We start from the raw sequence: 72,089 nt of genomic DNA on the forward strand, positions 1-72,089 counted from the left end.
ATTGATTACCATTCATTAGTATGGGGCTACAAAATTGTCAATTTCTTACCATAGGGCTTGTTGAGGGACCTATGGCAAATGCGCATAGGCGATTGAACATACATGGAAAACACATATCTTAGATGTCTTCAATGAGAAATAAAAACTTAAGTTTTAACAAAAAAATTTGCAATTCCATTTGTGAATCCCGTGTTTATAAATCGGTTTAAATTTTCACAACACACAACACATTGTGCTGAATCACTTTGCACCATGGGCCATCACTATACCAAAAATTTTCATTTGAGATTATGGTGTGTAGAACTCGCTTCAATTTTTTGCAACAAGAGACCACTTACTGCATTGAATCACTTTGCACTGTGGTATTTTGATATAGAATTTGTACATCAAACCACATATTGTATTGCTTGCACTTTGCACCATGGCCTATCACTATACAAAAAATCCATTTGTGAATCCCGTGTCTGTAGATCGATATAAATTTGGTACAATAAACCACATAATGTATTGAAATACTTTGCACCATGGTCCATATTTAATGAGAGAGAGTGTACAAGTGAGAGAGATACAATTTAAATCCATGGATTGTGCTATACAAAAAAATTCATTTAAAAGTCTGACTTTTACAATTCTTGATCGGATAATTGCCATGAGCGAAAAATACAAGACTAAGCAGCCACAAACACATTTCTGAGTTGAGCTCTAACATATCCAGATGCTCACTCATATTTTGCAAAGTCTTTCTTTGTATGGGTGGTTGCTTCAGGTAGTTTTTGTGCATTATATTGGCAGTCATGCCACAATCAGTTTGCTTGCACTTTTGCCAAGGCACGTTGTAATGCTCTAAAAATTCTTTGCACCAATCACATAGTTGCTCGATGAAAAAATAAATTGCATAGGTGTCAATGGATTTAGAGTACAGGCAGTCAGTTTTGGGTTACAAAGCTCGAGGGCCCTCCATGGGTGTAGGGCATGCTCTATTCAATCTATAATGTTGGTTTTTCTCTTCTCAATGCCCACTCACAAAGCTAATCCCCAATCAATGATAGCAAAACGGGGCACACCCTCTTTTGTGAAACATTAGCCTACGGATAGCCTTCGCATTTTAAGCAAAGAAGTGTGTCCGAATTGCTTCAATTATGTTCTCAAAGAACTTCTCTCTACGTGTCTCACTCTCCAATGTAGAGGTGATCTCATATGTGGCCAGGGCACAGATATATGTGACCATGAGAGTTATGTTCTTTGTTTTAAATTCCTTTGTTTCCATAGGTTCCATCTATGCTACAATGATAACATGTTTCGTGATTTTGACAGACAAGATAACTTGAAATTTTATAATAGATAAGAATTTCATTTAATGAAACTAACAACATTTTTTGCAACCATGAACCTAACTTAAAGACTAGGGCATCATTAAGCAAAGGATTATACCATTAATTTTTGGTTGGCTTGGGAAAGCTTGTGTTACCATATACATGTGGTGGTGATGTGTGTGAACACACTAGGACCGCCGGGGCATTTTTTCCCTCTTTAGGAGGTTTTCTCCCCCATGCATTGTATATATGCCCATCACTCTAGGGCTATCTATCTTCCATTGCACACCAAGTAACACACTCTCTATTGTGTGCCTTGAGCTTCCTTCGTCTTCTCCAAGCTGTGTGTGTTTCTCTGCAACCCTAATTCCAATAATTGATATCAGAGCAGGTTACGTCCTTTCGAGGTTATTCGCCAGCTGCTCTAGCACACGCTTGCTCACTTTCTATGATTACAGTGAGATTTTTGATTTGGCATCATTTCAGCCTCCGTTTCCACTACATGCAAGTCTACACAGGTAATTTCGTCATTTTGTGCAGAATTTTTGTCAGTGCCGTTTTTTGCATAACAGGTGCCTTACAGTCTTCTATGGTTTGTGCTATATAGCACGTGTTGTTCCCACTCCGTTTCTCCTATTTTGGGGCAGTTTTCACATCAGGTGTGCAGCATTTACCATGGCTGACAACAACATAGATATCTTCAAGATGTTTGCTGCTGAGGACAGGTTGGATGGGGACAATTACCCTATGTGGGCTTACATGATGCAACACGTTCTTGTGTCAGGACGTCTGGAATATTGTGTAGGGCATTGATGTACGTCCTGGTTCTCAGGATGTTGCAGGTCTTGCTGCAAGGATTGCTGCTATTAGAGTTGTTTTGCCTACGGCAGAACAAGCTCGTTGGGATGTAAAGGATGCACAGGCTCATGCATTGATTGTGTTTTCTGTGAAGTGCACCATTGTTCCTCACATCCATTCAGCAAAATCTGCAAAACAGGCTTGGGATATTTTCGCTGGTCTTTATGCAGTCGCAATGAGGCTAAAATTGCTTGCTGCGTAAAGAGCTAGAGTCAAAGATTATGCATGAGGAAGATGATATGGACACTTTCCTTGCTAGTGTCAAGGATATCTATGAGCAACTTATTTCTGCCAGGTGAAGTCATTTCAGACAGTTCCCTTGTGCAGACTGTTCTTGATGCCTTACCAAATTCTTACCAGACTTTTGCTAGTACTTGGAGACTTATGACCCAAGAAAATCCATAAGTTGTCAAGTTTGATGCATTATGCACATTACTATTGCAAGAGTCACTTTCCAGAAAAAACAGGACTAGACAGCGTGCAGTTGAACAGGCTTTTATTGCTTATCAAAGAAAGGGTGGTAACAGCAATGCATCCACTTCTTGTGGTTCTGCTGCGAGTGGTAAAACTTTTGTTCCCAATGCTGCTGCTGGCAACACATCGTCTGGCAATTCTGGTGATAAGGGCAAAAAGAAGATGCGTTGACATTATTGTAAAGCTAATGATAACTTGATCAAGCAGTGTCCTAAGTTAAAGGCCAAAGAGGCTAAGAAGAAAGAGGGTGGTTCCACTACAAATACCGCCATTGTTGAGTCTTCTGTAAAAGAAGATTGTAATGCTGATGTTGATGTAGAATGGGCTTTTAGTGCAGAGTGCACTTACAATCCTGCGGTCCATGATGCATGCATGTCAGTTGCTGCAGATTCACATGTGTGATATTTCCACAGTGGTGCTACAAACCACATTACCTCACATCGTGAATTGTTCACCTCTCTTGAGTCTTTTCCTCATGGGAATTCAGTCACTTGTGCCAACAATGCCTCTTATCTGGTTCAGGGAGTTGGAAAGATTGTGCTTACTGCTACTAATGGCAGTTCTTTCACACTTGTTGATGCACTTTATGTACCTAGGATCCAGAAGAATCTTTTATCTCTATCTGCACTTGCTAACTTGGACTTGTAGTCAAATTTGTGTATGACATATGTGCAGTCCATGATCTCAATTTTGGTGATGAAATTGTTGCATCTGAGCTTTTGTGTCGTGGACTGTATAAGCTCACTTTGTGTAACAAGTGTGGACTAAATTTTGCAAATGCAATTGCAGATTCAAGGGCTATTTCATATGCAAAACTTTAGCATGCACGGTTTGGTCATCTGAATTTTGCCAGTTTGTTGCGTTTGCAAAATTCTAATATAGTTGCTTTTTTGCCGCCTCTTGAAACACTTGTCAAACATGTTTGTGAAGGTTGTATTTTGGGTAAGATGCAGCATTCTAAGTTTCCAAAGGATGGTTCAGTTCGGGCCACATGCAGGTTGCAGCTTGTGCATAGTGATATTTGAGGCCCATGCAAACTCCGTCCTTGGGCAATTACCTTTACTTCATGACTTTCATTGATGATTACTCCAGGCATGCATCGGTATTTCTGCTTAAAGCGAAGTCCAAAGTTTTTATGTCCTTCAAAAAATTTCTGGCTATGGCTGAAAATGTCGCAAAATGTACTATCGGCACCCTCCGTTCCGATCAAGGGGGGGCAATTCAATGCATTTCTCGCTAGTCGTTGGATAAAACACCAACGTACAGTGCCTTATACACCTCAGCAAAATGGTGTTGCTGAGAGGAAAAATAGGTCACTTACGGAAGTGGCATGATGTTTGGTCAAAAGTCAAGCTTTGCCGCATTCTTTTTGGCTTGAGGCCATCATGTGTGCCACTTATGTACTAAACAGGTCTCCTATGAAATCTTTGCAGTCTATTACTCCATATGAAGCATGGCATGATAGAAAACCTTCTATTGAGCACATGTGTGTTTTTGGATGTTTGGAATATGCTTTGGTGCCACAAACACAACGCAGAAAATTGGATGATAAGGTTGTCAAATGTATTTTTGTTAGTTATAGTGCTGAAAGCAAAGGTTATAGGTTGTATCATCCGCAAACAAAACGTATTATGGTTTCACGAGATGTAGTGTTTTTGGAAGATTCTGTTCAGCCCTTGCTGTCATGTACTAGAGACAGTAATGTACGCTCACAAGACATTTATGACACTTTGTTGCCTCTTTTCAGTGGTGGAAATACTAATGTAAGTTCCAATGAGGCAAATGTACAGTCTATGGGGGTTTCTAAAAATGTTATAGATCAGCCTAATACTGATGCAGATGTACATGATGTACTTGATGAGGAAAGGGCTGAAAATGAGCAGGCTAGAGGTATGCCAAAATGGCTGGTGCACACTTTGCGTGACAGTAAATTGGATGCACCTTTGTCTAGTCGTACTCGTTCAGGCTCTCGCCATGCATCTTATGCATCAGATTGTTATGCTTTGGCTGTGTCTAGCTTACATGATGTTGAGGAGCCTCTGTCTTTTGATGAAGCACAGAATTCAAAAAATTGGATGGCTGCCAGGCAATCAGCATATGATGCACTTATAGAAAATGACACATGGACTTTATGTGATTTGCCTCCTAGCAAAAAGGCCATTGGTACGAAGTGGGTTTACAAGTTGAAACCCAAGCTAGATGGTGAGATCGATTGACATAAGGCTCGACTTGTTGCAAAGGGTTATGCACAGCAAAAAGGCATAGATTATGAAGAGACCTTTTCTCCCACTTGTCGTATAACTATTGTGCGTTTTCTATGTGCATTGGCAGCTCATTTTGGTTGGGATGTACATCAATCAAACATTGTTACTGCTTTCTTGAATGGTGACATATTTGAGGAAGTTTATGTAACGGAGCCTCGCTTTGTCGAGAAAGGACAAGAGGACAAAGTGTGCAAATGTAACAAGGCTTTGTATGGGTTGAAGCACTCTCCTCCATCTTAGTATGAGAAAGCTGACACTCATTTGGTCAAACAAGGCTTTCATAACAGTCCAATAGAAAGCACATTGTATGTAAAGCGTGAGGGTGATGTACTTCTCATTGTGGTTCTTTATGTAGATGATTTGTTGATCACTGGACCAAATGAGAGACATATTGTTGAATTTAAGGCTGATTTGAATGCTACTTTCAAGATGAAAGATTTGGGGTTGTTGCATCATTATTTGGGCATACACTACAAGAGGTTGTGTGCTCTTGTGACGCTTTTAGCGACAGAAATACACTGGGTTTTTATAACCCCCGGCGTCGCTATGAGCGTCGATACGAGGACATCGCTATAAGCGTCGCTATGACAGTCGCTATAAACGTCGCTATATAGCGACGACTATAGCGACGCTCCATAGCCATCAATAGTGACGCTTATAGCGATGCTACAGAGCCATCAATAGCGATGCTTATAGCGACGCTGCAGAGCCTTATATAGCGACGGTCATAGCGACGCTCGAGAGGAAAAAAATTTGGTGGCAGTGCATTGAATGCCCTGCCACCCATCAACCATATTGAATGTTTCATTTGTCTATCTACCTTTGAAAAAAAGTGAAAAGGTAAATATAGACCCAAAATAGTCACCCACAAGACAATATAATCATTAACTCCATCATCCATAATACGTATTGTTTGCAAAATAAAGATACAAAACTGACAAGCGTGAATTGATGAAAGTAAATCAATGACAATTGTACACATAGGCAAAATCACTTGATTGTTAATCTTTGCAAATGTAATAGTTACAAACCATTGTCATTATTTAAAAAATATACATGGTTTTCAAAAAGACGTATAAAAGTCATCTCATGATACATAAGCTATGACAAAAAGAAACTAATGCTATCTAGCTATGGCTAAACTGACGTCGTCTAATCAGACGTCTCATCGCGTCCAAGGGGAGTATCTTTCGGATTCTGCAAAAAAAACAATAAGATAGCTTTTTGTAAGTATAAACATATAGCGACGTTTATAAAACAATACAATAAATAGAAAAGAATAAACCCTAATACTAACCATGTCGCCGTGAGAACTCACGATGTCTATAAGGGCGTTTAAGCCCTTCCTGCCTGCATACTCACGCTCATACGGTGTGGGATCACGTCCTGTAAACGACCACTGTCAAAACATACAAAGAATTCATTATGTTAGAATTTAAAATCCCATAAACCCTAAACTATCAAACATAGATGCGAAAACACTTACAAAATCAGCTTCAAATGATGCCCACCCGCCGCTCCCCAAGTGGTGCGAGCTCCCTGCCTCTACTCGCGCTCTAGCTGCCTCCTTTTGTTGCTTCCACTTGTCGGGATTCTCGCATGCTTGTTTCTTCGCATGCTTCCAACCTTCTTTGGCTAGCCAATCTGGTCTGCTCCACCCATGCTTGATTGCTTTTTGCACTTTGGAACGCTTATGCTTGCAGTATTCGCGCATTCGAACCTTCATCACATCTTCATTGAAGCGGTCATCCCGTGTTGGAACGGAAAACTCGTCATGAAGCATGCTGATGACTCTGTATTTTAATTCATTTTGTACTTCACTCCAGATGTTTAGTATGTAGTTTCTAAACACCTGAGAGCAAAGACCGTGCATGCGCAAAATCACCTTCTTGCCTTCATCATCCAAGATGATGCCGCCGCTAAAGTCGATGGAGTAAGGCAAGCCCTCTCGTCGCTGACGCGTGAACCTAGGTGTCCCGGTAGGGGTCTCTAGCGGCGTGTCAATGGGGGCACGGACGCCAGGTGTCTCCACTGGAGTCTGAGCCCCGAAGCGAGGAGTGTCCACTGGAGTGACTCCTGGTGGAGTAGCTAGTGGTGTGTAGCTCCTAGGAACGGCAGTCAGCCGCGCAAAACCTGGTGTCAATGGCGATGTCGTGGCTGGTGTCGGGACGGGCAAAGAAATGGAGGGTAAAGAGCCTCGTCGAACACGAGGCGTTGTCGAAGCATCGATGGCGGCACCCCCACAACAACCGCCACCGCCACCACTAGAGAGTTCTTCTTCTATTCCACCTGAGTGATGGAAGAGGCAAGTGCATAACTATGAATTTTCAATCGAGAGAGAGAGAGAGAGAGAGAGAGAGAGAGAGAGAGAGAGAGAGAGAGAGAGAGAGAGAGAGAGCGCACACAATCAAATCTCACAGTCGAAAAACCAGGTGGTGGAGCTGCATGTGGCCATGGATTGCCCAAGATGTGAGCGCAAAATCAAAAGAGCGTTATACAACATGGAAGGTACTTAGAGAGCCAGAGTTTTACAAAACGGAGCAAAATTGTTCAAAACGGAGAATCGTACAAGAACTTGAAGGTGCTTGTAGCTTTGGAATGCTCAAAGGCTAGCAGCAACAGAAAGCGTTCTTCTTCTATTCAACGTGAGTGATGGAAGAGGCAAGTGCATAACTCTGAATTTACAAAACGGAGCAAAATTGTTCAAATACAATATTTATGGCTTTAAGAGATCTCTCTTTCATCCTCGCATAGCTCAGCATAACTTCCTATATCTATATAGAGCTCTCCGTTTCAACAGATATCCTGTGTTTCATTTTGTAGATCCTCTGCATGCACCCCATAGAGAGTAGCAGCTTGATGTTCGTCTAGCACCACCTCCACGGCTTCTGACTGAGCATCTTCTCCTATCTCCTCCATTGATGCCGTTGTGATTTTCACATGGTAGCCTTCATACGTCCGTGCACTACGAGGGGCTACCTCTATGACGTACCACCAGTTTGATGCAGACTTTGTAGGATGAAATATCACCTCCCAGAGCCACATAACTTACATAAGAGCTTCCAAGCACATAAATTCTAAAATGGGATGTTAACTATTTACATACTTAGTTGTTCACAATGATCGGGTAGTATGAAAGTGTCTCTTAGGTCAGTCCATTTCTTATTTGAATCCACCTCAAGAAAACCAAACTCTCCTCTACGCACAGTAGCGTTGCGACCCTCCATGATTATCTTGAACCATTGCACGTCGAACAAGTCGACAAAAAATCCTCTATAATCGATCCTCAAAATCTCTTGTAGCGTGCCGAGGTAAGTGAGTTCCGCCACCACAGGATCTGCATCAGAGGACCGTCGTCGACTAGAGTGTTCAAATTTTGCCATGATTCCATAATCTTGAGTAAAACGCTTTTTGTCGATCCGTTCCACCCTAAAATGTCGACCTTTACACCATGCTGTTGTGTATGACTTTTACTACAACCAACAAAGATTATGAGTGGCCGTTCAAACATCTAGAAAGTTACTAGTCGTACATTGCAAACTCCTAGAGTACTCCCACTCTTCCTCAGTCACTTCTTCACCGCACTGTTGTGCGCTTTTTCAATTGGTTGTGCAACCATCTTAAGCTCATGAATGTTGGTAGGCTCTCCAGACCCATCGGATAGTGCATCGGTGGTCGTCTTCCCCGTCTCCACTCGATTTGTGCCCTTTGTTGCTCTTGCTTTGCATCCTCATATTGTGAAATCCACTTCTGCATAACTGGATTGTGAAGCATGCAAAATCGGTTAATTTTAGCCCCTAGATCTTCCGTCATCTTCTTCTCAACACCAAGATTGCACATGACAATCCCAGATATGCGCTCATCATCTATGGTTCGCAATAGCGTGTCCAGGGCTTTATCGAATCCGTCTAGCCACTCTCCAATGTACACTAGGGACTCTGATACCAGCCAACCTTCTGCCATGCTACCTTCCGAACGTGCCTTCTGACGCACATATCCCTTGAGCGTTTTCATGAAATGTTCTAAAAAGAACATCCATCTGGAATGTACTGTGCTAGATATTTCCACCTCATCAACTATGTGAACAAGAAGATGCACCTGAATGGTTAGCATGGTAGTAGGAAAATGTTTCTCAAACATGCACACAACCTTCGCCAGCGTTTAGTTTGGCGAATGGTATGGAGTCTACGTTGATCTCCTTTTGTGAGATCCATTGCACCAACTTCGCAAGTTTGTATATTGTGTTACGGACGTCAAGAGACAAACATCCCTCAATGGCAACCAATAAAATAAACTGCAAAACACGTGCAACAATGATATTAAAGTCCACACATGAATTTGTTACACAATTTCCACTATGATATACTCCACTATGAACATACCTGACACATTTTATGCCAGTTGTTTGACTTTAAACCGGTAAGCTTTCCTTCTTTAGTAAAACACGTTTGGAGCGAGTGCATTACGCCAGTGGGGGTCTGCAAAGATCGAATGGTCTCTTTTACTTTGCGTTCTTGGGCTCCTATGAAAATCCATGGTGCTTTAGGGATTTTTATCGATCCATCGGACGCTGTTTGCGGCCAATATTGCTCCATATGATCCACGTTTATAATGTCAACTCTGGCTCCCAAAGTATCTTTCTTGCTGGTTAGATGGTCCCATAGTAGATTACCCACATTCTTGAATATGTGCATTGGATCGAGCAAGTGATTGATCATGAGTCGGGGCCAGTATGGTAACTCGTACCATAGAGATAGTCTCTTCATCCCTGGAGGTAATCCGTCATCACACATCTCCTTCTGCTCTAACCATGCTTGTGCAGACATCCTCGGTGGCTCTCTTCCCAAAAAGCCGTCGCGTAACACATGATTCTCTGGAAGATACGCTTGATGACCTTCGTAGATTTGCTTCTTCAATGAGGGCACCCTACGTGCATTCAGTCTAGGTCCACATGTGACACATACTTTGTATCCGCTTGTTTGAAGCCCTGCATGTATACACATGATAATAGATCAGCTTGAGAAAAACCAAGATTTACAGTGTCTGAGTGAGGAGTGTAAATAGATCACCTGAGCATTCTGTTAGTCCGGGATAGTCATGCATGGTCCACACTCTGATCAAAGCATTCTGTCGACCTGTGTGTCGGCTCATATCCACCACTTCTATGCCAATCCACAATTGTTGTAGCTCTTCCAATAGTGGACGAAGATACACATCCATATTCTTCACTTTATATCGCCCGGCACAATCAAGCTTAGCCATAGGTCCCCTTCTTCGTAGTCAACCACGGGGGAATGTTGTAGTTGACGATGACAACAGGCCATACATTGTAAGATGTTGATCTTTGACCAAATGGATTTATGCCATCCATAGCCAGGCCTAAGCACAAATTTTGAGCTTCCCTGGCAAAATCTGACCATGTTCCATCTATATGTTTCCAGGTTGCACAATCTGCAGTAATCCGTAGCACACCATCCGAAGATTTATTCTCTTCATGCCATGATGCTAGGGCGGCCATGGACTTACATTCGAAGAAATGCTTGATGCGAGGAAGCAGAGAAAAATGTCGCATAACCTTTTACGGAATTTTTGTTCCGTGGAGATCTACTCAATATCTTTCGGAATCACATTTCGGACACTTCTCCATGTCTATGTATTCCCCTCTGAAAAGAATGCAGTCATTAGGACAAGCGTTGGTCGAATTGTAATCCATCCCCAAGTTTCGCAAAATCTTTCTTGCTTCCTCTCAGGAATCTGGCATCACATTATCAGCTAGTAGTATGTGCTCTTTGAGCAATCTACACAACATAAAAATACGGTACAATTGTGTAAAAATCTATCAGATCATTATACATTTAGAGTTTTATTAAAGTAAACTAATTGTAATAGATCACCTAAAAAGCGTTGTGACGCTAGTGTCACTCCATCCAAACTTTTCTTGCATGTTGAGAAGAACTAGGAGCGCTTTCAATCTAGACACACGTGCTCCATTATACAATGGCGTATCGGCTTCACTTTTCATATCATCGTAGATAAGCCTTTCTGAATCCATGATCGTCTCGATCATTTCATCAATCTCGGGCTCAAACATTGCCTCGTTGGGAATGTGGTCTGTATGATCATCCCCCGAGCTGTCAGAGGCTACATCGTGTGGCCTCACATATGCTGCTTGACCAAAGCACCTGCGAACACGTCTATTGGATTGCAAGATTGCTACATGTTGGCCAGTGTCAGAGTCCGACGAGTCATAATTGGCAACAACTTGATCTATAATAGATGGATCGAACTCGCCAAATTCGCGAGCGTGCTGCAAAGGAACGCGTCTTGTCCGTAGCACAGCATGCTTGCAATGATTACAAGGACATAAGATCCTCGTTGAGAGATAGGTGTTTTGGTTGGACGGCACCACATCCTCGTCACTACTCATAATGAGAGTAAAAATCTTATAACCTGGATAACAAATTTAATCTTCTATTCGCATTCTTCGTCTCTCTCTCTCTCTCTCTCTCTCTCTCTCTCTCTCTCTCTCTCTCTCTCTCTCTCTCTCAACTACCTCACATTCTCTAGGCATGTCCAATCCCCGCACACCTCGGTCTAGAGGTGCACGGAGATCAGAACCACCGGGTTATAATCTCGTCTTTATTGGTCAATGCCTATATTTGTGGGTACAAGAAATCTACACACCCACGTCTACATGATACTGCATGTAGTGGACAAAACCCCTTTGCCTCTTCTCTAGCTGTAGCATTTCACAGCATCTTAACATCTTTTCACAGTAGATCTTTGTTTGTAGCATGCAGGTACGTCATTCTTGCAATGTAGCTGATGTCTGCTCAAGGCACTTAATTCTTACTCTAGATTTGACGCGATGTGGTGTGTGTGTGTGTGTGCGTGTGTGTGACCCTTGGAATCGTCATCTTGCATCACTAATTTCTGTGTAGGCTCAATTTGCTCTTCCATTAGCTGATCATGACGGCTTATTGTATGGTAGCAGTAGTCGAACATGCAGGTGGAATTGCTGGTCCGCATGGACTGTCAAGGCTGTGAGCGCAGAAAATTTTCTCGCCATTTCTAACAAGCGTCGACGGCTTTCTGAGTTGCGCCTACAAGAAAATCTAAATCTAACCTTATCTTAAACGATAAAAAGAAGAAAATGGTATAACCTTTCTGTCACCCAAGTGTGGTAGATTGGTTATGCCAATTCCCTCTTCAATAACAGGTAAATAACGTAAATAAACCTAAATCTAATCTAATATAACGTAAATCTAAATCTAACGTAAATAAACCTAAATCTAATCAAATGTAAATCTAACTAAAAATAAACCTAAATCTAATTTAATTTAACTTAAATAAACCTAAATTTAATTTAACGTAAGTCCTAATCTCTAACGTGTTTTGGGATAGTTTCCTACGACGTTAAAACTCTCTTCTTCTTGTGTGTGTGTGTGTGTGTGTGTGTGTGTGTGTGTGTGTGTGTGTGTGTGTGCCAATAAAAAGAGAAAAATGGTATAACCTTGCTATCACCCAAGTGTAGTAGATTGGTTATGCCATTTTCCTCTTGAATAACAGGTCTTGAGTTCAACTCTCGTCGGCTAGATCTTTAGGTCTCTTTAATTAGTTTCCTACGACGTTAAATTAAACTCTCTTCTTCTCGGGTGTGTGTGTGTGTGGGTGTGTGTGCACGCCAATAAAAAAAGGAGAAAAATGGTATAACTTTTCTATCACCGAAGTGTGATAGATTGGTTATGCCATTTCCCTCATGAATAACAGGTCTTGAGTTCAACTCATGTCGACTAGATCTTTAAGGTCTCTTGGGATAGTTTCCTACGATGTTAATACTCTCTTCTTCTTCTTCTTCTTCTTCTTCTCTCTCTCTCTCTCTCTCTCTCTCTCTCTCTCTCTCTCTCTCTCTCTCTTCCTCTCTCAATGTGTGTGTGCATTCTTTGTTTATGCATGTGTGTGTGCGTTTTTGGTTTATGCATGCTCTCTCTCTCGTTTCCTCTCTCAATGTGTGTGTGCATTCTTTGTTTATGCATATGTGTGTGCGTTTTTTGTTTATGCTCGTGCTCTCTCTCTCTCTCTCTCTCTCTCTCTCTCTCTCTCTCTCTCTCTCTCTCTCTCTCTCTCTCTCTGTGTGAATGTGTGTCTGCATTCTTTGTTTATGCATGTGTGTGTGCGTTTTTGGTTTATGCATGCTCTCTCTCGTTTCCTCTCTCAATGTGTGTGTGCATTCTTTGTTTATACATGTGTGTGTGCATTTTTTGTTTATGCTTGTGCTCTCTCTCTCTCTCTCTCTCTCTCTCTCTCTCTCTCTATCTCTCTCTCTCTCTCAAAAACACAATGTGTGTGTGTGTGTGAGAGAGAGAGAGAGAGGAGGAGAGAGAAAGAGGGGAAGGGAACATGAGAGTGAGGAGAGGGAAGGAGCATACCTGGCTCTCCTTCCTCTCCTCGTGTGTGTGTGTGTGTGTGTGTGTGTGTGTGTGTGTGTGTGTGTGTGTGTGTGTGTGTGTGTGTGTGTGTGTGTGTGTGTGTGTGTGTGTGTGTGTAAGAAAGAGAGAGAGAGAGGGAGAGTGCGCGTTACCTTGTTTGCTTGAGCGCGCGTCGAAAACTTAGATCTGAGTTTTCGAACGCTCTCGGTTATTTTTTTTAGCCCTTGCGACGTCGCTATAGGCGTCGCTATGAGCGTCGCTATGTTACAAGTAACATAGCGACACTCATAGTGACGCCTAGAGCGACGCCGTGGTTTTTCATGTTTGAGCATCGCTACTATTAAGTACCTCTTGTAGTGATATAGTTTCAGCAGTGTGATGGTGGTATTGCCTTGTGTCAGAAAAGTTACATACAGACATTGCTATGTAATTTTGGACTTGAGGCTTGCAAACCTATTGCCACTCCCATGGAAACAGGTTTGAAGTTGAGTCTACATGATTCTGGCGATCCTACTGATGTCACTCTTTACCAAATTGCTATTGGTTGCCTCATTTATGTATGCAACACGAGGCCAAATATTTAGTTTGCAGTCTCACAGGCCAGTAGATTTATGCATAGCCCAGGGTCTAAGCATCGGCAGGCTGTCAAGAGGATTTTTTGCTACCTTAGTGGCACTTTACATCTTGGCTTGTTTAATCCCAAAGGGGATCATTGCCGCCAGATTTACATGCTTTTTCGGACTCAGATTGGACTAGTTGTTTTGACACGCGAGTGTCCACAAGTGGTTTTTGTTTCATGCTTGGCAGTTCATGTATATCATGGTTGAGCAAGAAGCAACCTACTGTGGCTACTTCGAGTTGTGAGGCTGAGTGCAGGGCAGTCTTCACAGCTACGATTGAGTGTGTATTGTTGAGACGCCTTATGGCTGATTTGGGTGTTGGACAGGACACTGCTAACACTATCTACACTGACAGTCAGAGCGCATTGACAGTTGAGAGGAACCCAGTTTTTCAGGCTCGCACAAAGCACATTCAGGTGCATTACCCCTATGTCAGGGAGAGGCTCTCGGCAGGAGAGATCAGCTTGGCTTATGTGCCAACACAGAACAACCTTGTAGATCTTTTCACAAAGGCATTGTCTCGTGAGAAGTGAGAAGCTTTCCGCAAAGCTTTGGGATTACTCCCCTTTGTGGACTGATCATGTTCTCAGGGCATGGCACTTCCCTTTACTCATGTGCCATCTCTCTTTCACCGCATCACTCCAGGGGGGATTTGTTACCATATACATGTGGTAGTGATGCGTGTGAACACACTAGGACCGTCAGGGCATTTTTTCCCTCTTTAGGAGGTTTTTTCCCCCGTGCATTGTATATACGCCCATCACTCTAGGGCTATCTATCTTTCCATTGCACACCAAGTAACACACTCTCTAATGTGTGCCTTGAGCTTCCTTCTTCTTCTCCAAGCTGTGTGTGTTTCTCTACAACCCTAATTCCAACAGCTTGGCAGAGCTCAAGACAGCTTGGAAGTTCTCAAGGCTAGGAAGCTTAGAAATTGTGAAGAGAATAGGAGCCCCTCAGGCCCCCCTTCTATAGTGGCATGAGGGCCCATCGAGTTGCACGTCTTGACAATCTATGCACGTAGTGATCCCGATGGTGCTTGAGGGGCTAGATCGTTGTATCAATGAGCAAATCCAACTAGCCTGCCATGTTCGCTTTAGATCACATTGTCCTTTTTTTTTAATGTGAAGAGTTGTGAAGTGAAAATTTTGGTAATTTATAACACTGTGATTTAAAAAAAAACGTGCGATTACATTAATATAAAATCCATGGGCATCTGGCTAGTTTCACACCAATGAGATGGTAACAAAAGGCCATGAAACTTTGCAACGGTGAATACTGCACCTTGTTACCCTCCTCTGCAAATTTTCATGGCCATTGCTTATAGTCTCCCTTGTCTAGGGATGCGCAAATGCAATTTTTTGCCATAGGGCCCTCAACGAGCCTTATTGTAAGAAATTGACGATTTTGGAGTCCCAGATAGCCAAGACGATAAGCGATGATCATAAAACTTTGGAGAGACATGGAATAGAGTATATTACGTACCTCTACAAAGTTTCATGACCATAGGTTTCCATCTTGTCGGTCCGGAACTACATAAACACCAATTTCTTGCCATATGGTCCTTAGCGAGTTCTATTGCAAAAATTTGGTGTTTGCGTAATCCTAAACCAACGAGGCAATAAGCAATGGCCATGAAACTTTGCAAGGATGAAGATTAAAATACATTATCCACCCTTGTAAAGTTTCATGGCCATCGTTATCATCTCGCGGTCTGCGGCTACACAATCATCAATTTCTTGCCAGAGGATTAACTGAGGACGCTATGGCAAAAATTGAAATTTGTGCGATCCCACATCGGGGCGAAACGATATCAAAAGACCATGAAACTTTGTAGCGATGGATATTGTACCTTGTTACCCACCTCTACAAAGTTTCATGGACATCGCTTACTGTCTCGCCAGTCTGGGGCTGCGTAAACATAATTTTTTTGCCATAGAATCTTCAACAAGCTTTGTGGTAAGAAATTGATGATTGTGCAGCCCCAGATGGGCAAGACGATATTTGATGGTCATGAAACTTTGCATAGGTGGGTGTATAGTGCATTACGCACCCCTACAAAGTTTCATAGCTTTCGATTACTGTTTCGTCCATGTGGGAGTGCACAATCACCAATTTTTTTCCACAAGGCTTTTTGAGGGCTCCATGGTAAAAAAAAAATAGCGTTTGCGCAATCCGAAACCGACGAGCCGATAAGCGATGGCCATGAAACATTGCAAGGGTAGGGAGTAGGATGGATTATTTATCCGTACAAAGTTTGATGGCCATAGGTTACAATTTTATCGGTCTGAGATTGCGCAAACGCTAATCTTTTTCCATAGGGCTCGCTAAAGACCTATGCGACAGAAAATTAGCATTTATGTAGTCCCAAACTGATAAGATACTATTCTATGGCCACAAAATGTTGCTATGGTCCCTGCTCGTCTGCATCACTCTCTCTCTCTATCTCTCTCTCTCTCTCTCTCTCTCTCTCTCATAAGAAGACCTATGCTTTAAAGTATTGCTTGTTTAAAGCAAAATTTAGTCGTTTTAAAGTTTGTCCACACTTTAGGAGTTCATTTTAATTGTTTTCATTGAGTTTCAAATTTTGACTCGGAACACTTTAGGGGCCCTTTTTTTGGGTCTTAAGATCGGATTTTGGAAAAGTTTTGTCCATAAAAATGAGAAAATGTTGTTTTACATCGTTTTTGTAAGAATTGTCAACTTGCAGGTTAATTTCAAGAGAATCCAAGCAAGATGTCGTTATTTGCGTCACACGAATATCAAAGAACGCAACAAGGCGAACAATTTCATGTGAGATGAGCCCAGATAGACTTAGAGCCGATTGGGAGCTTTGAGCCGTTGAAAATGGCCAAAAACTTTAAAATTTGAAAAAAGAAAAAATCAAATTCGCACATATGATCACACGTTACTCTATGAGTTACATGACAGATTGTGAGTTACATGACGAACATCCAATCAACACGCTCAGGTAACTCGCGAGTTATGCGACGATCGCGTCACCATGTAACTCATCGTGTTAAATGAGCATGCTGATTGGATCGCCACGGTGGTCTTGAGTGACATGCCATGCTGTCATACATGTAACTCGTCGAGTTATGTGTGCATCTAACGTGGATAGATGTGTAAGACAACCACGTAACTTGGCGAGTTACGTGGTTGGTCCATCGTGGCCGAGACTCAGAATTCCTTTCTTGCCATCGTGGAGTGGTCACGTAACTTGTGGAGTTACATGATGAGTCGTTTTGGTAACTCGACGAGCTACGTGAAAAAGACACGCATCACATGGCTGCGCTTCGAGAGTGAAGGTATCTGGTTGAGTTATCCGCATGACGGATGTCATGATAGGGAGGGGTACACTTGATCATGCATACACCCAAGAAGATTTTGCGTTACTTTTTGTGTACTTAAAACACATTGATCTCTCCAAGAGTTGCGTGTTATCATGCTTAGATTAATAAACACTCTCAAATTTAAAAGGCCCATCCTCCAAAGTTCAAACCGAGGGACAAAAGATTCTTGCTCGGCCGGCCTTGAAACAAGAACTAGAAAACAGAAACGTCGACACCCTCCATGTTCCACCTTTCTTCGCATTCCTCCACGCCAGTGTAGGCTACAACTACTCTCGACTGCTACTAATTTGCCACTGGCGCAATCCCTTGCCTTGGAGCAGACTAGTGTGCAGAGTGCAGACCTTCGACAGCGTTGGTTTGTACCCCGGCTCCGTCCCTCCCTCCTTAATATAATCTCTCTCTCTCTCTCTCTCTCTCTCTCTCTCTGTTCAGCTAGGTCCAGTAGCTTTAATCACTTTGGCTGCATTGAGAACGTGGGTTTCACCAGCGCCTGCTGTCGCTGGCGTGCATATGCATTAAATATGCAGGATTCTTTTAGTATAGCTTGCGACGGTGTATCTGTTGCATGGACAGGAGGCATCAAAGAGCTTCTGCTACAAAAGAAGCAGAGAGAGCAGCTGATCCATGCAGCCGAATGTGCAAACGATGAGGGTTGCAGCATGAGATCAGGTGACGTTGAAGATGAATATGGGCTGACGGCCGAGCCCACATCTGTGCTGGATGTGAGCGACCGCTTTTCTCCACCCCTTACAGCATCGTCGATGCAGACGTCCTGCATCTCCTACTCAGATCAGTACTCCGATGACGCGCTTACACATCTTCCCGTGGTCATGGATCACATGAATGGCGATGATGATGATGATAATGTCTATTGGTCATCATGCTCGCAATCCCTCCCTGACTCATTTATGAGCTTATATGCACATCATCATCCTCGACATCAGCTCGTCCTCAATACAGCTACCGATCAGCTGCTCGCTGATACGTGGGATATTAATATTGCAGCAGCAGCTGAGGAGGAATTATCACATATTGATGTTGACAATAGCTGCTGCTGCACAGCGCCCACAAGTGCACGTCCTTCCCCGGCTCACATGACGGAAAGCACTAGCATTTGCTGGGCTTACGGGGAGCAGCTGCGTTATGATGATGTTGCAGCAAAACTAGGCACAGTAACGCCTGCAGCTGGTTCAGCTCGTGGCTCCACGCCCTCTTGCTCTAATTCCTGGCGCAATGTCCATGATTTTAACCCACTACTACCGCAATATTCCTCCCCTCAGCTGGCAAGTAGCAATCATTATGATGCATTCCACAGGCCACATGAGGCGGCCCATGCACCTCATCCCAGCTCAATGGACTCCAAAGATGAAGATGAGCTCATAAACAGTTACATTAACCTTACAGAGGACAATATTATGGCTTGTGACAATGCACAAACAGCTACTACCGAGAATTCTAGCTGCTATAAAGTGCTGGTCCAGTTACCTCAACATAGCGCCTTCCATCCCAAAAGGCCTGTGGGTGGGCCGACCGCACGTCCACGCTCTAGGCGCCTACCTGCTGTGGCGCCTTACCAAGACAACCACATAAGTAGGATGTTTAATTATAAGGATGCTTCATGCTCTTTGGATAACCGGCTGGCAAACCATCAGGACTCCCCCCCAGAATACTATAGATGCACCCGCTTTGAAACACAGCTAGACATAAGCTGCGCCTATCCTTCTGAAATGGAGGCATATAATGGTATCATTCAAGACAGAGGCCTCCAATTGGTTCATTTACTGTTGGCATGCGCAGAAGCTGTTGCGTGGAGAGACCTCCCTTTAGCAGCATCACTGCTGGATCAGCTACACATGCTTGCTTCCTACAAAGGTGATGCTATCCAGAGGGTGACATATTGCTTCGCGGAAGGCCTCTCTACGCGCCTCGCCCTCATGTCCAGAGACAATCCTCACGTGCGAGTTCTCACTTCACTTACCATCTCTGAGAAGAGAGAAGGACTGATTCAGCTTTACCACTGCAGTCCATACTTATCTTTTGGCTTTTTTGCGGCCAATCAGGCAATTCTTCAAGCCTTTGAGAAGAAAACGCATGTTCACATAGTGGACTTGGGCATGATTCAAAACCTGCAGTGGCCAGGGCTCGTAAGGGCACTTGCAACAAGGGCGGATGGGCCACCAGAGGTACGGATTACTGCATTTGGAACTGGCATTGAGAGCTTGGCAGAGATGACACATTGGGGCAGAGAGCTAAGGGAGTTTGCAAGCTCGTTGAAGGTGTCATTGGAGTTTAAGGCGATGGGGGAGGTACTTGACACAGCCAAACTGAGCACAGAGGCACTGGGGGTGCGTGAAGGTGAAACACTGGCAATCAACAGTATAGTGCAGCTGCACAAGGTGGTGAACGACAGTAGGGGGTCATTGAAGGGGGTATTGCAGAGGCTCCAGAGGCTGGGTGCGGGAGTGATGACGCTGATTGAGCAGGATGCCAGCCACAATGGGCCCTTTTTCTTGGGTAGGTTTTTGGAGTCGCTCCATTACTATTCAGCAATTTTCGATTCTTTGGAGGCGAGTTTGGGAAGTAGTGAGAGCCAGCTGCAGCAGAGGATGAAGGTGGAGAGGCTGCATTATGCGGAGGAGATACGCAACATCGTGGCATGCGAGGGGCTGGAAAGGACAGAGCGGCACGAGAGGGGAGATCAGTGGAGGAGGCAAATGAGCCGGGCAGGCTTCCAAGTGGTGTCGCTCAAGGACGTCATCGGTCAAGCACGCATGCTTCTTTCCCTCTATTCCTGTGATGGCAGCTACACGCTGTGCGAGGAGAAGGGCTGCTTGGTGCTCGGCTGGAATAGCAGGCCCATCATGCTGGCTTCTGCTTGGAGGTCTACGCCATCTCATTCCGCCCACAGAAGCAAGGCCGGCCCCACACCCAAATTAATTAGCTAATTAACGTCCCGTCTGCAGTGTACTAGACTGCTCATCATGATTCAGCGCTCTCTCTTGAATTATACAATGCAACATACAAACATTCTTTGGCTTTTACAATGTTGGTGTGACGCCACAGAATGTGGGCGCGTCGGGGAGGGACCGTTTTCCTTTGCTCTGATACCAAGTGTGACGCCCCAAAATGTGGGCGCGTCGGGGAGGGACCGTTTTCCTTTGCTCTGATACCAAGTGTGACGTCCCAAAATGTGGGCGCGTCGGGGAGGGACCGTTTTCTTTTGCTCTGATACCAAGTGTGACGCCCCAGAATTTGGGCGCGTCGGGGAGGGGACGTTTTGGGCCCGGCTCGGACGGGACCGGCTCGGGTCGGGGTGTTTCTTCAAGGGGTCCTGGCGCGGACGGCACCGGCTCAGGAGGGCCCGGCTCGGACGGGACCGGCTCGGATCGAGGTGTTGTGTCAAGGGGTCCTGGCGCGGACGGCACCGGCTCAGGAGGGCCCGGCTCGGACAGGACCGGCTCGGGTCAAGTTGCCTTCACGGGGGCCCGGCTCGGACGGGACCGGCTCGGGCGTGGTTGCGTTCCATGGGTCGACGGCCGTTTGCGTTTCGCGGGTCTTCGCGGGTCTTGCGTTCCGGGTCCCTAGCCCCACGTAGCCTCAGGCTCCGCCGCACTGACGGAGGGTCATAGCGTGCCCCGGGGAACCTTGCGTGGAGTCCCCACGGTGCGCGAGTGCGTGGAGTGAGGCTACAGTGTTTAGGTGGGGGGTCCCCTCCCGTGGCCGTTCTCGGGAGGCTCATACCCCTTATATACACCCCCGGTTGAAGAGAGTTCGACGACCTCGTCGAACGAAGGGAAAAGAGTGCTTGGCTATGCATGAGGCCGTGGGGACAAAGGGGTGCATATAAGTGCAAGTGAACAAAACTGTTCCCAAAATGCAAGTAAGGAGGCATGCTTTGTTTTTGTACTTTTGAATAAAGTGAGTGTGTGTATTTTTGGGGTTTTGGCAGAAGGCTGAAAATGTATGCTTTGAACACCCAAGTAGAATTCCCCATACTTGAGCATTCCCCGAATAGGTAACCCAGTGTGCGCGGAGCCACGTGCTGCGTTGGCCCGTGCGGAGGCTTCTTGAAAGCCGAATGTGGAGAGAAGGTGCGTCGCAATGTAGCACTTGCGAAGTGGTCCCTGTTTGGACGCCGTTTGGAGGGCAAGCTCGGGGCCCTGTGGTCTCTTTGTAGACTTGAATGGGTCTTCAGCTCAGCATGGGCCACAAAAGTGGCCGGGGCGCGACAAACACCGTTGGCTTGGTTCCTCGCGTTTTTGGTCTTTCTCTGTTTTTGTTATAAAGAGCCCTGTCTGGCTCGCATCTTTCATGTTGACGGTGTGACGGCCCGCGGGTTGGGCGCGTCCTGAAGAGCCCTGTCTGGCTCGCATCTTTCCTTTTTGTCAATCGGGGAGCCCTGTCTGGCTCGCATCTTTGCTTTTTATCATGGAGGTGCCCGGCTCGGATCAGGGCCGGCGCGGGTCACGGGTGACGGCCCGGTGTTTGGACGCGTCACGGGGACGGAGGGCGTGTGGTTGCTTTCTGGAGCTCTCTTCACCAAGATTTTGACGACCCGGGCCATTGCGGTTGGAGTCGTCGTGAGGATCGTGCGCGTCGGGCACGTCGGTCTTCAGCTCATTTCCAGGAGCTCTTTTCTGGAGCTCTGATACCAAGTGTGACGTCCCAGAATGTGGGCGCGTCGGGGAGGGACCGTTTTCCTTTGCTCTGATACCAAGTGTGACGCCCCAAAATGTGGGCGCGTCGGGGAGGGACCGTTTTCCTTTGCTCTGATACCAAGTGTGACGCCCCAAAATGTGGGCGCGTCGGGGAGGGACCGTTTTCCTTTGCTCTGATACCAAGTGTGACGCCCCAGAATCTGGGCGCGTCGGGGAGGGGACGTTTTGGGCCCGGCTCGGACGGGACCGGCTCGGGTCAAGTTGCCTTCATGGGGGCCCGGCTCGGACGGGACCGGCTCGGGCGTGGTTGCGTTCCATGGGTCGACGGCCGTTTGCGTTTCGCGGGTCTTCGCGGGTCTTGCGTTCCGGGTCCCTAGCCCCACGTAGCCTCAGGCTCCGCCGCATTGACGGAGGGTCATAGCGTGCCCCGGGGAACCTTGCGTGGAGTCCCTACGGTGCGCGAGTGAGTGGAGTGAGGCTACAGTGTCTAGGTGGGGGGTCCCCTCCCGTGGCCGTTCTCGGGAGGCTCATACCCCTTATAGTTGGCCGTCTTACAAAGTACTGGGCTCTCTTCATGCACCCTAATACAAAAGTAATGTTTTTGGCCTACCCAAAATGCACCCTAATACAAAAGTAATGTTTTTGGCCTACCCAAAGTCCAAAGGTTATAGAGATACTCTATAGAGATGCCTTCTTTTTTTCCGACTAAAATAGAAAAAAAGTGGGGTTGTATTTTTTTTAAAAAAATTGATAGATCAAAATGTTGATTGGTTGAAATAAGATAGTGAGCACTCATTTACATGAGTGTGTAAATCTAATGATGGATTTAGTTTATTCACTCTCACTACAAGACGTCGCGAAGAAATCAATGTAGGTACCGACGAAATAAAGTTATTTTTTAAATCAAAAGCCACTGAAATAGGCATCGGAAGAGACGTCGGTATTGTAACGTCGATATGACCATCAGTATAGCTTACGTCGAAATAAACCTTTAAATACGCGTCAGAATAGATAATGTAATGAACACCGATATTTGTATAGTATATTCTGACACTCATACCGTGACTTTTACCGACGTTTATACCGTTGCCTGTACCGAGACCAAACCTGCAAATTTTTTTTGGGCAGAGAGGACTGGGAACTAATGTTGCATGTACTGCAGCAAAAGAAAACAGTCCTCTTTGTCCAAAGGAAGAGTGCACAAGCAACCGCACTCCACCTACAACCTGACGCTAAAGAGCGAGTGTATGGCAATTAGCAATATTGTAAGAATGGCGTAACTTGTTAACATAATTAAAACATGAGTCGAAAACTGTAAAACCATAAACATAACCTGTTTGCCATACCATAACCATTACCATAACTTGCTTGTCACACCATAACCATAACAGCCATACCATCATTGCACAACCATAACCATCACATGATTGCTATATCATCATAGCAAAACCATAACCATCACCTGAATGCCATACCATCATTGCACAACCATAACCATAACCAAAACCATTACCATAAGCATAAGAATAACCATAACCATCACATGATTGCCAAACCATCATAGCAAAATCATAATCTTAAGTTGACTGTCAAACTTTAATCATAATATCTGTGCCATACCATAAACCATAAACATAAGCACTACAAAACTGTACATATGTAAACAATCACTGAGTGAGAAGATCCTCATGGTAATGTCTCCCAATCGACGTTCTTTTCCTCCTGCTGTGCAGTTGGATCAAAAGGGCCACAAGTCCATGCTTGTACCCATACTTCTCCTCTCGGCGTGTCAGAAGGTGTTTCACGGCAACTTCTTGCAAAATTATGGTTTAATCATTAGATAAATCTTCAAATAACATATATATTATCAATAATTTAAAGTTTATGTATAGTACTTACAAACTCATGTCGAAGCGTATCGTAGCCTCCACTCCCAAGATGTGACACTCCAACAGACTCCAAACGTGCTCTGGCTGCATCTCTCTGCTGCTGAAATCTATGAGGATTGTCTTGTGCCTCTCGTGCAATCCCCGTCCACTCCTCTGCGTCCAACCATGCCGGCTTGGGACTGCCATCATTGTATCTATCTCTCGCCTCTGACCGACGGTGTGACATTGTGGAATTCGCCACGCTCAAAATCCAATTGTTCGAGACTTGATCGTACCCCTCTGCCGGCGTGTACTCTCTCTGAATGGCCTCGACGATGTAATTCTTTCTCTCAAGATCGAGGTTATCCCAAATCTCCATCACGGAGTGACCAAACTAAATCGTACAGAGCTATCGAATCCTCTGTCGCATGGCCTTTCCGACCCTATCTGCCACAACAGCCCCATCCCTACTCTTATACACCTTGCTAAGATCATTATTGTGTGATTCCCAAGGTGTACGTGGTGTGCCGATCGGTGAACTATCTACTGAAGAGAGTGGTGAACGCTCTTTCGGTGGTGTGGACGCATCAATAAAACCGCTACCACATCAACCACCGCCTCCAGAACGACACCTACCTCGTCTCGAGGATGAACCACCCGTCGGTGTAGGGGGCACACGAGTCCTAGGCGTAGGGGGCACACTAGACTGAGGTGTGGGGCGGCTCGTTGTAGGGATCACACTAGTCCCGGGCGTAGGGTCGGCCATAGTAGGTCTAGAGGGACTTGCACCCCAAAGGTGTTGTTCCATCACGATCTGGTCTGGTGTGAACTGAGACAAAAACGAGCCCACCTGCTCGGGTGACATGCCGGTCGGAGTGACAGGAAAACTAAAACTAGGAGAGTATGGCTCATCGTCATCGGCCATGCCTAATCATACACAAACAACACCCACAAAATACGTTAGTTTACGTAAGAAACGCTTAATCAATATAAATAACAAATCGACGAAACTGCTACACAATTAACAACATCTAAAGTGTATTGTAGACTAATAAAAAGAGCTTTACAAAAGGTTTCCTAGCAAAAGTCATTAGTTAATCTCTCATCCTCTATGAGATCTGATGCACCAAAGATGTCTATCTCAATCTGTACTTCTGCATCTTCATCGTCAAACTCTACTTCTTCCTCGCTCTCCGCATCAGCTTCACTATTTGACACACCATCTCTAGGTTCAGACAATTGCTCAATGTTGATATCCACCTCAAAATCTAAACTTAAAGTTGGAGTCGGTCCTACGCTTTGTTCATGAATCACCTCTTCGATCTCAACATTCAATCCTTCACACACTTGCTTGCTACATGGAGCAACTTGAACGACATAGAGCCAGCAGGGTTTAGACAGATCATTCTCATCATTTTCTGTCCATAGTGGATCGTGTATGAACACAACTTGTTCACAATGCTACAGAAGTACGAATGTATCGCGCACATCTGTCCACATCCGCCTAGAGTTCACTTGAATCAATCCACTCCTGTCTTTACACACAGTTGCATTAGGGCCGCTGGTAACAACTTTGAACCACTTGACATCAAAGATAAACATATCAAACTTTCTAAAGCTAATCTTCAAGATGTCTTGGATGTAGCCAAAGTATTCAAGCTAGCTAGTCTCTGTATTCTCATCACTAGCACTACTCCTACTTTCTTGGACGAAGCTTGCCCTAACACCACTGTCAAAAGTGACCCTTTGTTCTCGTCGATCCGTTGCACTCTGAAGTGCTTCCCATGCGACCATAAAGTTTCATATTTATGATACTGCAGCCACAAAATTAAAACAGACTAAAAGTTATTAAAGCAAACTAATCTTCATGTGGAGCTCGAAAAGGAAGTTGTGAAATATACATGTCAATCGCAACCCCTTGACATCTCCTCTTCCTCTTCGGTGATCAACACTCCATTCCTCTTTGCCTCTAAGAGTGTCGCATCTAACCACCGCCCAGTTGGAAAGTCAGGCAATTTTTGAAGATGACGGTTTCTAGTTGCACGGTTGCTCTTCGTCGTTTCTATCATGTCATCGATATGAATGGGATGGCTGAGGTTGGTCTACAGTACTTCGTTCAATGTTGTCACCTTCTATGTTGGAATCCATGTCAAAGAACGCCTGCAACATCTGCTCCGTCTCTACTTCTTGAAATGCCGCTTCAGGTATTAGTTGGGAGGACTCAGTCGATGGCTGCTCGTTTGAAAATCGTCTTCTCTGGGATGAAGTTGGAGCAATATCTACTTGCGGACTTTGACCTTCAATCTTTAGATCATGAGATCTATAACGCAGGTCTTGTACTTGCTCTATCGGAAAGAGATCATGATTGCGTATATGTTGGTCGCAGATTTTTTGTTTTCGAAAGATCAGATGCTTGCAATGCGCACAAGGACACGCCATCCTATCGTCCATACTTTATCTACCAATGATGCAACAAATATTTAAAACACTCTAGTTGTTATAACTACACACTACTAAGTACATGAAAAGCTTTGACAACCTCACATTCTCTAGGCAGGCCTGATCCCCGCACACCTCGGTCTAGAGGTGCATGGAGATTAGAACCACAGGGTAATAATCTCGTCTTTATTGGTCAATGACTATATATTATAGTTCTTGAAGTCTGTGTGCACTTTTAAAGTCCGATTGCGTTTTTTCAACTATTTTCTACTAGCTCTAACAACCTCACATTCTCTAGCCAGGCCCGATCCCCGCACACCTCGGTCTAGAGGTGCACGGAGATTAGGACCACAAGGTAATAATCTCGTCTTTATTGGTCAATGACTATATATTAAGGTTCATGGAGTCTGTGTGCACTTTTGAAGTCCGATTGCGTTTTTTCTACTATTAATTTGATGCTAGCTCTAAGCTAACCTATAATCTAACCTAACCTAACTTAATGTAACTTAACTTATAACATAAACCTAACCTATAACCTAACCTAACCGAAGTCCATTTGCGTTTTTAGAAGTACACGAATCATCTTTGAAGTTCGATTGCGTTTTTTCTACTATTAATTTGACGCTAGCTCTAACCTACCTTATAATCGTTATGTGTAACTTATAATCTAACCTAACCTAAAATCTATACCTAACCTAACTTAATGTAACATAATTTATAACTTAAACCTAACATATAACCTAACCTAACCGAAGTCCATTTGCATTTTTAGAAGTACACGAGTCATCTTCGAAGTCCGTTTGTATTTTTTCGACTATTAATTTATCGATAGCTCTAACCTAAACCTAACCTAACATAAAAACAACACAATGGTGAGACGTTTAGCAAAACGACAAGCCATACAGCTTGCCCACAATGCATATGCTCGTGGGCAAGCTCTATGGCTTGCCAATTTGGCAAATGGCTCACCATTGCGTTGTTTTTAGAGTTGCAAAGCAATTTTATGACTTGAAAACCGCTCGTAGACATATAGACAACACAATGGCGAACCGTTGGTAATGTGGCAAGCCATAGAGCTTTCCCACAATGCATATGCCTTGTGGGCAAGCTTTATGGCTTGCCGTATTTTCAAACGGATTGCCATTGTGTTGTTTTTAGGGACATTAGGTAATTTTAACACTTGAAAATCGCTCGCAAACATATAGGCAATCTCTATGGCTTTTCGTTTTGCCAAACAGATCTCCATTGTGTTGTTTTTGGGACTGCTTAGCTATTTTAGGGCTTGAAAACCGCTTGCGGTCCTAAAAACAACACAATGGCAAGCCTTTTGGCAATACAAAAAGCCATAGAGATTTCTCTCAATGCATATGCCTTGTGGGTAAGCTATATGGCTTGCCGTATTGCCAAACTGATCGCCATTGTGTTGTTTTTAGGGACAAGAGGCAATTTTAGCGGTTGAAAATCGCTCACAAACATATAGACAACACCATGGCGGGCCATTTGGCAATACGGCAAGCCATAAAGCTTACCCACAATGCATATGCATTGTAAGCAAGATCTATGGCTTGCCGTATTGCCAAAAGGCTTGCCATTGTGTTGTTTTTAGGACCGCTTAGCTATTTTAGGATTTGAAAACCGCTTGTAGACATATAAAAAACACAATGACGAGTTTTTTGGCAATACGTTAATCCATAGAGCTTGCCCACAACGCATATGCATTGTGGGCAAGATCTATGGCTTGCCGTATTGCCAAAAGGCTCGCCATGGTGTTATTTTCAGGGCCGCTTAGCTATTTTAGAACCTAAAAACCGCTCGCAGATATATAAACAACACAATGGCGAGCCGTTGGCAATACGAAAAGCCATAGAGCTTGCCCACAATGCATATGTGTTGTGGGTAAGCTTTATGGCTTGCCGTATTGATGAACGGATCGCCATTGTGTTGTTTTTATTATGCGCTGTGGGTAAGCTCTATGGTTTGCCATATTGTCGAACGTAGCTTAACCTAACTTAACTTAATGTAGCTTAACCTAACCTAAGCTAACCTAACGTAGCTAAACCTAGCATAGATTAACTTAACCTAACGTAACATATAAGATAACCTTACTTAACTTAACGTAGCTTAGCTTAACCTAACCTAACCTAATACAACTTAACCTAACGTAGCTTAACTTAATCTAACCTAACGTATAAGATAACCTAACTAAACCTAACATAACTTAACGTATAACCTAACCTAACAACGTAGCTTAACTTAACATAACCTAACGTATAAGATAACCTAACCTAACCTAATATAACTTAACTTATAACATAAACTTAACCTAAAACATAAACACCATCAATTGCATAATTTCAAAACGATATAATTCAAAACAAGATTTTTCCATAAACCAAAACAATTTTTTTCATAATTTAAAATGAAATTTCACATCACAAACCACAATTTCTTTTAAAGCATTCAAAGTTTAAAGCATGAACTTTTCTTTTATTAATATACAAAGTGATTTAAATAAATTCAATATGCATTTAAAGGTTCGAGCACTCACATTCGTCTTATTTGAGCAATGAAAGTTGTTGTAAAAGTCATGGAACCTACAAAAACACACACACAAACACAAATTTAAACCCTAAACCCTAAATCTACAAGTAAACATGAAAACAATCTCACCTTAGTGTTATGCGCTAACCCACAGGCAAGATTAGCACTTCCGACGGCTTTTTTCGTACTAGATCTGTGAGAGATGGGAAGAAGAGAGTCTGAGAAAACATGCAAGAACAAGAGAAATGTGCAGACAAAGCCCACGGTTTTGTTTTTTGCAGGTGTCGTCGATACAGATGTCGTCTTAGACGTCGGAATAGCCGTCAAAATGTCAATTCGCGCTATCATTCGGAATAGACGTCGAAATAAACGTTGAAAATTTGAAAATCAAATATTTAAAAAAACCTTAGCTCCCTCCATACATACACATGCATATACCGATGCCCGTCAGTGACGTCGGTAATGTGGCACTGGAATTCAAGTGACCTCTTGTAGTGTCTCTTGGTAGTTTGGTAGTGGAGCACTTTTGAGTCTTATTAGCGTGTGTGTGCTCTAGCCTCTCGAGTCTCTCTCTCTCTCTCTCTCTCTCTCTCTCTCTCTCTCTCTCTCTCTCTCACACACACACACACACACACACACACACACTTTTGCTTGTTCTCTTACTAAGGTCCCTGTCAGATAAGTCCAGATGGACATCTCTCTAGCTGAGCTGGACAAATCAGAGCAGTTGCCTTCGTTTTCTGTTGTCACACACATCTGCCTGCCTATGCACTTCTACCTCTGTGGCATGCTTGTTCATGACCATTTCGAGCTCCAAGATGGGCGGCCTGACTTCCTCGCCCAGATCTCATCCTGCGCTACTGATTGGCCACACAGCCTACGTAGAGGGCTTGGCCGTCCGCGCAATAGCTGGGTAGCACCTTGCGTAGCTCCTGCAACACCAGAATGAAGATCTCGGCGTCCTCCTTCAGGACCGGCAGTCATGTGGGTGACAGGGGCCTAAACAACCAGGAAAAGTGTCCATCTCTTGAGACTTGCACCCGTCATCAGATTCCTCCGTCTCTTGACCCTGTCTTCTGCCTCAACCTCGACACACAGCCCTTCTGCTAGGTACCAAATTGCTCGACCTGCTATTTTTAGAGCTCTACAATCAGTGCGATAGTGATTGTCGAGGCATGCAGGGTTGGGGTCATGAAGGCTCTCTCTCTCTCTCTCTCTCTCTCTCTCTCTCTCTCTCTCTCTCTCTCTCTCTCTCTCTCTCTCTCTCTCATTTTTCTGAGATGTGTTATGCAGTCTGCCTGACACTACAATGGTTCAAGAGATAAAAAGCTCTTCTTGGCACATCTACCTCTCACAGCGACATTGCCCCTACATATACATGCACTACATCTTTTAACCCCGATGCTGCCAGCAACCATGTCGTTCTGTGGCTTCCAATCATCCTTGATAAGGCCATGGATAGGAGGATGGACTTGCATGGAACAATCATTGTTGTGCTGAATAGAGAGGTTTTCCTAACATCTCTATGTTCTATTGCTCTATTTTGTCTTTTACTCATGTCTTCTAGGAATATTTTGGTAGTCAGATACTCTACCAGGTATTCACTCCACTGTGGTGTTACTAAAATGTGGAATAACATGGCATGGGGTATGGTGCCTTTTTCTTTACATTGAGAGCAATCATTCACATAATGATGGGCGTCTCTCTTCATGGCAGGTTAGCAAACACCCAACTAGGTATCTTTGTAAGGTTTGATCTCGTGAAAATATAGACCTATGATTGTGGTATGAGCTTGACTCAAATAGGCTTCTTGTTCCTAAGGATTAATGCACAAGAGCGGATTGCTCAATCAATCATAGTGTAATAGGAGTTGGTATTTGAGAATCCACTTGTGCTATAGTAATTAAGGACATGAGATCTTCTGACCATCTTGGAATCATTTCCATAGGGAACAGATATGCATCAGATAATTCATTGTCTATCCCTTTAGGTGCTTCCCAGTATCTGTCCGATGGTGAGTAGTGCCTTTTTTAACCAACGTTGTAAAGTCAAATTCAAGTAGGATGATAAACCATCTTACTATCCTACCTATATGCAGTTTATTCACCAAATATAGTAAGGCTTGATGGTCTATAAAGAATACGAACTTGTTAGCTAACAAGGAGTGTCAAAATTTATTGACTGAATACACCATACCAAGGATTGTAGTTCATTCAGGTTCGGAGCTCTACGGGCCTACTGATGTTCAGAGGTGAATAGTGGGCTACCTCGAAGTTAAGGAAGTGTCAAAAAAAATTGTTTTTAGAGCTCAACAAGGAAAGGGATCAGAACTCGAGGGTCCATGGATAGGTCACCACTCCCATGGACATGAAAGTTATCGACCTTGAGAGGAAATTGGTGGTGTATGCACATTTTTTAGGCACAAGTTTTTCTGTGTGAGTTTTTGTAGAGTCTCCTTATAATGAACTTTTATGTGCTCTGCTCGGCAAATGAAGAATCTAGTTGCTCTACATGTGGGGGAAATGGAGAAGCTAGTGGAGGAAGGAAAGGTGAAATATATAGGGCTATTCGAGGCTTCAACATCATACCCACGTGCAGGTGGTTTCATCTTCTCTCCACGCCTGTTGCTAATCTTTTTGCAAGATGATGATGTATTTGTCCAACAGGTAAATACACAAGACTAGTCTTCTTGGTGTGGTGATGTAGCATTCCAATGGGTTTTTGTTGTGTCTATGGCACGCTGCGGTGAATATGGTAGGGTTTTGGGCAGATCCAAGCATGAAGGTGGGATGGAAGAGCTGAAACTAGCAAAGAAGGTGATGAGGGGGATGGGAGACAATGTGGAGTCAGGGCAAGTGGGTTGGGCGGCGGTGAACAGCTTCAGCGGCATAGCGAGGAGGGATTCGAGAGTTCTGGCGAAGACAAGGATGAGCAACGGTGTGCCATTTCTAGAAAGGCTAGCTGAGCATGTGGATGAGAAGAGCTCAGGGTCACTGGTGTATGTGAGGATGGTAGTCCTACACTATCAGTATAGTCTGAAGAAAGGAGAGGAAATGCCACTACTGAAGAACGGGGAGGAAGCTGGTGGGAAAGCTGAGGCAGCTGCGGGACGGCGAGAGTGCAGAGGGCGTGCTTGTTTCCATGGTACCTCTTGCATTTGTTGGGTCATTTGGATGAGTCTTCCTATGATGTTGTGGCTTCTATCCGGCCCAGCCTGGATGAATACCGATTTCAAATGGAGTTGGAGCTTTTCCTCTTCATTCGAAGGCAATGCCAATATATTTATGAGCCACCCTCATGGAGCCCACGGTCGCAGTCCTAGGAGATAAGTCTCGTGCTCTTCTGCTCTCTCTCTCTCTCTCTCTCTCTCTCTCTCTCTCTCTCTCTCTCTCTCTCTCTCTCTCTCTCTCTCTCTCTCTCTCTCTCTCTCTCTCTCTCTCTCTCTCTCTCTCTCTCTCTCTCTCTCTCTCTCTCTCTCTCTCTCTCTCTCTCTCTCTCTCTCTCTCTCCCCCTCTCTCTCTCTCTATCTCTCGGGATAGTTTCCTACGACATAAAAATTCTCTTCTTCTTCTTCTTCTTCTTCTCACTCTCTGTCTTTGACTGTATGTAGATGAAGTAGGACTCTCGGGAGGTCTTGGTTTGAGGCCTTTCTACCTCTCTCTCTCTCTCTCTCTCTCTCTCTCTCTCTCTCTCTCTCTCTCTCTCTCTCTCTCTCTCTCTCTCTCTCTCTCTCTCTCTCTCTCTCTCTCTCTTGCGAGGGGCTCCTATTGTGAGGGTGAGAGAGCTGGCTCCTTCGGGGCCTGACAAGAGGTAGCCCTACACCTGCAGTAGGAGGTGGGATTTTGGAAACTTAGTAATTAATAGATTTTCTTTGCGTGCGAGCCAGGAGGGGTATCTTTGAAATTTTGAACGAAGTCTTCCTGCTTGTCTTCAAAGCATCCGACATCAAAGGAGCTTCACAACGCGGTTTGTAAGCTGATTGAGAAACCTTTTTACAATCATGTCACTGGCCTTCTAGACCCCCCTGAGACGATTGTGTCCCACAATGATCTTTGTTAGTGAGGGCCTGCACCCCATGTGAGTACTGATTGCTGAAGCTGTTTCTAAAAGTTTGTACTAGAATAAGATAAATGAGAGGGTTCTGGCCTGCATATCCAACATATGCACAAGGTCTCTTGAGCACCTTACTTCAAAACAGTGTCTGTGTGATTTATGTATGCAATATCAAAATTGAAGAAAATTTAACTCCATGAGGAGACTTGGGTTTTTTTTTTAATCTGCTATTGATGTGTTAGACTTGGTTAATGAAGTCCCACCGCAATGATGGCTAAAGTGTGTGGTTAAGGAAGGCGTAATTGCTAACCGAGGTATGATAAAGGTATTGGATGACAAAGTTTTTGAGGTAGTGCCCATTAGGATTGTGAACTTGTACTGCACCACTTATAATACAAGTTGTGTATTGTATAGCTCCCAAAATGGTAGGGAAGGTTCCAAAGGAGGTGTTTTGTATTGAGGAAATTCAGAGCAGATTGGGAGGCGGTGTCGGACTGGCATTTTTCTAAGGAATTCTTGATTTCTTTCTCTTGGTGAAGATTTTTGTGTAGTAGCTCATCAATTTTTGGGATGGGGTCTTTTGTCTTGATAGTTATCAGATGTAGTCCCCTAATCCAATTTTCTATGGATAATCTACACATTCTTTAGTTGGCATATTTCTCATTATCACTAATGGGCTCGCGGATTTGATGCTCGAGTAAGAAAGCTTCTTGCTTTCAACATTTACCTTGACATCAATGATGAAGTCAAGTTTGCATGGAAGATCTAGGTAGATACCTGAGTGGCTATTGGAAGTACTTGTGAAAACTTTACACGTTCAAGTTTCGGGCCTATCCTCGATCCAACCTGCCTTGCTTTCCTTGCGTAGCGAGACATGGCAAAACACAGACATAGTTTGGAGAGTATCAAGGCAAGTATTGTAGCAAGGGAGCCTGACTTTGATGCCTTCATAGGTATATAGCTGGTGATATATTCTTGTATCATTGTGATCTCCCAAGGCCATGGTAAAATACTAAATTTTTTGATGAATGCAAACACTCAAAAGCAGTATGTAGATGTAGTGATCCTAGTGTTGCCCACACAATCCGTTCCGGATGATGCCGAGGGCAAAGTCCTGTGTGTGCTCATGATAATGAAAAAGGGTGTGCCTCACTTCAAACCAGTGCATTTTTTTTATCAAGGTTCTGCCATTTCTTGGGTGCCTTGTGGAAAAAAACTCACATGCTCCTACCCTTGCATCAAGCTCTTCTATGGTCCTGATACGTACTACGACAATGAGGTATGTTTTGTGCATATCTATATGTTTGTGCATGGCTATATTGCCCATGCATATGCCTATGTAGTGCCTATGCCCAAGCACTACATAGGCATATGCGTATGTCTATGTGGTGCTTAGGAATAGGCAGTGTGTGCCGATATTGAATATACTTATGCATATTGCGACAAATGGGTCCAAGCCTTGGGGTTGTTATGATAGAAAATGCTTGCAGAGCATTTGTATCATTGATCATAATGCTACTTATTGTGTCTACATTAACAGCGTATCCTCAATTTGTTTTGTACTTCAGGTGACTGTCTTGGAGATGGATGGGCAATTTGACAAGCTAGAGGAGCTTATTTATGTTGAGAGCTGTTTGAGCAACATTTCAAGAAAATTCTATGGAGAGATTACACAGGGAATGCTAAAGCATGCCAACTACCCAAAACATAGTCGGATTGAAGATCCGAGAGGTCTATGAGAGCATTATTTCCAAGGAAGGTGCAAACCTAGAAGCTGTGAGGGCCTAAGGCTTCTCCATAACATAAAGAGTGACGCCATCTCTATATAGAATCCTTCCCCTTCTCATCTTAATTTGTCTTCCTCTATTTCCCCAAGCATGTACAAGTACATATACGGTATGCCCGATGGTCTTACAAGATTTCTTGTGCAAAATATTGTACAATACTTGCTCAGGAAAGTAGTTCCTGCTTTGAAAAGGTCCATTGTTTTCTCTTCCTACTATGTCTTAACATGCTTTATTTCAAGGCTTGCTAATGAGAGTGAAACTTGTGGAAAAGTTTGTGCCCTGCAGTGGAACACCGATTTCAGAGTGCTCAAGGGTTGTTGAAGGCCTTGGATTCTATTGCTGTAGAAAAGACATACAAAGATTGTCTTGCCATTCTACTTACACAATTATGGACAAATGGAGAAAGCTGCCCATTATAGCCACATAGCAAGCCCATTATAGCCACATAGCAAGCTATTGATGGAAAAAAAATTCCTTTTTTGAGGACAGGCATTAACTAAGCATTGTCTCATATACATGTAGGCCATGTGAGAGAATTTACATTTGTTTTTCTATTTCTATAAAGAGGGACATGAGTAGTGGATTAGACATATCTTCTTCTTTTTGTACACCATTGTGATTTTCCACCTTGTTACAAAGGTATGTAATTTGCATTGATATAGTCAACGTGTGATTTTTTTGTTTAATTTTGTGGGCCATGATGAGTTAAGCCTTATTAATTTTTGGTAAACTCTATTCTGTATACAAAATTCCTAGCCACAAGCTCTACTTCACATACACTTCATATACTTGCTCATGTTTTACCTTATGCACTTCTCATGTATTTGCTTATTTTTTATCTTGCAGGCAGGCCTTGTGATTTTATCACTTGTTAAAGTATCGTCCTTTGAACCCCAATTCCGATTATGTTTGAACCCCAATTCCAAACAATACTTTGTATATCCATTTCCATGGATAGATGTTCCTCCACCACAACTTTTCAAATGGAGCTCACCCTAAAGTTTGACTAATATCAGTGGCATCTCTCACTACATTCCATAGATGATTAAGGCATTCTTCCAAAACACAAAAAATTTCATCTAAACCATCTTTCATATCTTACACTACAAGAGTTGATTCTCTTGTAAGTTGTATTTCTTTTTGTTTTGCCTGTCAAATTTCTCATTAGTGTTTGATTCCCTTGGTTTTGTTTCCACCACTGATGATGGTTCTATCTTTTGCATATCCAAAAGTTCTTGTGTAATTTGTAACACCTTTTGGTATGCTTTCAAGTTTTGGCTAATGTACATTTTCATTTATTTTAAATTAAATTCTACCCAAATTGTAGCCCCACATGATATGCTTCTAAACCCGTGTTTGTGGTCTCAAACACTTTATCCACTAAGTTTAAACCCCCCACCCCCCTAATACTAATTGACACCCCCTTTGTCAGGTGGAATCTACAGTCCCTATTGATTGGGGGCGACAGGATCGGTTTTGCACCATTCGATGGCGGTTTAATCCCCATGTGATCACATTTAAAGTGAACCCCAAGTAAATTTGATGTGAACATCAAGTGACCGCCAAGTGATCCCCATGTGAATCTCAATCAACATGTGATCACCTTATCACCCCACCCATTACCAAGTGATTATCGTGTGACCCCAACTATCCCAAAGTGATTGCAGTGTGACCCCGTCCATCCCAAAGTGATCTCCAAGTGAACACCATGTGATCCCCACCCCCTCACTTTTGCTATATGATTCTATGTTGACACCTCCATTTCAAGTGGCGCGCGATAGCTTAATGGGAGAGTCATGGCCTCTGGTTATGTAGGTGGTGGGTTCGAGTTGTAGGGGCTCAACCGACTGGAATCTTTTTATTTTTGAGAATAAATGGACGGTCCACATCGTTCGAAGATGGTGGACCGTAAATCCCACTTGATAAGGGGAGTGTCAAATAGTCACGAGCCCCCCCCCCCCCCCGGCCCGATTTTATCAGGTGGGTTTCTCTTTCTTATCTAGAGTAGAATTAGGCCATTTCTCAAGAAATTTCCCCCCTTTCTTTACTATGGCATTATGCTTCCATTTTCTTAAAATGTGTTCAAACTCTGGTGAGAAGGTTAAGCTTACCTTCATCAAAATTCTCAGCATTTTCTTTCATTGGCACTATCCGTTCACTATTTGTGAACTTCATGGAATTATTTCCATCATGTCTAAACCTTGTTGTTAGGGTTTTACTTAGAGCGGCGTTTCCATTATCGCGGCCACAGGCCTATTGCTATTCGTGTAGCTATCGCTTCTCAAAAAATTCAACTTCCCTAGCCGCATAATTAGCCACAATTAGAACCATTTCTCCTTTAGCTTTTTATCAGGGATTCCATTCACGTCTTCACGTGAAGTGTGAAGTGGTAATAACTCATGTTTTTAACACTCCCATGACATCAAATTTACAATGATTGGGTGAAATCGAGAGTTCCTTCAAGCCCGCCAGACATCTCTCCTGGCCCGTCGGGCCTCGTCGGGCTAGATGGGATGCTCAATGGGCTCGACTATTTTCTTAGCATAGCCCCATATTTGGAGGTGGCTATATAAACTATGTCCACTTCTCCAAGCCCTCCATTTTGGCACACTCTCTAAAGAATTCAGTAACAATTTTTTTGAGGTTTATTTATTTGGCTTTGTTTAGGTAGCTTCGATCCCTTTATTTTTTAAAGTCCATGAATAGTTACCTCTCTTGGGTGTCTATCTAGATGCATAGAAACAGGTTTGGGTAGGGAGCATCCTTGTGGAGGGTTTAGGTGGTGCAAGTGCGTAAGGTTCATTTCTATAGCTAGAATGGAGCACTCCTCATGATTGCACCGACGTACTTGTTTGTTACGTTTAGTTACCTCCCTTGGGTGTCTATCCACCTAGAAATAGGTTTATGTAGGGAGCATCCTCGTGGAGCGTTTAGGTGGGACAAGTGTCTGGTGCTCATTTCTATAGCTGGAATGGAGCGCTCCTCATCACTACACCGATCTACTACATTTAGTTACCTCCCCTGGGTGTCTATCGATCTGGAAACAAATTTGGATAGGGAGCATCCTCATGAAGGGTTTAGTTGGTACAAGTGCCTGGGACTCATTTCTATTGTTGGAATGGAGTGCTCCTCATCACTGCAACAAAGTACTTGTCTGCTATATTTAACTACCTCCCCTAGGTGTCTTTGCCTACAAATAGGTTGGATAGGGAGCATTTTCGTGGAGGGTTTAGGTGGTGTAAGTGTTTGGGGCTCATTTCTATTGTTGGAATGGAGCACTTCTCATCACTTCACCGGTGTACTGGTCTGTTACATTTAGTTATCTCCCTTAGGTGTCTATCCGCTAGAAAACAGGTTGGATAGGGATCATTCTCATAAAGAGTTTAGGTGTTGTTGCAAGTATTTGGGCCTCATTTCTATTGTTAAAATAGAGCACTACTCATCACTTCATCGGTGTACTTGTCTGCTACATTTAGTTACCTCCCCTGGGTGTCTATTTGCTTGGAAAAATGTTTGGATAGGGAGCATCCTCGTGGAGGATTTAGGTGGTGCAAGTGCCTGGAGCTCATTTCTATTGTTGGAATGGAATGCTCCTCATCACTACACCGATTTCATGTTGTCTTTTGTTTTATTTTATATGTATATTATTGTACTTATTTATCTAAATATTAAAAAAAACAATTAACCTAAGACTTTTGTGCTCGTATGAATGTGTAGGCGTCTTAATGTGAACTTATCATGGGTGCTAATACTTTCTCCACAACATCAATGCAAGTGCTTCTAGTCGCCATTAACTGGGTGGTGAAGGATCAAACAATGGAGCTTCCAATAAGGAAAAGCGCAAGGCTGGTGGCAAGGTGCTAGGGCCTGAGTGGCAATTTGCAAAAAACATCAGATCATTTATAGATTGGCACTGCAAATTATGTGGCAAAGAAAAATCAAGAGGTGCACCTTCTATTAGGGAGCACGTCCTTGGATCAGGGAATGGAACATCTAATAGGGAAAATGTAGGTAGATGTAATGGGGTAGGTCATGAGAATTCCACGAAACACTTGAGAGATTTATTAGGAGATGTAGCCAATGCGAAGCAACCCAAGATACTGACTCCAACCTAGTTGACCTCAAAGGTTCAATGCATTGTTGCCTCAGTACAATGCAGACAAAATAGTGGTGCACCCTCCATGCCGGCCACTACACACACACACACAGAGGTAGTACTCAAGATGGGTCGATCGAGTACCAATTTGGAATGCATAGAATGATATGAGTCTTGAGCAGAGCTTTTGACCAACAATTTTCCTTGAAGTGGTGCAGCCTCCATGTCTGCCTGCATACACACATAGCGAGAATTCAAGATGGGTTGCCCGAGTACCAGTTTGGATTGCATAGAATGAGACAAGCAAGTCGTGAGAAGATCTTTTGATCAAATGTCCTTAAAGAGGCACGATTTGCTCTTGCAAAAGCTTTCTATTCTATATGTAGTTCTATGTTGATGGTCACGTGAGAGCCATGGAAGAAGATCGATGAGTGATGGATGGTCAAATGTCTAGTGTAGACCGTTAATTAATGTGATGATATTTAGTCCTCAAGGGGAGTGCTTTATTAAAGCAGTGGATAGCTCGAGTGAGATTAAGTCAGGGAGCTATATAGCTGATATCATAATAGAGACAATTTATCATATAAGTGTCCTCAATGTAGAACAGATGATCATGGATAATGAAAAAAATTACAGAGAACCTGATCGTCTCTTGGAGGAGCTCTTTCCAAGTTTGCACACGTTTGGTTGCAATGCACATAGCTTGAATCTTGTGTTGCATGATTGGTATAAGAAAGATGACACTGATTCATTCAAAAGAATTATAGAAAAAGCAAGGAATTTATTTTAAAGAGACAGCGTGTTCTCGACATGTATGGGCAATATATGTCCACAATGTTGAAGATACTATGTGAAACAAGATCTTGCACTAACTTCTACATTGTGGAAAGTCTGTTGCAAAACAGAAGTATTGTTTTATAGGCATTTGTTTGTGCTGGCTTCTATGAGTGGGAAGCTGAGCAACCAAGAAGAGTAAAAACAAAAGTGGGGTCCTTGAAATTGCTTATTGATGATAGACACTATTGGTCTAATGTTGGTGACACATAATTGGTGATGAGGCCTATGATGATATCTTTGCGGCAGTTTGATCTTTAGTTACCCAATATAAGGAAGGTGTAGATGGGCTAGTATAATAATTAGGAGAGTTTGAACCCTCCTTCAAAGTCTGTGAACAGTGTTTGATTAAACCTTGGAAAGCACCCTTTAATAAATCTAAAAGGGATATCTTAAATAACTATGTACAGGCTCGGTGGGCCAGTGCACATAGTCCACTACATAGTGTTGCTTTTTTGCTTGATCTGAAGTATTGGAACATGGACTGTGATGAATTGGATGAAGAGGTGATTGAAGAATTCTACAACGTGGTCAATAATTTCTACAATGATCCAAATGATCAAGCCCAAGCCATCTATGACCTGAAAAAGTATAAGTTAAAGGATGGCCTTTTAGTTCCGAGTTTGTTCAGAACCTTGCATCAAAATAGCCAGCATGGAGATGGTGGCTCATGAACATTGCTTGAATGCCTACATTATGGAGATTGGCTACTAGGGTGCTTGCACAATGTGCTGCCAACTCAAGTTCCAAGAAAAAGTTTAGTGCTTACAACTATGTGCACTCGACCATTTGTAATCGGCTTCTAAGAGATCCAGGCAAAAAAAATGGTATATTTGATTGCAAATATAAGCTCCTAAGCAATATTCAATTAGAAAATCATGAAGAAGAAGGACCAGGATGGACTATGGATAATAATAAAAATGACCAAGAGCAAGGGGAAGAGGTGACCGCCAAAGAACTAGAATTTCATGAGCGTGGTGGATGCACTTTGTGTGAATTGGATGCGAATCTTGAGATAATTTGGTGGGGTGTAGAACAAGTTTAAGTCCTTTTATAAGGACAATTGACAAGATATGTAAAGTCTTTATTTGAAAGTCGTTGGCCATGGAAACTACTTCAACTAGTGCTTTACGCTGGAGTTTAAGTAGAACCATTTATAGATTTAAAAATTTTCCTTCTTGAATCAGTTAATGGCTTTAGTCACTTTTCATTTGAAAGGTTAAGTCACATGTCACTTTTGCCACCATTGTCAATCAACACTCTTAAATACTTCTTTAATGTCTACATCAAGCGGACTTAAGTACATGGCAATCATATGATAGCATACCTCAAGTGAAAATCCCTATATCATGTCACCAAGAACAATCTTACACCCATCAATATGTTTATATTAACATAACCAGTTATCTATGTATTACTTTTAGATGGGATGCCCAATTTGCAATAATAATGGTACAAAATGATCTACCACAAGAGCGAGAGAATTGATTATCCATACCTTACGTACGGCCTATTCTTGCACCCTTGTGGTAGGCTTTAAAAATGAGTATTTCTTGAAATCAAATTGCATTGGGGTGCATCTAAATTAGTTCCTGTGGAGATTCATGGAAAATAAAGGCGGCATTCACTAGTTCTAGTAGAGATTCCCTGCAAACATTGGCACTCAACTTGGCATTCATGGGACTAATTCCATTGCACCCTTGTTGCATGCACCATGAATGTCAAGGTACCATGTTAAATTCACATAAAAATGTACAAGGAACACAAACATATCCTATACTTTGTATACATAGGAAAAAAAACAAAAAAAACTACATGTAAACTTACAACAACCTATAGTGACATGCAAACGGATAAGCAATATCTAACAATAAAGAAGTACCACATGTTAAAAAATAATGCCAAATGAGCATATCTAAAAGTATGTTGCGACTTCTAGTTGTAAAACTCACCCTATATCATGCCACCATGATCTTACTACCCCATGAATATCCCTTGTTTATATCAACATAGCAAGCTATCAATTGTATGCATAAGTTTCAATTAGGGATGGCAAATTTTGAAATTTTATGCTCCCAAAATGGTTTGATACAAGGGTGCAAGATTTTCCCATCTATACTTTATGTCTAGCAAATTTTGTGCCTTGTGGTAGGCTTTGACCTGAGTATTGCTTGAAATGAAATTGCTTTGGGTTGCATCTTCGGAAAATATACATTGGCATGCAATACAAAAAATTTATATACCCTCTTTTCATGTCCATAAATCACATTACACCAGTACATGACAAGTAAATAGAACCCTTTACATGCTACAACTTGGAGATAAAGTTGATCAAGTACCAAGAAAATACAATCATACAATCAATGACACAAAAAATGAAACATTATCCATTATTAAAACCAAGATGATAGATTGCTACACTTGATTTACAAGAGCTACAAATATATCAATTGGTGTTGTACAAAATTGGAAACCTCTAATGTAGACAAAATTAATCTAAATACCTAGTCATGCTCTTGGTGTGATTGACAAGAAAGTTGCATGTCTTTGGCTTGGGTATTCACCCACTTTTCATGGTTGGAATAGAGATTAGTGTCTTCAAAGAGACTAAGATATTCTTTGGAGGCTTCTTGACTAGCTTCCAAGTCCACTAATTTCATGCATGCCCATCTTGTAGCTTTCCATATCTCTCTACATGTCCTGATAAACGAGGCCTTGCAAATAAGTAGTGTAGTTGTCTTTTGATAATTTCATACCTTAGCAAATGTCTTGCATCACCTCCTTACTCTTTGCACCCTCTTCACTAGTGGAACAACCCTTGTGGGTGCTTAGTGTGGTGCTATAGCTTGCTTGCAATGCTTGCAGTAGAGACCACTTTACTTACATCAATGGAAATGCATATGTTCGTCTACATCTTCTGAAGGCTTTCATTATGTTGAGCATCTTTCTCATCACTTGGAAGGGTCCTGAGCTGCTTTGTGTTTCTTTGGAGGTTGGGGTGACATCATGCTCCCAAGGAGCTATCATGCTTGGATAAAAACTTGGCTCTTCATCATCCCACTACTCTACGTCCATGTGATCTTCATTTGTCTCCTCTACAAAATGAATCATCTTCATCATGTGGCCTTCAAAATACCTTTCCTTTGCCATGTGCCACCCTCTATAATTCATTACATGTTCTATAATAAATTATTGGCCTTTTCAATTATGGATTTTCAAATCCACCCATGGTCCCTCCACTCAAAAAGGAACGTGTGTATCATCTGCAATTTAGTTAGCATCAAATCAACAGGAAACCATGTGATAGAATGTGGGCTTAGAGGAATTTCACAAGGAACCAAAAGAGAACCCTTTGGAGCCTACATTAGGAGGTTGACCTCTATCCTTTGGGGAGATGCCTCTTGGCCCTTGAGAGACTCACACCTAGCCATTGTACTACCATCTTGCACTATCCTTGCTAATCTTATTTAAGTAGACACATCTTTTGCACATGTTAGAAGTGTTGCTAGTTCTTTTCACAATCAAGTTATTGTTATTGGTTTTATACTTTGTGCATTGTCCATTTGTTGTCTCTAATCTCTCATTATGAATGCTACTTTAATTATGCCACCCTAACCCTAACCTAACAATGATATCAAAGCTAATAAGTGATTAACACCTTCCTTATCACATTAGGTCCATTAAGTTTCTCTAATCTCTAGTCAATGTATTGATCAAGATAAGTGTGGGCAGGTTCATGTTGCAAGTCCATCAAGACACTACCATCCATAGCTAGGCCAAATTGATTAAGGGCTAAAGGTGCATCACAATTAGATCATACACTACACAGTTTCTCCAAAGCTAGATTGATTGAAAAACTTTCTCTCTACTCCTCAATCAATCTCCATTTAATTTCACCCTCATTTAGGTGTGCATTGCATTGATCCATTTTTGTAAAATAACTCCTCCAAATTAGTTCCACTTTGCCATTTCATTGCTCACATTGTTTATGTGTGGAGAAAGGCTTAACAAAGAAGATTCGAATAGGGCTACTAAGCTCTACATTATGAGGTTGGGAGCATCTCATTCATCCTTGTCCAATTCTCACCTAATTTTGAATGCATGTGTGAGTTTTGGGTGCGAGCCACTACCAAAGCAGAGCCTAAACTCATCTTTTTTTATTGTTGCTCACGTGAATACTCCTTAGGGGCTTGGCTTACCACAACACAATAAAGTTATAGTGTGTGTGCATAGCTACTTTGCAAAAGGAAAGACGCTCTTCATGGCATTCTTCGTCTCCAAAACTTCAATACATTACTCTGTTCCACGGCAATGAGTACGCAAATACAGGTCAAAAGTCAACATGTGCACAATTAATAACATGCATACAAACCAAGATACAAGCCTATCCAAGGCACCAATCAAAGACACAGACGATCATGCCTGACAACTTGTCGAACTATGCAGAGATTGATGTCTCAATCACCATTAAACCTATCCCATCCTCACTAGTTAGCCTCCCCGACATATGGTACAATCAGCTTGGGAAGAACCGCTTTACTCAGTGGAAGCATTACCAATTGCCGACAGGTAAACGATGATACATCTAGAAAATGATCATTATACACCAGAAAGATACTTCACACTTGCACAGTGCATAGGAGTGTATGCACATTAAGGCTAAGTAACATACTCTCTGTTGCATGCCTTGAGCTTCCTTTTTCTTCTCCAAGTTGTGTGTATTTCCCTACAACCCTAATCCTAACAGTTAGTATCAGAGTAGGTTGCATCCTCCCGGGCTGAGTTGTCAACGTTGCCAATACACGACTGCTCACTTTCTCAAATTTTTATGAGCTTTGGTGGCATCTTGCTAACCACAAGGAAAAAAAGATATTCTTTCAACAATTTTTCTTTTTAAATGATTCTTCAAACATGATCAACCAACTCTTAATATCAAATAGTAACAAATTATCAAACAACTCTTAATATCAAATAGTAACAACTTATCAAAAAATAACAATTTATCGAGAAATAACAGTGATAATTTATCAAACAAATCTTTCACTATTCTACAAAATCATATGCTTGTTTCTTGTGATACAATCACGTTTCTTGGAAGATTAAGGAGTTGGAGATGGAGATGGGTTAAGGGTGAGAGATTGAGGGAGAGAGGTTAAGTGAGAGAAGATACCACCGGTGTGAAGGTAACAGAGTCTCCACTTCTGAGAACTTTCGTGTGTCTGTCCTAAAAGTGAGGGGAGAGGGGTCTTTATATAGACTCTCAAAGCCAAAAGCAAGAGCTAAGAATAGAAAAAAGAAGGAAGAGAAGTCCACACACATTCGTGGTATTTTTTATTTTTATTTTTTGAGCACGGATCCTGATGCACGATTTTGAGATTCTAATTTTAGGAGAAGCTTGGCTTCCAAGAAAGGAATCTCTAATCTTGACTTACTTCTCTAAAGACACTCTTTCTTTCCTAGACATACTCCTTTCCAAAAAGCACTCATTCTTTCTTAAGGGTCAACGCTTATCTTCTTTAGATATAGTCTCAAGGCTTAAGTTTCCCATATCAACCTATTACAGCCACATAAGTAAGATCCATAATTAATAGTCCAAGAGTTCAATTTTCAATCCAATCAATTCATGGAAATGCTCCATGACTTGACAAAAATGCAAACCTCAAATACTTTTGCAAAGTAACTGAAATAGTTTTTATTGAAATATGTTGAGTACATTATAATCTCCCCAACTTAGGGATTCAAGATGTCCTCATCTTGAGAAAAAGTGAGGGTAGACCTACTCTCATTACCAACTTGTCTACCATTATGTCCAAAAGAGTAGTTTCCTCAGTCTACTTTAGTTTCTACTATTGCTCTATCAGTTAGACGTTGGTAACTACTTTGATAATGTCCCAACTCTCCACATTCAAATCATCAAACATCCAAACGTGGAGGATTTTGCACATTAGCGGCATAAGATCTTTGTGATAGTCTATCATTGAAGCTCTGATTTTGTTCGACTCTTCTTGCAATACCTTGCTCCTTCATTAAAGGTTTAGCTTGTAGTAAGGCATCTTGTACAGTGTTAGGTTTTAGGGCTTCCAATTGCGAGCTGATTGGCTCTCTTAAACCTTGGTAGAAACGGGCTACCTGCTACTCTATAGTCATTGACGAAGTGTAATTCCTAAGCCCTACGGACTTTGAGTACTACTCTTCTAGGAATAAATTATATTGTTTCAAGCTAAAGTACTCATTCATATTTATTGCTTCATAGGAAGGAGGTTAGTATCTTTCCTTCACTGCTTGTTTGATTTCCCTTCAGCTTTAAGAGTTCTCCAATATTCCCATTTTACAACAATGTTGTTTTCACCATAATCGTGCATCCCCTGAGAGGCAAAACATCCCTAGCATTGGTTGATTTGCAGGCGTGGTCCTTGAAGTAGAAAAGTAATTATCCATAGCTTCAATCCATATTTATGCATCCTTTTCAATATCATCACCTTCTCCTTTAAAAGAAGGTGGTTGCATTTGTTTGAACAACAATTTATTCTCTTAAATTTTTGTATAAATAGCATTGATCTAAGCGTTTTTTGACGTAGGAATGATTTGAGGGTTCCCATGAGTATACACATATATTAACATCTTTATTTATAATAACTCAAAACATTGAGGTATTTTCAAACTTTGACTTATCCAGTCCACTAAAATCTCAATCATATGACTTAACCAATTATTACTTATCCAGTCTATTAAAGCTCAATTACATGACTTAACCAATCATGACTTATCCAATCCATCAAAACTCAATTGCATGACTTAACCAATCATGACTTATCTCAATCACATGACTTAACCAGTCACGACTTATGAAATCACATGACTTAACTAATCATGGCTTATCCAATCCACTTACTTATATGAATTAATGAGTCAAATATTTTTTTCAAAGAAAAACAACTTGATCTCATATTCATAAAGTCATCAAAATATTATAAGGGAGTCTGCAAAAGAACTCTCCATGAGAAAACATAATAGAGGTTTCAATCATAATTGTGGTACACATCAACTAACATGTCGTAATATTTTGGTGGTTTACACCACCATGGGTTTAAAAAACAATACACACAAGGAAGCTTGGGATAACCAATCAAAACTTTTAACCTATAGCTCTGATACCAGTTGTGAGGTCCCCAACCCAAAAGACTAGGGTGACCTAATAGCTAGCCTTCCTTTATTCTCAAGTTCCATTGAGGATACCCTACTCCAATTCCACAAATCAAGGATATGAGCAATGGAAGAGAAGAAGATCTCTATCCATCACGATTGTGGTTGTAAGTGTCATACACCACAAGACAGGTCGATAAATCAAAATATTCTAAGGGAAGCTAATTCCTATATCATAAAGATTAAATCTCATTAACATATATAGGATCTATAAACAATGCATTTTTTCCCACGTTTAAGAGGCACGATTGCCATTCATAAAATCATAAATGTGATATAAGACTTAGGCTTAACTAACTAATATTCTTGTGAAAAGTACCCGTCTAATTGGGTCCACTCGTCTGTAAACATAGATTCATTTGGATACTAGTCTCCCACTTTCCACATCGCACTCACCCAATCCGATCTTATTTTTTAATTATTACCATATTATTTTACATATACAAATAATGTTCCTTTATTAAATCCAAAAATAGGTTCTTTCATACATCCCTTCAAACATCACTAAAACAATTCAGAAAAGGCGTAATGCAGACAATCCTATATTTTAACAAAAAAGAATTTTTCAATTTCTTACGAGTTTGTCGCTATACAGACTTTCTTTGTCTAACCAACAAAGCCTTTGCAAAGGATTTCCTGATTTCCTAACCATGAATTGCACATACCAAAAGAGAGCCAATAACCTCAGCTTAATCTTTGCTAATTGCAAGAACATCTCGTTAACCGCGAGACATCTCGCTAACTGCAAGGAAAAAAAGATATTCTTTCAATAATTTTTCTTTTTAGATGATTCTTCAAACATGATCAACCAACTCTTAATATCAAACAGTAAGGACTTATTAAACAATAACAATTTATTGAGCAATGACATTTTATCAAACAGTGATGATTAGTCAAAAAAAATATTTCACTGTTCTATAAATTTATATGCTTGTTTCTTGTGATACAATCACGTTTCTTGGACGGTTTAAGAAAAATATATAAACTAGATTTACTAGGTCAGCATATATAGCAATGAAGACTTATAATTTTTTCTTACCGGACTAGCGAATTCAAATTTTTCTATAATTGATACCTCTGCTTGAGCTACGATTAGAGTAGTTGATACCTTCCTTTGCACTTCCTTGAATTTGGAACAATAGGAGTGTCCTTGGAGCTTTGTGTCACTCGCTTTGGGACTATCCTATTGAGATAGAGAAATGGAAAAGCTTTGACATGAACAAGGATTTCATTAACATATCATGATCGTGTGATTACGTTAATTGTGAACGTGATCTTGATGATGACCTGCAAAAACCAATAGAGCCAATCAGCCCGTCAGATTTCATTATTTTTCCTCTAAGTCCGTCGATCTTTTTAATTTCCCTACGGGCGTGCCAAAAATTTATAATAACTGGGCGGGCCCTTCGAGAAAATAAACAAGCTCGGCATGCATAATTGTATATAGTAAAAGCTCTTCTAACTTTGGCACTTTGATTAGGCAAATCCCTAGGGAGTGTATCCAAGCGTCGGGTGCAGTCGTCTCCTTGTGAATTGACCTAAGGTTACAGTCACAGGTCCTTTTTTTGGGCCAAGCGTGTCTTAATTTGGTAAACACTTCTAAAAATATTTAAATCCTTCACCAAACATAAAGATTTGAAGCCAAAACAAATGAGAATGGAGAGTCGTGCTCATTGCAACGAAACCATTGGTCCATAAAAGGGTTGACATTGGTTTTAGAAGATGAGCATATGTAAATGACGAGTCGATAGTCAAGGGTCGGATGCCTTGTACTAGTGTATTGGGTATACAAAGATCTTTGAAGTCTTGCATTTTTCACCATCATAGATTTGAGTTGATATACATTGTCATTGCACATAATGAGAGCTATAATCCTTTATTGGGTGTAAATAGCTTTCATATATTGAATTGGATGCATAAGAGGATTGCAATCCTTGATTGGGTACAAGTAGTCCTCAATTGTGTATTTGTATTGAAGATTTCATTGCCTTGAAAAATGCATTGGTTTATATAGGGAGTGCATTATGTATTATGAAAAATTGTTAGTGCATGACATGACCAATCACAGATTTTTTTATTTTTTTTTGTGTTTTGCAAATAATTATCATCGTTTCAATGTAAAAGTTGATTATTCTTTGTAGCATTTGAAAATAGATGTGTCTTATTGTTTTCAAATCGAAGAGGATGTATAACTAATCATTATATTTATAATTTCATTGACAAATTCATAGCATTGTTGTATTCATAATGCCATGTAGAGAGTGCATTGCAATGTGTATGTTTGCTCAAAACATATGTGGTAGATATGTGGATTGACTAGAGTGCATTGCAAATCTCATACTGTGTAGATTTGAGTGCTTTCTTAGTGATTTATTTTAATATATATTAAAAAGAAGAAAAAAAAAATGAACATCTAATTCTTATTCCTTTAGTATTAAATTGAAAGCAATGGAGCAAAATGTCAGCACAAGTGGTACAAAGAAGAAAAATAATAAAAAAGCCCCTAGCAAAGAGTGGGATTATGCTCAAAACATATGCGGTCGATATATGCAGTGGCAATATAAATTTTTCTTCACTACAAAATCAATCGATGCACCACGTATTAGGGACCATTTTTTGGGTAGCATTCAAAAAAATTGTAAGAAATGTGAACATCCTCAGGTGCCTGCAATTGCAAAGCATTTGAGAGAAGACCTTACCAAAAAGGGTGGAAAGAGACAGCGGATACATAGCTCTATTATGGATACATGTCAAGAGCAGACAGAGCCAAATATTAACTCTCTTGATTTTGTGGTGACACCAACTAACCCTATAGAATATCCTACACAAGCAGAGGAAATGCCAAGCAATGTTCCTTTTAAGCATAACAATGAAGGTGGACTTGAGCAAATGCGTCAAAAATCATTGCATCAAAGCTTTCAAATGGAGTCTCTAGAAGAAGCACAAACCGCACTCGCCAAAGTGATTTTTTTCATTGGAAGTGCTCTAGTCATGGTAGACAGTTGTCATTGGAAGGCCACATTGAAGAAAATTTGTGAGTTTGGCCCAGGATTTTCAGTCCCTTCGTATTACACAATTCAAAATGATCTCTTGGATAGATGTTACATCGAAGTCAAAGAGCGTGTTTCCAAAATAGTACTTGGGAATATTTCTATTTCAAGATGCACGATTGTTAGTGATGGTTGGTCTAATGTTCAAAGAAGACCACTGATCAATGTAATGTTGGTTTGTCCAAGGGGATAAATGTTCATAAAGGCGGTTGACAGTTCTATTGCAATTAAAAGTGGCAAATACATTTTTGAGGTCTTGATTAATGTAATTAAATAAATCGGTGTTGAACATGTCGTTCAAATAATTAAATACATTTTTGAGGTCTTGATTAATGTAATTAAATAAATCGGTGTTGAACATGTCGTTCAAGTAGTCATGGACAATGCAAAGAGCTGTAAAAATGGTAGCAGATTTTAAAAAAAGTGCTCTCCATGCATTTTTGCCAATGGTTTTAATATGCACAGTTTAAACTTGGTGTTAAAGGATTGGTATACTAGTGAAGAAACCGCATGGTTTGCCAAAATAATTGACACAGTGTGACAAGTTGTGAAGTTCATCTTGAAACGACAAAAAGTGCTCCATTTGTATAGAATGCGCATGTCAGTGATGTTGAAACTTCTTGCTAAAACTCGGTAAGTTCTGTGATTGACACTTTCAATTGTATGGCCTTTGACGAATGGAACTTTGATTAGAAAGAAAAAGTGGAAGAGAAAATTACATGTCTACGTGGGTCCATAAACAAGCCTGCTTGGTGAAGGAGTGTAATGGATGCATACCACGTAGTAATGCCCATTATGTTCGTGATTATAGGACTTCTTTTGGAAAATAGGCCTTCCTAGCTGCACTCCAAAAGTTTATCAATATATGGAATAGAAAACCTAATGCATACATTTTTCTTGCTTTTGTGTATGCATCTGCACACCGTGGATCATATATTTTTGAAGCAATCCACTTGCTACGAGACTGATTCCTCTTTCCACCTTTGTACTTTTCTTTGGTCCTTCCCCTGACAACTAAGGCAATTCCTTTGCCTTTGTCCATTGTCTTTCTATTGGTTTCTTCAGTAAGCAGACTTCCTTCTACACCTGCTATGTTCAAACCATCTAGAGGTGCAGAATTACTCAAAGCTGTGCGAAAAGTGTCCCAACTTTCCGGCAATGTGATCAACAGGAACATAGCTCTAACAGGTTCATCAAACTTGACACCTTGAGCTGACAACTGACTATAGATTGTGTTGAATTCATTCAGATGATTGGACATAGGTGTCCCTTCTTTCATCTTCAAGTCAACAAGCTTCTTAAGCAAGTATACTTGTGAAGCTGCACTCTGCTTCTCATAAAGATCACTCAGCTTTAACCATGCTTTATAAGCCGACATCTCGTCTGCTACATTGAAGTAAACGCTTTCTGCCAAAGTCAGCATAATGGTAGAAAGTGCCAATTCATCCATTTCGCTCCATTCATCTTCGTCCATATCTTCTGGTTTTATCCCCTTGAGCTTTATAGGTTTTATCTACTTCTTTTGTACCAACACGTGCCAAATCTGCTTCTTCCACAATGGGAAATTGGTTCCATCCAGCTTCTTGATATTGTAAAGAGCAGTGTCCTGTGATCCAGCCATAGCTACGCTTCACAATAGTTTACTTTCCTGGGAAAAATTCGGCAGAGTTTCCCCTGTAAACTGACCTCTGAACCAATATCAACCTATCAAATGAACCAAGAAAGCTTCAGATTCTGCAGAAATTTTGGCAGAGACTCCTTTGTATAATGGCTCTGGTGTACTAAAAAGCAGACCAAAAAACATTGTCTCTCTGACACTGTAAGCTGCGGGTAAACCTGTCCTGCACGTGTACTGTCTCTCACTGTCCTGTCACTGTCCTATAAGCATAGACTGCGACAATGCCTCAACGGCAGTAAAGCAAATATGCAATCCCAACTGTCTAACTCACAGTCAATACATCCTAGCTGCCTATCTAAGGGTGCTCGAGGGATCGCTCCAAGACCTGTATCACCGAAAGGATCTCAACATTCGAGAATCCCCCAGCTCAATAAAACCTCACTCGACCCTCAACAAAGGCTGCAGTAAATCTGACAGTACATAGACTTCCCACAAAGTCATACATCCACAAATTTCCCACTGTATGTTGTAACCGCTGCGGCGGTTGTTTGCTGCGTGACTCACAGCCAGCAAACCCTCAACAGACATACATCATCTCTGACAATACATCCCATGTGGAAGTACCTGCAATGTCAGGATGAAATCTGGAATATCAAGCAGCAAACACAAGCTACCTGATGAACTAGTGGATGTCGCCTACAGTCTGTGTGTAGATGCGTCCATGTCGTATGTGACATGCCTCCAAGAACTGTGAGCCGTCCTTTGATGTGTAGACAGCCACAAATCAACACTCTGGGAGTGTCTCTATCCTCAGCACCTGCAGTCGTAGGCCGAAAACCCAAAATTTGCAGAGTCGGATCTGCACCCGTTGAGACCACGTAGTCAAAAATGGCATGCGCAGGACTTTGTCGAAGTCGAACGGTGACCGAGATGACCTCAGAATGAAATTCTGAGCACACCTAGCCCTACGGGCTTCCCCACAAGATTTGGGGCCGTGAAATTCTGAGCACACCGAGCCCTTCGGGCTTCCCCACAAGATTTGGGGCCGTGTCTTTGCCTGTCGAATGTCACTCCAATCTGAGTTGATGACTCTAGCCTCCTGCAGTGCTACCTCAAGCCTCGATCTGAGCTCTGATACCAGTTGAAGGAGTACGAGCGGAAGTGTGACGCGAGAGAGAGTGCGAGAAGAAGAGCACCACGATACCTGGCGGCCCGCCCACCTACCTTGGCGACCACATTGGGCTTTATATCCCAACACTTACTTCATCTCTTTCGTGAATCAATTAGTAAAATTCTGAATTTCTTAATCATCTAAGCCAAGTAATTAACCTTAGAGCCATTTCCCATAGGGTAAGTAAGGAATTACCCATAAAATTGCTAGGTCTCGAAGGAAAAATCTAATCTCTTGCCTAAGGAGGATTCTTTAATAATTCTAATCTGCCATTTGGTTGTTATGATGCTCTCGGACTTTAGCTCTTTTCTTCAAGTTTATCATTTAAATTAGTGATTAAAATGGCCCCGGTTAAGAGAACTCGCTTCGGTGGTGCCCACGACCACGAGGCGGGAACGAGCAATACAAATGGAAAAGGAAAAGCTCCCATGGTCGAACAAGCACCCGCCATCTCACGAGCCAATGACGAAGAAATGGAAGAGGTAGATCACAGTTTTATTCAAGTTGTTTAATTTAACATTGCATACGTTTAGCTAGGAATGAACATATCCCCAAACATGTTGGAGAAATCCGACGGAAACCTCAGCAATTGAATTCATTTGTATATTAAAGTCTAAGTAGGAAAGAAATGATTGACGGATATACTGTTGCAATAGGAAAGAATGTCTGCTAGGGAAAATTTAGCTCGGCATGTTCATTCTAATTCCAATGTTGAATTAGTCATGAACCCCCTCCTGATCACAGGGGGTAGAGTTCCTGGTTAAGGGCTCTTGAATCCACGACTACTGGTTAAGCGGTGGGAATGTCCATGTCGTGCTTTCTATGCGGTGGACATACCTAGTTGTATGGGCAGCTAGGTGACAACGGGAGGAGTAAACTCTCGCTGGAGGGGGGGTGTTGTACCTCCAGAACATTGGAATTTTAATGAATAAGTTTGAGTAGAATTTTTACTAGAATACTGTCTTGGTGTTGTTTGCAATACTGGTTGAAGGGCTGTCTTAACGAACAATGTGCTTCAGAATTAAAACAAGGAATGTTTATGTTGAACAACCTTTGTGGTAGTAATTAGGTCACACAAGGAAGTGTGAGTGTGGGGGTGGAAAGTGGGGGCTTGGCTCAGGTTGCCAATGCCTACGAGATGGGTAGTCCCGATTGGTCGGGAACTCTCTGTCCCCATAGTGCCTACTTCGATATTAGTAATACTCATTGCCCTTAGAGCGGTGAGATCTCGAGAGTACGTGCCTCTGAAACATGGGGAAAAAGGCACTCGGGGTTTCTCTCCTCTTGGAAGGTCAGTCTTAGGATCGCTAGATAGCTTAAGTACGCTTCCCCTGCGAGGTGGAGCTAGATCTAATTGCTAGTAGGCTCGAACTCGACTCACTTTGTGATGAGCGATCGTCCGCTAGCTGAACCCTGAACCACTTTGTTTGCTTCCGCAATAGATCTAGTGGCCACGAGGTTCACCATCAGATCCGCTGTTTGATATGGCGGGGTGGGGACCTCACATCCCTCCCCTGCTTCCTTTGCCTCCAAAACTGCAAAATCCGATTGAGCGCTCAGATGCAAAAAATTATTATTTGATACGTGCTTGAGTGGCGTTCCAAGCATCATGACCCAATCCATGATGCCAACGTGGGGTTTACTTGCACGAGTGAAATCTAACATTATGTTGAAAGGATGTATGTCATTGTGCACCATACCAACTCAGTGAGCAATTGTAACGCCATAAAATGTGTAAGATTGCTGGCATCTGGTCAATCACTGCTTTGATCCGTATAGTCTCTATCTCTAGTAAGTGTTTATTTGATGGTGGCTGAGTCCTCCAACCATATTGTAGCATGTGTATTTAGCATTTGAACGCTCCGTGGAAGAATGGAAGGTGGCACATCATGTCTCCCAAGGTGTCCCCATTGTTGTATGGGAAGATTGTGATCCAAGGGCCCTCGGTGGTAAAGCCAACGCATCTTACAATGGAGGGATGAAGTTTTTGCATTCCTTGCTCTATCTGAAAGCTATCAAATTTTGCCTCATTCACGCCCTTGTAGCATTTTCCTGCATATGTAATGTGCTCTAGAAAGAAAAAAAAATGCTTTTAATGGTGTATAATGTGCAGACATGAAAAGAGTCTGCTCCAACCCTTGTACCTTCCACCAGGGCTCATGGGGAATGCCGATCAAATGAGTGCACTTGGCATTCAATGTTGTGTGCATGATTGTGCCGATGCCGTTGGCATCTGATCAACCACCTACAGTCGCTTATGCATCTTGGGCCATCTTCAATCTCTTGGGTAAGCAGTCTTGGTCTTGAGCTTTCACCTCCTTCTTCTTGACCTTTTGCTCCTCCCATTGTTTATCCATAGTTCTATTTTTGCCATATCACAAGTGGGAGGGAGATCTTCTTTTAAGTCTCTATAGCACACTTTCATATTGCCCAGCATTGTCTTGACCTTGTGGTGGGGGTCAAATTCTCGGATCCTTATAGGAATCAACAACTCATACTGGCCTTCACCTTGCAGCTTGTTCTCTGTGTTCTCCCAGATAGCGCTAGTGAGATCTTTAATGAAGATGTCACTTTTATTAATCTATTGTATGCGACCATCTACACATGAAGGTATTGCTAAAATACATTCTTTTTTAATGGCATGCATAATAGTTTTCTTTTACTCTGGCATTATTTTTGCACTCGACAATTAAAAAAACATATCAAATACAATTTCATGGGTGCACCGATACTCTCACACTAGTTCGGGCAAACCATAACCGTGACTTGAAGACTTCAAAAAATTATGCACGATTATATTGATACAGATTGAAAACCATTTTCACTTTAATATGCTATGTTTAATCATGTAAAATGCAGAAAAAACAAGTAACTCTTAAGAAAACCATCCTGATCAAATAATACAGGTCAAAAACGCAAAACATTTCAGCATATTTTGATAAACCATAAGACATGAGATCATATTTTCATGTTGCACTCTCACACTAGTTCAGACAAATCATACCCATGACTTAAAGACTTAAAAAATTGTGCAAGGTTATATTCATTCATGTTCATAATCATTTTTAATTTAAAATGCTATGTTTAATCGTGCAAAATGCAATAAAAACAAGTAAGTCCTAAGAAAATCATCTAGATCTAATAGAACACGTTAAAAACCCAAAACATTTCAAAATATTGTGATAGACTATAAGATAAGACTTTATATTTTGTATGTTATCACTTCAAAAAAATTTGATACAATAAAAGACATGTGCATCGTGATGTACATATTGCCAATCCCATTTTAGCTCATGTTAAAACATTGATAGTATACAATTCCGTGAAAAAACATTGAAAATTTGGTGCGATTTTAACAAATCACTCATAGATTGCAAAGAACATCTTGCTCTTTAAAAAGATTAAAATGATTGTCTTACGTGCAAAATGTGTGCATATACTTTTCTAAATTAAAAGTGTATTAGCTATTTGTAGACATAGAAATAGCATAGTGTGAATATTACTTTTATAAATGTAGCATTTAAAATAACAACGATGATTAATGAATAAAAAATTCTTTTGAATATGATTAGTATATATTTTCACAAGAACACTTAAAAACAACAATTTCAGACAATTCAAACATTTGTATATGAAACATTCTTCATGGATGTTTTACTGACGAAGTATTTCATATACTTAATACTTAGAAAAAATGAATTGAACATGAACATACAAATTATATGGCATTCATACGACCGGGTCAATGACCTGAATGTTGGAATTAGGGTTGCAGGAAAACACACACAGCTTGGAAAAGATCAAGGAAGCTCAAGGCACACAATAGACAGTGTATTACTTAGTGTGAAATTGAAAGATCAGTTAGCCCTAGAGTGATGGGTGTGTATACAATGCACATGGAAAAAAACCTCCTGGTGAGGAAAAAAATGGCCCAACAGTCCTAAGTGTGCTCACACACATCACTACCACATGTATCTGGTGACAAATCCCCCCTGGGAGTGAGGCGTTGAACGAGAGCTGGCACATATAGTATAGGGAAGTGTCATGCCCTGAAGACATGATCATTCCACAAAGTAGAGTAAGCCCAATTATTTGTAGAAAGCTTCAAACTTCTCACAAGACAATGCCTTTGTGAAAAGATCTACAAGGGTTGTCGTGTGTGGGCACATAAGCCAAGCTGATCTCTCCTAGTAAAAGCCTCTCCCTGACATAGTGGTGATTCATCTCAATGTGCTTTGTGCGAGCATGAAAATTTGGCTTCCTTGCAACTGCCAATGCGCTTTGATTATCAATGTAGATAGTGTTGGCAGTGTCATGTCAAACACTGAAATCGACCATAAGGCATCTGAGCCATACACACTCAATTGTAGCTGTGAAGACTACCCTGTACTCAACCTCACAACTAGAAGTGGCCACAGTAGGTTGATTCTTGCTCAACCATGATATGCATGAGCTGCCAAGCATGAAACAAAAACCACTTGTGGACACTCGTGTGTCAAAACAACCAACCCAATCTAAGTCCAAAATAACATGTAAATCTAGCAACAATGATCCCCTTTGGGATAAAACAAACCAAGATGTAAAGTGCCACTCAAGTAGCAAAAAATCCTCTTGATAGTCTGTCAATGACCCTAGGATATGCATGAATCTGTTGGCCCGTGAGAATGCAAACTAAATATCTGGCCTCGTGCTGCATACATAAATGGCGCAGCCAATAGCAATTTGGTAAAGAGTGACATCCAGCATCATGAAGACTCAATTTCAAACTTGTTTCCATGAGAATGGCAATAGGTTTGCAATCCTCAAGTCCAAACTTACCTAGCAATGTCTCTATGTAACTTTTCTGGCACAAGGAAATACTACTATGACAGTACTTAAATTGTATACCCAAGTAATGACGCAACAGCCCCAATTCTTTTTTTTGAAAGTAGCATTCTAATCATCCTTAGATTCATCACTATGTCTCTCATTTGGCCCAGTATCTACATAGAGAACCACATTGAAAAGTACATCACCCTCATGCTTTACATAAAATGTGCTTTTTGTTGGACTGTTACGAAAGCCTCATATGACCAAATGAGTGTCAGCCTTCTCAACAAAGCATGAGGAGATTGCTTCAACCCATACAAAGTTTTCTTACATTTACACACTTTATCCTCTTTTCCTTTCTTGACAAAACAGCGAGGCTGTGTTGAAGGAGTACGAGCGGAAGTGCGACGCGAGAGAGAGTGCGAGAAGAAGAGCAAGACGATATGGTGAACTCGCTCTACTGTAATGTGTAGAGCATAGTGAGTTCTTATTAGGTTTTTACAAAAGAATATGTGTACATACCAGGCGGCCCGCCCACTTACCTGGGCGACCACATTGGGCTTTATACCCCAACAACCTCCCACTTAAAGTCCACTGTGGTACTTTAAGTGTGAGAGAAGCTACTATAAAAGCTAATATACAAGAGATGTAGAGAAGTGATGTACTACCCTACACCTAACTGCTTGCGAAAATGCACAAAGCTCTCTGAGGGAAGTCCTTTGGTAAGTAGATCAGCAGGATTTTCTGTGGTGTGAACTTTGACAAGCTGAAGTTGCTTATCCTCGAGCATTTCCCTGATGAAATGATACTTCACATCCACATGCTTTGTCTTTGAGTGATAAACTGGATTGCGAGCCAATTGTATAGCACTTTGACTATCACAATATAACACAGGCATCTCTTCTTTGATTCCCAAATCTGTTACTAGTCAATTAAGCCAAATTGATTCTTTGCATGCCTCTGATGCTGCAACATATTCAGCCTCTGTAGTAGACTGAGTAACACAATCTTGTAATCTAGAACTCCATGATACTGCTCCACCAGCCAATGTAAAGACATACCCTGACGTAGATCTTTGGTTGTCTAAGTCACCTGCATACATTTTTCTTGCTTTTGTGTATGCATCTGCACACTGTGGATCATATATTTTTGAAGCAATCCACTTGCTACGAGATTTATTCCTCTTTCCACCTTTGTACTTTTCTTTGGTCCTTCCCCTGACAACTAAGGCTGTTCGTTTGCCTTTGTCCATTGTCTTTCTATTGGTCTCTTCAGTAAGCAGACTTCCTTCTACACCTGCTATGTTCAAACCATCTGGAGGTGCAGAATTACTCAAAACTGTGCGAAAAGTGTCCCAACTTTCCGGCAATGTGATCAACAGGAACATAGCTCTAACAGGTTCATCAAACTTGACACCTTGAGCTGACAACTGACTATAGATTGTGTTGAATTCATTCAGATGATTGGACATAGGTGTCCCTTCTTTCATCTTCAAGTCAACAAGCTTCTTAAGCCAGTATACCTGTGAAGCTGCACTCTGCTTCTCATAAAGATCACTCAGCTTTAACCATGCTTTATAAGCCGACATCTCGTCTGCTACATTGAAGTAAACGCTTTCTGCCAAAGTCAGCATAATGGTAGAAAGTGCCAATTCATCCATTTCGCTCCATTCATCTTCGTCCATATCTTCTGGTTTTATCCCCTTGAGCTTTATAGGTTTTATCTGCTTCTTTTGTACCAACACGTGCCAAATCTGCTTCTTCCACAATGGGAAATTGGTTCCATCCAGCTTCTTGATATTGTAAAGAGCAGTGTCCTGTGATCCAGCCATAGCTACGCTTCACAGTGGTTTACTTTCCTGGGAAAAATTCGGCAGAGTTTCCCCTGTAAACTGACCTCTGAACCAATATCAACCTGTCAAATGAACCAAGAAAGCTTCAGATTCTGCAGAAATTTTGGCAGAGTCTCCTTTGTAAAATGGCTCTGGTGTACTCAAAAACAGACCAAAAAACAGCTCAAAAAACCACTGTCTCTCTAACACTGTAAGCTGTGGGTAAACCTGTCCTGCACCTGTACTGTCTCTGACTGTCCTGTCACTGTCCTGTAAGCATAGACTGCGACAATGCCTCAACGGCAGTAAAGCAAATATGCAATCCCAACTGTCTAACTCACAGTCAATACATCCTAGCTGCATATCTAAGGGTGCTCGAGGGATCGCTCCAAGACCTGTATCACCGAAAGGATCTCAACATTCGAGAATCCCCCAGCTCAATAAAACCTCACTCGACCCTCAACAAAGGCTGCAGTAAATCTGACAGTACATAGACTTCCCACAAAGTCATACGTCCACAAATTTCCCACTGTATGCTGTAACCGCTGCGGCGGTTGTTTGCTGCGTGACTCACAGCCAGCAAACCCTCAACAGACATACATCATCTCTGACAATATATCCCATGTGGAAGTACCTGCAATGTCAGGATGAAATCTGGAATATCAAGCAGCAAACACAAGTTACCTGATGAACTAGTGGATGTCGCCTATAGTCTGTGTGTAGATGCGCCCGTGTCGTATGTGACACGCCTCCAAGAACTGTGAGCCATCCTTCGATGTGTAGACAGCCACAAATCAACGCTCTGGGATTGTCGATATCCTCAGCACCTACAGTCGTAGGCCGAAAACCCCAAATTTGCAGAGTCGGATCTGCACCCGCTGAGACCACGTAGTCGAAAATGGCCTGCGCAGGACTTTGTCGAAGCCGAACGGTGACCGAGATGACCTCAGAATGAAATTCTGAGCACACCGTGCCCTACGGGTGCGTCCACAAGATTTGGGGCCGTGTCTTTGCCTGTCGAATTTCACTCCAATCTGAGCTGGTGACTCTAGCCTCCTACAGTGCTGCCCCGAGCCTCGATCTGAGCTCTGATACCAGTTGAAGGAGTACGAGCGGAAGTGCGACGCGAGAGAGAGTGCGAGAAGAAGAGCACGACGATATGGTGAACTCTCTCTACTGTAATGTGTAGAGCATAGTGAGTTCTTATTAGGTTTTTACAAAAGAATATGTGTACATACCTGGCGGCCCACCCACTTACCTGGGCGACCACATTGGGCTTTATACCCCAACATGTGTTACATAAACTTCCTCAAATATGTCAATATTCAAGAAAGCAGTAACAATGTGTGACTGATGTACATCCCAACCAAAATGAGTTTCCAATGCACATAGAAAATGCATAGTAGTCATACAGCAAGTGGGATCAAAAGTCTCTTCATAATCTATGCCTTTCTATTGTGCATAACCTTTTGCAACAAGTCGAGCCTTATAGCGATCAATCTCACCATCCAGCTTGCATTTCAACTTGTAAACCCACTTTGTACCAATGGCCTTTTTGCCATGAGGCAAATCACATAAATTCCACGTGTCATTTTTTATAAGTGCATCATATTCTAATGGCATGGAAGCCAGTCATTTTTTTGAAATTTTGTGTTTCATCAAAAGACAGAGGCTCCTCAACATCATCTGGGCTAGACACGGCCAAAGCATAACAAGCTGATGCATAAGATGCATGGTGAGAACTTGAACGAATACAACTAGACAAAGGTGCATCCAATTTACTGCCATGTAAAGTATGAACCAGCCATTTAGGCATACCTCTAGCCCTCTCATTCTCAGTCCTTTCCTCATCAAGTACATCATGTACATCTGCATCAGTAATAGGCTGATTTGTAACATCTTCAAAAAACCCCATAGGATGTACATATGCCTCATTGGAATTTACATTTGTACTTCCACCATTTGAAAAGAGGTAACAATGTGTCATAACTGTCTTGTGAGCTTACATTTTACTATCTCTAGTACATGATAGCAAGGACTGAACAGAATCTTCCACAAACTCAACATCTTGTGAGACCAAGATACACTTTGTTTGTGGATGATACAACCTATAACCTTTGCTTTTAGTACCATAACCAACAAAAATACATTGACAATCTTATCATCCAATTTCTTGTGTTGCGTTTGTGGTACCAAAGCATAAGCCAAACAACCAAAAACATGCATGTGCTCAATAAAAGTCTTTCTGTCATGCCATCCTTCATATGGAGTCATAGATTGCAAAGCTTTTGTAAGACAGATGTTTAGTACATAAGTGGCACACATGGTGGCGTCAAGCCAAAAAAAAAAAGCAAAAAAGCTTGACTCTTGACCATACATCATGCCAATTCTATAAGTCAACTAGTTTTCCTCTCAGCAACACCATTTTGTTGAGGTGTATAAGGCACTGTACATTGGTGTTTTATCCCACGACTAGCTAGAAATGCATTAAACTCATGAGACATATACTCGCCCCCTCTACCGGAATGGAGGGTGCACATAGTACATTTTGAGATATTTTCAGCCATAGCCAAAAATTGTTTGAAGCGCATATATATTTTGGACTTCGCTTTAAGAGGATATATGCATGCATGCCTGGAGTAATTATCAATGAAAGTTACAAAGTAAAAGGATGGAGTTTTCATGGGCCCACAAACATCACTATGCACAAGCTGCAAACATGCATGTGGCCCTAACTGAACCATCCTTTGGAAACTTTGAATGTCGCATCTTACCCAAAATATAGCCTTCAAAAACATGTTTGATAGGTGCTTCAAGAGGTGCCAAAGAAGCAACCATATCAGATTTCTACAAAGGCAGCAAACTAGCAAAATTTAGATGCCCAAAACGTGCATGCCAAAGTTTTGAGGCTATGGTGGATAAAGCCGGTGGGGTGCCATGGCTAGGAGAAGAGCAGCGGAAGGTTGAGCGGAGAGAGGAGAGTCGATACACAGTAATAAATTAACGCTCTATATTGATATGATTGTGTGTAAATACAAACCTTACAATATATAAAGCCAAACTTGCTATGCAGAACTTGAACTCCAACTGAAGCTACATGCATGCTTCATAAAGGGGAGTTTCCCACAGGCTAGACGAACACTGGGCTTTCATACCCAACAACCCCCCCCCCCCCCCCCCCCCCCCCCCCCCCCAAGCCCAAACCACTAACTATGGACTTGATACAGACCATGGCAGATTCCAATCACTTGAAACCATGAGTAGAAGTCCCCCCCCTTGACAACAACATAGGTGTGTGTGTGCACTTCCCTCAAACAACTATTAGTGTGAGACAAACCAGAACCCGCTAACCAAACAACAAAAGGGTGGTCTTACCACTTTTATTTGGGGCAGTGTCTATAACCTTGTACAAATTTTGGCATGACAGTAACTAAAAACAAGGTTTTGACTGAAAATTGTATGATTGTTATGAAAATAGGCAAAAGCTGACAAATCTATGACACTAAACTGGCAAAAGTAGCTTGTGAAACTGGTAGTACAATCTTGAAGTAGTTCTTCATGTATGGCATATGTTGATGTATTGAGTGCTTGAAGCAAAATCATTGAAAAATCACCATTGTCTTTTTTTCTCGAGAAGCTTTGATTTTTTGGAGTCGCCCCCATGCTTTTCTTTAGCATCACCATACAAGGCCAGGGTGCTAAACAGCTAATTAAATTGATCATAAATATTCTTATTATCATCACTAGACCACTTCTTTGGAGGTTTATTAACCACCAACTTGTAGGGGTGACGACTATGAGGGTTTTGATATGCTGCGAAGACTCCTTGCCAATTCACCACCTGCAATCTGGAAATTCACAATTTCTTGATCTGCTAATCGACTATTCAACTATTAGCATGGACAAGCACCGAACTCGGGGATGTGAATAAGTTGTTGGAGGGACCGAGGGTGTGAATAGGTACCTGATTAAAGCCAAAGTGTCAAATTAAGGCAGACAATTGGTCAAATCAATGTGAAAATGAAATAGCACCTCTGTAGCGGAGTCGAGCAGAGTCGAACGAAGAGCGTTGATGGCAGTTTGCTTCACATCGGATGCTGAAGGGAGTTTTAGCAAGCAAGAATGTGTCGAAAGCTTATCAGTATTCCAAGGTGATTTGTTTGATGGAGCTTTTTTTCATCTCTGGAAAATCGACTTCCTTCTTCCCCCCTCTGCAGGCAGCAGTTCCCACAAGCCAAGGCGAGCCAAAGCTCTGATACCAGTTGATGGGTTGCAGGCTATGGTGGATGAAGCCAGTGGGGTGCCATGGCTAGGAGAAGAGCAGCAGAAGGTTGAGCGAGAGACGAGAGTTGATACACCGTAATGAAATAACGCTCTATATTGATATGATTGTGTGTAAAAACAAACCTTACAATATATAAAGCCAAACTTGCCATGCAAAACTTGAACTCCAACTGAAGCTACCTGCATGCTTCATAAAGGGGAGTTTCCCACAGGCTAGATGCACACTGGGCTTCATACCCAACAAGTTTTGCATCTGAAATAGCCTTTGTATCCACAACAACATTTGCAAAATTCTGTCCACACTTTTCATACAAAGTGAGCTTATACAACCCATGACATAAAATGCTAGATGCAGCAATTTCATCACCAAAATTGAGATCATGTACTGTACATCTGTCATCTATAAATTTGATAACAAGACCAGGTCTAGCAAGTGTAGATATAGACAAAAGATTCTTCTTGATCTCAGGTACATAAAAAATGCATCAACAAGTGTAAAAGAACTGCCACTCGTAGTAGTCAGCACAATCTTTCTGACTCCCTTAACAGGATAAGAGGCATTGTTGGCACAAGTGACAAAATTCCCGTGAGGGACATCCTTGAGAGAGGTAAGCAAGTCATGATGAGAGGTAATGTGCTATGTATCACCATTGTCAAAGTACCACACTTGAGCGTTTTCTACAATTGACAAACATGCATCATGGGCAGTAGGATCATAAAAGTTCACTCTACACTAAAAGCCCATTCTACATCAACATCAGCATCACATTCTCCTTTCATAAAAGACTCAACAACAGTTGCATTTGTAGTGGAACCAGCAATAGTGGTGGAACCAACCTCTTTCTTCTTAGCCTCTTCTTTAGCCTTCAACTTAGGACACTGCACTGCTTGATCAAGTGATCACTACCTTTACAATAATGGCAACGCATCTCTTTTTTGCCCTTATAACCAAAATTCCTAGAAGAATTGATGCCAGCAGAAGCATTAGGAATAGGTGATTTACCACTCACAAAAGAACCATGAAAGTGGATACATTACTGTTACCACCTTTTCTTTGAGAAGCAATAAAGGCTTGTTCAACTGCACACTGTCTAATCCTATTTTTTATGGAAACTAACTCTTGCAACAGCAATGTGCATAACGCATCAAACTTGACAAGTTCAAGATTTCCTTGGGTCAAGAGTCTCCAATTACTAGCAAAAGTCTAGTACGAATCTCGCAAGGTATCAAGAACAATCTGCACAAGAGAACTTTCTAAAATGACTTCACCTGCAGAAATAAGTTGCTCGTTGATATCCTTGACACCAGCAAGGAAAGTGTCCATGTCATCTTTCTCATGCATAATCTGCGACTCCAGCTCTTTACGCAGAAATACAATTTTTTCCCCATTGCAACTTGCATAAAGACCATCCAAAATATCCAAAGCCTATTTTGTAGATTTTGTTGATCAAATGTGTGCGCTTCACAAAGAATGCAATGAATGCATGAGCCTGTGCATATTTTACATCCCAATGATCTTGGTCAGCCCGTAGGCAAAACAGCTCAGGCAGCAGTAACCTTGCCACCAAAACCTGCAAGTTCTGCAACATTCCCTACATCCTCAAAACCGTGACATACATCAATTCCCTACAAAATGTTCCAAAATCCCTTTGACACAAGGACATGTTGCATCATGTAAGCCCACATAGGGTAATTGTCCCCGTGCAATGTGTCCTCAGCAGCAAATATCTTGAACACATCTGTGTTGTTGTCAGCCATGGCAAATGTTGCAACTCATGTGAAAACTACCCAAAAAGAGGAGAAATAGAGCAAGAACAATTTGTGCTATATAGAACAAACCATAGAATATTGTAAGGACCTCTTATGCAAAAAACGACACTGATAGAATTTTGCACAAAATGACAAAATAGCATGTGCAGTACTGCGCCTATGTAGTGGAAACGGAGGCGAAAATGAGTCCAAATCTGAAATCTGAGGAGTCTAAGCTTTATGAGCTTTCCGAGAGTATTTGATAACTTGCGGACGCTCACCAAAGCTCACAAAAATTAAAGAAATTGAGCAAGCATGTGTTGGAGCTGCTGATGACTACACCTACTCTAATACCAATTGTTGGAATTAGGGTTCTAGGAAAACACACACAGCTTGGAGAAGATGAAGGAATCTCAAGGAAAACAATAGAGAGTGTATTACTTAGTGTGCAATGGAAAGATCAGTTACCCTAGAGTGATGGGCATATATACAATGCACGGGGGGGAAATCCTCCTAGTGAGGGAAAAAATGCCCCGGTGGTCCTAAGTGTGTTCACACACATCACTACCACATGTATATGGTAACATTGAATGACACATTTATGAAAAAAGAATGCTTCTATCAAACAACTCTCAATTAGTCGTGTTACCGATCGAGTGCCGCCCGAATCTAAAGAGCAATAATGGCTTGCATACGAGTATCATATGGCTGCATTACCAACCGATGCCCATATGTTTTTTGCAAAGGGAAGGGAAGTTGACTCACCATAAGGATAGTAGAATCACCGTGTTACTGACATAGTACCTAGACAGTGAGCCACAAGGACACCATATTTCCCGTGTAACCAAGGTGATGCCCTCGTGGTAAGCATTGTTCTATAGAACAGCTTACGCACACACTCACATTGTGTAGTAGTAAGGTACCTTATGACTGTTGTGCAATACAACAAAAGGTATGCTACCACACAACGCACACACACACACACACACACACACACCCAAGTCGTGTAGTCAAGTATTCCAGTGCTCCCGTGCACTGTGACACAGATAACGCTCCCACACGACCCCCTCTCTCCTCTCAACATACATGTGAAGGGGGTCTCTCTCTCTCTCTCTCTCTCTCTCTCTCTCTCTCTCTCTCTCTCTCTCTCTCTCTCTCTCTCTCTCTCTCACACACACACACACACACACACACACATACACATACAAAGTGGATCAAGAAATAATACCCAACGGGCCCTATATCAGGGCCCTCTATTTATTTAGTTGCGTGCCCATTGGGCATTAGGGTTTTCCTAGCGGGCCCATAGGAAAAACGTAAATGCCTAGCGGGCTTTTTATGGGTTTCCAGGTTGCTCTCAATCGGCATGTTTGTGATCATATTGAGTGTGATTATGTAAATATGTTAATAAGACCTTGTAATCACACAAAATTTTAGGTAATTACGTAAATATTAAATCCCTGGCCGTGAAAAGTAGAGTTGTGGCTTCCTTGCTTGCTAAATATATCCAAGAGAGAGAGAGAGAGAGAGAGAGAGAGAGAGAGAGAGAGAGAGAGAGAGAGAGAGAGAAAGAGAACTTAACAATCTGAGGGATAACACAATGGTGGTAGAGATCGAGTTGGAGATGGACATGGGTTAAGGGTGAGAGCTTGAGGGAGAGAGGTTAAGTGAGAGAAGATACCACCGGTGTCAAGGCAAGAAATTTTCCTCTTCTGACAACTTCCATGTGTCTGTTTTGAAAGTGAGGGGAGAAGAGTCTTTATATGGACTCTCAAGGCCAAAAGCAAGAGCTAAGAATAGCAAAAAGTAGGAAGATAAGTTTGCATACATAAGTGGATTTTTTTTCATGGTTGTTTTTTTTTTGGACACGTATTTCGATGCGCGATTTTGAGATTCTAATTTTAGGAGAAGCTTGGCTTCCAAGAAAATAATCTCTAATCTTGACTTACTTCTCTAGAAACACTCTTTCTTTCCTAAATAGATTCCATTCCTAAAAACACTCTTTCTTTCCTAAAAACATTTTTTCTTTCTTAAGGGTCAACTCTTATTTTAAGATATACTCTTGAGGCTTAAGTTTCCCCTATCAACCTATTGTTAACGTAAGCCATAATTCATATTCTAGGAGTCCGATTTTTGATCCTATCATTCTGTTGAAACGCTCCATGACTTGACAAAAATGTGAACCTCACATACTTTTGCAAAGTAACTAAAATAGTTTTTATTGAAAAATGTTGAGTACATTAGAATCTCTCCAACTTAGGGATTCAAAATGTCCTCATCTTGAGAAAAAGTGAGGGTAGTCCTACTCTCATTACCAGCTCTTCTACCATTATGTCCAAAAGGGTAGTTTCCTCAGTCTACTTTAGTTGCTACTATTTCTCTATTAGTTAGACGTGGATAACTATTCTGATAATGTTCCAGCTCTCCACATTCAAAGCATCAAACATCCAAACGTGGAGGATTTTGTGCATTAGCAGCATAAACTCTTTGTGGCTGTCTATCATTGAAGCTCTGATTTTGTTTGACTCTTCTTCCAATACCTTGTTCCTTTATTAAAGGTTTAGCTTGTAGTAAGGCATCTTGTATAGTGATAGGTTTCAAAGCTTCCAATTGCGAGCTAATTGGCTCTCTTAAACATTGGCAAAAACAAGCTACTTGCTGCTCTATGATCATTGGCAGAGCGTAATGCCTAAGCCTTCAAAAATTTGAGTAGTACTCTTTCAGGGATAAATTGTATTGTTTCAAGCTAAAGAACTCATTCATCTTTATCGCTTCATGGACAAGAGGTAAGTATCTTTCCTTCACTGCTTGTTTGATTTCCCTCCAACTCTAGGAGTTCTCCAATACTCCCATGTCACAACAATGTTGTTTTCACCATGATTTTGCTTCCCCTAAGAGGCAAAAACATCCCTAGCATCGAATGATTTGTAGACGTGGTCCTTGCAGTAGAAAAATTTTTATTTATAGCTTCAATCCATACTTCCACATCCTTTTCAATATCATCACCTTCTCCTTTAAAAGAAGGTGGTTGCATTTGTTTGAGAAACAATTTCTTGTCCTAAATTTCCATATAAATAGCATCGTTTTGAGCGTTTTTCAATGTAGGAGTGATTTCAGGGTTTCCCTAAGTGTACGCATATATTAACTAATAGTCTTGTGAAAATTACCGGACTAATTGGGTCCACTCTTTGGGATGTAGACATAGATCCATTTGGATATTAGGTTCTCACTTTCCACACCGCACTCATCCGGTCTTCTTGTTTTTTAATTACTACTACATTGTTTTACATATACAAACAGTGTTCCTTTATTAATTCAGGACACAGGTTCTTTCATGCAGCCCTTCAAACATCACCAAAATATCTCAAAAAAGTTCTAATAAAGACAGTCCTATATTTTAACAAAAAAAGAATTTTCCAATTTCTTATGAGTTTGCCACTTCTTGTAGACTTTCTCTGCTTAACCAACAAAGCCTTTGCAAAGGATTTACTTATTTGCTAACCGCCAATTGCACATGCTTTCCCAATTTCTAACCGCAAGGGTATCTCGCTAACCATGAAGCATCTCACTAACTGCGAGGGATAAAAAGAGAGTCGATAACATGAGCTTAATCTTCGCTAATCATGGGATCATCTCACTAATTGTGAGACATCTCGCTAACCGTAAGGTATCTTGCTACCCACAAGGCATCTCGCTAATCGCAAGGTGTCTTGCTAATTGCAAGGAACAAAAGATATTCTTTCAATAATTATACTCTTTAAATGATTCTTCAAGCATGATCAACCAACTCTTAATATCAAACAATAACAGTTTATCGAGCAATAACAATTTATCAAACAAATCTTTCACTATTCTACAAAATCATATGCTTGTTTCTTGTGATACAATCATGTTTCTTGGATGGTTTCAAGGGAATTCCTAAACTAGACTTACTAGGTTATCATGTATAGAAATGGAGAATTATAAATTTGTCTTATCGGATTAGCGACGTGTTTGACTACCTTCTGTGTTGGAGGCTGGGCGGTTTAAATTTTTTCGTAGATGATACCTTCACTTGAGCTATGATTCGAGTAGTTGATACCTTCCTTTGCACCATCCTTAGAGGTGGAACAACAGGAGCATACTTGGAGCTTTGTGTCACTTGCTTTGGGGCCATCATATCAACATAGAGAAGAGAAAAATCTTCACCGTGAAAAGTAGAGTTATAGCTTCCTTGCTTGTTGAGAAGATGGCACGAGAGAGAGAGAGAGAGAGAGAGAGAGAGAGAGAGAGAGAGAGAGAACTCAAAAATCTGAGGGGCAACACGATGGTTGTAGAGATAGAGTTGGAGATGGAGATGGATTAAGGGTGAGAGCTAGACGAAGAGAGGTTAAGGGAGAGAAGATACCTCCGGTGTCAAGGTAAGAGAGCTTGTTACCATATAGATGTGGTAGTGAAAGGTTAAGGGAGAGAAGATACCTCCGGTGTCAAGGTAAGAGAGCTTGTTACCATATAGATGTGGTAGTGATGTGTGTGAACACACTTAAGACCATTGGGGTATTTTTTCCTCAATAGGAGGTTTTTCCCCCGTGCATTGTATATATGTCCATCACTCTAGGGCTATCTTATCTTTCCATTGCACACTAAGTAATATACTCTTTGTTGTGTGCCTTGAGCTTCCTTCATCTTCTCCAAGTTGTGTGTGTTTCCCTGCAACCCTAATTCTAACAATTGGTATCAGAGTAGGTTGCGTCCTCTCGGGCTTAGTTTTCAGCATTGCCAATATATGCCTGCTCACTTTCGCAAATTTTTGTGACCTTTGGTGAGCATGAGCATGTTGAAAAATACTTCAAGTTAGCTCATAGAACTTGGTATGCTCATATTTTCTATTCGGGCTCATTTCAGCCTTGATTTCCAAGGTGTTTCATAATAGCATTTTGCAAATGCTATTATGGATTCAAAAGCTGTTTCAAATGCAAAACTTTGGCATGCACGTTTCGGGCATCTTAGTTTTTCCAGTTTGCTGTGTTTGCAAAAAATTGATATGGTTGCTTATTTGTCGCCTCTTGAAGCACCTGTCAAACATGTTTGTGAAGGCTGTATTTTGTATAAGATGTAGAGTGCAAAGTTTCCAAAGGATGTTTCAATTAGGGCCACTGCAGGTTGTAGCTTGTGCATAGTGATGTTTGTGGACCCATGAAAATTCCATCCTTGGGCATGGCCTTTACTTCATGACTTTTATTAATAATTACTCCAAACATGCATGGGTGTATCCGCTTAAAGCAAAGTTTGTGTTTTTATGTACTTCAAGCAATTTTTGGCTATGGCTGAAAATGTCTCAAAATGTACTATGGGAACCCTCCATTCCGATCAAGGGGGGAAGTATGTGTCTCATGAATTTAATGCATTTCTGGCTACACCTCAAAAAAATGGTGTTGCTGAGAGGAAAAACATGTCTCTTACAAAAATGGCACGATGTATGGTCAAAAGTCAAGTTTTACCACATTCATTTTGGCTTGAGACTATTATGTGTGCCACTTATATACTTAACAGGTGTCCTATGAAAGCTTTGTATTCTCTTGACTCCTTATGAATCATGGCATGATAGAAAGCCTTCTACTGAGCACATGCATGTTTTTTATTGTTTGGCTTATGCCTTGGTGCCACAAGTGCAACGCAAAAAATTGGATGATAAGGTTTTCAAGTGCATCTTTGTTGGTTATAGTGCTAAAAGCAAAGATAACAGGTTGTATCATACACAAACAAAGCGTATCTTGGTCTCATGGGATGTTGTGTTTGTGGAAGATTCTGTTCAGCCCTTGCTGTCATGTACTAGAGACAGTAATGTAAGCTCACAGGACATGTATGACATATCAAAATATAATGGCTACCATGCAGTCACAATATGATGCACTTATAGAAAATGACACATGGACTTTATGTGATTTTTGTCCTGGCCAAAAGGCCATTGGTACGAAGTGGGTTTATAAGTTGAAACGCAAGCCCGATGGGAGATTGATCACTATAAGGCTCCACTTGTTGCAAAGGATTATGCACAGCAAAAATGCATAGATTATGAAGAGAATTTATCTCCCACTCTTGTCGTATGACTACTGTGCATTTTCTATGTGCATTGGTAGCTCATTTTGGTTGGGATGTACGTCAGTTAGACATTGTTACTGCTTTCGTGAATGGTGACATATTTTAGGAAGTTTATGTAACACATCCTCATGGTTTTTTCAATAAAGGAGAAGAGGATAAATTTTACAAATGTAAGAAAGCTTTGTATGGGTTGAAGCAATCTCCTCGTGCTTGGCATGAGAAAGCTCATACTCATTTAGTCAAATGAGACTTTTCATAACAGTCTAACAGAAAGCATATTGTATGTAAAGTGTGAGGGTGATGTACTTCTCATAGTTGATCTCTATGTGAATGATTTTTTTTTATCAATGGACCAAATGAAAGACATATTGCTGAATTTAAGGCTGATTTGAATGCTACTTTCAAGATGAAATATTTAGAATTGTTGCATCATTACTTGGGAACACAGTTTAAGCAGTGTGATGGTGGTATTTTCTTGTGTCAAACAAGTTACATAGAGACTTTGCTATGTAAGTTTGGAGTTGAAGATTGCAAACCTATTGCCACTTCCATGAAAAAAGGATTGAAATTGAGTCTTCATGATGCTGGTGATCTTGCAAATGTCATTCTTTGCCAAACTTCTGTTGGATGCCTCATTTATGTATGGAGCATGAGGCCGAATATTCAGTTTGAAATCTCACAGATTAGCAGATTTATGCATAGCCCA

The 72,089-nt window shown here is 41.6% G+C and overlaps 1 protein-coding gene and 1 pseudogene across 1 annotated transcript; both read left to right on the forward strand.

The window, feature by feature from the left end:
* Nucleotides 1-17,513: 17,513 nt before the first annotated feature.
* Nucleotides 17,514-20,291, forward strand: LOC147448155 (uncharacterized). Its single transcript, XM_086524506.1, has one exon. The coding sequence runs from the start codon at nucleotides 17,833-17,835 to the stop codon at nucleotides 20,254-20,256; it is 2,424 nt and encodes an 807-aa protein (XP_086380632.1). The 5' UTR covers nucleotides 17,514-17,832; the 3' UTR covers nucleotides 20,257-20,291.
* Nucleotides 20,292-31,549: 11,258 nt separating this feature from the next.
* LOC147448156 (phosphoribulokinase, chloroplastic-like) lies at nucleotides 31,550-34,658 on the forward strand (annotated as a pseudogene).
* Nucleotides 34,659-72,089: the final 37,431 nt, after the last annotated feature.

The sequence above is a fragment of the Adiantum capillus-veneris genome, chromosome 11, assembly GCF_014529385.1.
Source record: "Adiantum capillus-veneris isolate H3 chromosome 11, ASM1452938v2, whole genome shotgun sequence".
Taxonomy (NCBI): Eukaryota; Viridiplantae; Streptophyta; class Polypodiopsida; order Polypodiales; family Pteridaceae; genus Adiantum; species Adiantum capillus-veneris.

What these genes read in the sequence shown, in the direction of transcription:
- LOC147448155 (XM_086524506.1), top strand. Translation starts at nt 17,833, where the DNA reads ATGCAGGATTCTTTTAGTATAGCTTGCGACGGTGTATCTGTTGCATGG.